We start from the raw sequence: 70,001 nt of genomic DNA on the forward strand, positions 1-70,001 counted from the left end.
AGCGTGGGGACACGTCATGTGTAGGACCCACGTTCTAGACCTCCGCAAGGGATCTTCTAGAAGGCGTCAAATTGGAAAACGCGGAACATATTAATTATTTTTCCTTTATTTTATTTTTTATAATTATTTGGAAAATAATTTTCTCTTTATTTTTTACTTCTACTTTTCAACATAACTTTTCTTTATTTTCTTTTTATAATAATTTTTTGTTTCTTTATTTTTATTTTTACTTCTCTACATAAATTTATTCTTTCTTTTCTTTATTTTTTATCATTGATATGAGCAAAAGTTTTATTCTTTCCTTTCTTTGTTTTGTATTGTAATTTTTTAACCTTTATATTATTACTAAATAAAGGAACATAATTTTCTATTTTATTTATTTTTATTTTTATTCTGGGGCCATAAATTTTTTCATTTTTATTTTGGAACAGTAGTTTCTTTATTTTAAAATTTTTATTTTTATTTTTGTAACGTTAGTTAAATACAGGTTGTCTCTTCTTATTTTGCTTGTTTCTGGACAACGTTCATAGCGAGAAGGAAGAGGAGGGGGAGGCGTGGAAGGCAATTCTTTGATTTCGAGGATTTTTTTTCTCCCGCAGGTACGTTAGATTTCGATTTGTGTTACATCTTCTGTTGCAATTTCTGTCGATTTTTGGAATTTTATTCTAGTATAATGGCTCTGAAAGTGGGATTCTCCCGCAAATGCCAGATTGGAGCAGAAATTAAATAGCGATAGGGGTCGTCTCTTTGATTTGTTTCGCTGGTTGAAGTTTCTCGCGAAGGGGAGGGAAGAAGAGGGCAGGCGCTTGCTGGGCTGTTCCTTGATTTCGAGGATTTAATATCCCCCAGGTTTGTTTTTTTTTTCGACTTCTTTTGGTACCTCTTGTTGCAAATACCGTAGGAATTGAGGAAATTTGTGTGGGTTTAGCTCTCCTTTTGGAATTGGGATGAAAGAATTGGAAATTTGCGATGGCAATGACTCGACATCGTCATCCTGTATCTCAGATTTGTCATCATCATCGTCTTTACCATCTAAAACGTGATTTTTTTTCATCTATACTAGCCACCCATGGATCACATCACAAAATATAAGGACGATGACTATGACGAATTTGTCATTATTCATCACGCCTTGTGAATACCTAAATGGTGGATTTGAAGATGACCATAGCAATCCAGTTTGGGAGAATTTTCTGTTTAAAGACCGAGACAAAAATCAGAACGATGAGCTGTAATTTTAAAATACTTTAGTGGCTGACTGTAATCTTGAAGAATTTTCTGTGATACGGGTCTTGTCCGATTTTCTCTTCAGAACAACTAATTGTTGCTGATCCGGCCTTATTTCCTTTTCGATTAAACATTGATGGCTTCACTGGGGGGCATATTACATCGCCCTCTATCAGCAGCCACAGCTGTTGCCATAGCCGCAGTATCCTCTGATTTACCTGAAATATTCACCCAAACCAGATCAATTGACTCGGCCTTCGATTCCCCTGCACCCGAGGAGACAACTTCTGGTTATGCAGAGAATTTGCCCAGCTCTTGGGTTCCCCATATCTCTCTCTCAAACCTCTCCTTCAATTATCCTTCCAAGTTATCATCCAGATCTCAGGATCTATCTCAGCAATTTCATGATCAGCCTTCTAATTTGAGCAAACTAGTCAGACCCAAGTCTCTGTTTACCTCCTTTCCCCCATCCTTTGCCGCAACCCGACCTGTACTAAACCTCAATCACAACACCAATTTATCCTCAGAAGAAGTCTCGTACCGGTGGCACCTTCCAAACCCATTGAGTCATATAGAAAAAGACAAAATGGGAAGCCGAAAAATCCGATCTCAGACAGTGGTTGTGATTCTGGGTTGGTTGGGGGCCAAGCAGAAGCATCTCAAGAAATACGCAGAATGGTACACTTCGAGAGGATTTCATGTGGTCACTTTCACTCTCCCCATGGATCAAATCATCAGCTACAACGTCGTTGACAAGACTCAGCAGGAAATCGGCGATCTGTCCAGGCATCTCGCCGAGTCCGTGGCAGAGGAAGAAGGTCATGGAAAGAATCTGATCTTCCACACGTTTAGCAACACGGGTTGGATAATGTAAGCAGGAGGAATCAGCTTTATCCCCGTTAAATATCTTACTTTGACCCAGTCTTTGATCATTTTTTTTTGTATTTTTCAGGTATGGCGTCATACTGGAGAATTTTCTGAAGCAGGATCCCTCCATGGCGGATAAGATCAAGTGCTGCATTGTGGATTCAGCCCCTGTGGCTGCACCTGATCCTCAGGTAAGCAAGCTTTTGCTGGTAATCTGCATGAACATCAATAGTGAGGTAGGAGGACGATTATGAATTTGTCATCATTCTTTGTCATCTATGTGGATTTTCATCGCAATCATGGGCAAATGATCTGGACGACTATGACTCGTCATCATCATCATCACCATCTTCAACCTGGATGCCAAGAGAAAGTCGAGAGAGAGAGAGAGAGAGAGAAGAGAGAGAGTTGGGTTTATATATTTGTCATCCATTTTCATCATCATTCGGCCGTGGATGAATGATGAAGATGATGAGCACTCGTCATCATCATCCAGGATGCCAAATCATAATCCATTGCAGGCCCTAAAAGACACCCATTGATTTCTCCAGGTTTGGGCCTCTGGATTCTCTGCGGCGATGCTGAAGAAGCAGAGCTCAGTGACGGGATCATCATCAGAGCCTTCTGTGCGTGAAGCCATTCTCCTTCAATTCTTAGAGAGAGTCTTCAAAGTTGTTCTCAATCTCCCCACGGTAAACAAGTAAGAGAAAAAATCTCCCCCTTTCTTATTCCCAACATCCTTTCTTTCCATTTTTGGGTCGAACTTTGGAAAATTTTACCTTTGTCTGGCCAGTTTTCTTGGAGAGAGTTTTTCGAGTTGCTACTAGTCTCCCCTTGGCGAATTGATTGGGAAACAAAAGAAAATTGCCGTTTTTCTTCTCTCCAATCCACTAAATATCCTCCTCCTGCTGCCCTTTTCTATGATTGAATTTCACAAGTTTCTTTCTTTTGTTCCTGTGGGCTTTTCATGGAGAGTTTTCAAGTCGCAAATAATCTCCCCCTGGTGAACACATAGGGAAACAAAAACAAAAAAAAAAAGAAAGAATAATTAATAGATAGGAATATCTTCAATCTTGCTGCCTTTTTTTAATTTTCTATCAAATTTCACAGCTTTCTTTTATTCTTCCTGTGGGTTTTTATGGGGAGAGTCGCGAGTTGTTAGTAATCTCCATTGGTGAACAGATAAGAAAAATGAACAGCCATTCTCCTCTCCAACCCATCAAATATCCGCCTTCCTGCTACCCATTTTTATTCCGTCGTTAAATGTTGAAGATTTCTTTCCTTTTTCATGTGGGGTTTTCATGCTAAAGATAGAAAAACAACACAAAAAAAGAAAAAGAAACTACTTTCTCCCTCTTTCTTGAGGATTTCTGGTCATCTTGTTGACTGGTGTCTGGTGATCAGGAGACTGGAGGATGTGTTCGAGGTGCTATCGTCAAAGCAGCCGAGGTGCCCGCAGCTATACGTGTACAGCAGCTCAGACAGGGTTATCCCTGCCAGCTCAGTGGAGTCATTCATGGCGGCGCAGCGTAAAGCCGGCCACCAGGTGAGAGCCCACAACTTCATCTCCTCCCCCCACGTTGACCATTTCCGGGCCCACCCCTCTCTCTATGACTCCCACCTCACCTCCTTCCTAGATGATTATGTCCTGTCCTGTGCCAAGTCCCAATCCACCTGACACTATCCTTATCCATCCATTGTTTATTCTCTTGCCATTTTTGGTAATTATAAGCCTATATATAGAGAGAGAGAGATGATGATGATGACCATGATGATTGTGGTGGAGATGAGGTTGTGCAGACTTATTACCATCTCAGCCTGTTTCCTGATGATGATGATGATGATGACTTGGGCCACTAACCAACCCCCCAAATCTTATCCGGATGATAATTATAGAAAGATGATGATGATGATGATGATGATGATGACGACGATAATATAGAAATTAGAGTGCTGTGTGATTTTGGCTGTACACCATGCTACCATGCCAACCACACCAGCTCAACCCACTTCTTGATTGTAATTGAGGTGACTTGAGCCAAGGTCCCGTGCTCCTTGCAGGGCCTGGATCTCTATTGTTTATTTCTTATATTCCTGGCAATAAGAATGATAGATCAGGTGATATTGGCGTTACACCATGCTGTCATACCGAACGTTGGTTTTTATATGAAGATTATTTTAATGTTTTCAAAATGGTGAAAAAAAGGAAAAATGAATGGAAAGGCTTTTCTGTGAACAAAAAGTATAGTAGCTAGAAAATCATTTGAGTACTAGTATAAATATATTCTAGTAAAGTGGGACGTCTTCTTTCTTTTTTCATAAAATGTTACATCGGGTCTTATTTCATTCTTTTAAAGAAGACGATTCAATTGCACACTACTATAGGCGTTCCATTTCTAACACTAGGAAATAGAAAAAAAATGTTCATTTTATAACTATTGTGCGCCTGAAGTATAAGTCTCAATAATTCTATTATCCAAGGAAATGTGGGGCCAGGTAATGTTGGGTAATATGATAAGAACATACTCAAATATATACATTCAAATTTGATTTTGTTGGACGACAAACAAATCTATATTATAAATCATCAGTAGAAACTACAAATCAGGAAAACAACAAGCCATTTCTCATATGTGAAATTGGAAAAAAAACTTATCATTTTCTTGTGCATAAGCATGTTAAGTTATGATAAAAAATTTAATTTACCAAAGCATAAAAATTTCTATCTCTTTTAATGGATATTGCTATTTGTTAAAATATTTATGATGCCAAAACTAATTTGTGATATGGTAATATAAGACAATAGTACTGACACATGGATAATTCATCTATCTCTGTCCCATTGGTATGAATTTTAAAGAAATTTAATATATCATAGAAAGAAAACAAGTTTCAATATCTTTGTCAGAAAAAAGTTTGACTAATATCTGAAAAACTTAGCACTAAATGTAATATTTATCAAAGGGAATTGAGGTCCCTCCAATTTTTTCCATTATGAAGGGGGATAGAGGGTTTGATGTTTGAAAATTTAAATTGCCATTTGAAGGCCTTGCTAAAAGGAAATATACAAGTGTTGGTGTAAATAATGTAGTTGGTAAGGATAACCCAAAATGAAAATTTGAAAATGTTTTGTGACATTGATTATAAAATAGAATTGGAATTTGTGTATGGGTATTCCAGGTTGATCCACAAAGATGATGGGTACATCATTAGTACTTAGACATTGATTTTGAAAAATGGGTGAAAGTGGAATGAAAATTCTTGAAAATGGCATAAGAAAGTAAAATTTTCATAAGAAATGAGGCTGGTGCGAATCCCAAACTAGTAGTAAGAAAAGTGTGTCCACTCTAAGCCCCTCAGTCAATTGATGAAGGCTAGGCTGGACCAACTTGGCCTTGATGATCTCTCATTTTTTAGGAACTACTTTAATCGTCTTGTTTTTAGGGTCCAATGAGAGAAGTTATCCCTAAAAACTAATGGAGGAGAGGTATAATCCACACTTGAAGGTTAAGGGAAGTGAATGGGTATTGAGAAAGAAAGGAAATGGGGGAGAAGAGAGAACAATAAATGAATAAAGCCAGGGGACCCTTCCATGTTCTTTAATAAGTATTTTTGGATTATAATTTTATGTGGCCCAAGGTCTTGTTCCCATTGTTGGGTTCTTTGGCTTTGAAATATTGCTTGCAATCAAATTTACCATAGAGGAAGATAGAGATCAATTCATAATTGATCCATAAAAACCTAGATGATCTCATTACCTTGTATGGAATTGATCCATACAAACCTATCTTCCTCCCTTGACTTGAGTTGCTCTGTGAAAGAGTTTCTTTAAGCTGTTCATGTGTCTGACCTCAAGGCGTATCCATATCACTGATGCTGATGGATGTAATCTTGATCTTCTTCAGTCCTTATCAAAGATCGAGCTTGATGGGGGACTATCTAGCCTAGAAGGCTCGGTCTCAACCAGTTTGTCAAGCGAGGGCTGACGTGCGAGATCCGGCCTAGTCAATGGGCCCTAGAGGTTTGACTTTATCTTTCACTTATTTTTCCTTGCTTTGTAGGCTGTGTATGTGGGCCTCGTATGTGTTTGTGTGTGTTTATTTGCACATGTTTGGGCCTTTGTATGGACCTACATGTTTGTGCATGTGTGGGTCCATGTGTGGGCATGTTTGTGGGCCTTTCTCCTATTAGGGGCCCTAGGACCCTAAATTTGGGCCTTCTCCCCTTTATTTCTAAGGGGGAAGGCCCAGATTTACCCCCTATAAGAAGGGGAGGGGTACCCATCAAAAGAGAGAACAAAATTGAGAAAACAATGTAATTGTTGATTTTTTTTCTAAGTCAATGTTTTTAGGGTTTACATTGTAATTATGAAATTACCCTCATGACCGAACGTTGGGACGGAACTCATTGTCCCCCATTGTTGGAGCTTCAAATGTCACCATTGGCTCACCGGAGAGTTTCCCGCGCCGCAAGCCGGCCCCGCCGTCACACCATCTGTCGACCTGCCCCATGGTTGCGGCCTCATCTCGGTGCAATCCTCGAGTCCCGCCATCGCGATGTCAATGCGCGGCCACCTACGTGCTGCTGCGTGTGGTCGTCGCACTGCCATCGCGTGGCCAACTCGCATCTACCGGCGCACAGCCGACGCACCCCACTTGCACGCATCTATCATATTGCGGACGCACACCCCCCTGAATATGCCCGACTGTGCACCTTTGTCATATGCCTGCCGACAGGATGCTGACGCGTCGTTCTCCAGTGCGCGCGGACTGTCGTCGCCGTGGTGCTCCACCACGGAGCACCACAGCGACCCTCTGGAGACCCTGTCGCCCACTAGAGTGCCACCCCAACTGGCTGGGGCGATGCTGCCAAATCTGCTCGCTCGCGCGTCCGCCTGGGCATTCTTACCCTGCACCCGCCGCAACGCCTACCACCACGCCCGCTGCATGCCTACCTTCGCCGCCACGCCTACTTGCTCCACAGTCGCACTTCTTCGCACCGCGCGCCTACCGCTGTCGCTGAGTCACGCGTCGCCTCGTACCCCACCACTACTAGTACACTCATAATTACCCTTTTGGTGTTATATTATTTCTTTTAGTGCTACGATCATTTTTGCAACGTCGTGGTTATGGTAGTGACAAATAGGAGTAATGTATAGTCTGATAGATTTCTATTGGTACGACCTTGGTTGGCGCATCGAAGGTGCACACACTAACGACAGTAGATGTGCTCGCACCGTCGAACTTCAATATGTCGTCCGGGTCATCGAGAGCGTAGTGGCATTCCCAGGACCCACTTATCGTGACTTAGTGGTCGTTGGTGTCCTTCAACGCTAGGTTTTATACTTCTCATCTCATCGTCACATTATCATTTGCATTTCACCCGCATTAACATCTCCACTGCCAAACATGATTGCCCCCACCCTCCCTGTGGTGTAACACCAATTGTGCGATCCCGACGTCTATCATGTTACATCAGAGCTGCTCTTACAATCATCATCTCAACAAGAGAGGGACTTTGAGAAGGGAAGGAGACCAAGAGGTCTACCATATCTCGCTGGCATGGGCGCTGAAAATTTATATCCCTCGCTAAATATATTTATTTTGGAGCTAATAACTTTTCACAAAATCCCAATAGCTTAAGCATAACTGCCAAAGTCCATAGGTATTCTACACATGACTAGGGTTCAATAATTTTTAGTAAACATAAGTATAACTGGACCAAATTGATGTAGTTGATACATGATGCATGGGTTTACCAAACATTTGGTACTAGTTTTGGCATGGAGAGAAAACCAAACTGAAAAATGGAATACAATTGAAGAAGGGAAAAATAATTATATGTAAAGGTTGACCTTCAAAGCAGGGATATCCAAGAAAAGACTAATGCCCTTCTACCAATTACAACATTTATTTCTGCTTGAAACTATTTGTTATAAATATGTTTATCAATACAATAGTGTAAATACCTAAATATGCAAATACTTTAATGTGTAAATATTTAAATATGTAAATACATGTATATGTAATTATATATCAATATGTAAATACATAAATTTATGATTAGAAAATATTTAAGCAATGAAATTTATATATATATGTAAATGTAGATGTAAATATGAATACAGATTTAAATGTAAATAAGATGTAAATATACACAAATATGTCAAATTACAGTTTTGTCATTGATTCTATAGTGATTCGATGACAAGATGGAATATTTACTTATTAAATTGATATTTTCATTATTTAATAAGTATTTTGATTTCAATATTTATACTTAAATATGGGTTTTAATAAAAATGTGTTTGAGCTTATAGGTTTTACCAAACCAAACTCATTTTTGAATGAAAGAAGACTGCACCAAAGTTCAGATATAGGTTTAGCAATAAGACTGAGATCAGAACTATCATTCGATTAGTGTGATCCTTTAGGCCTGTGTATCAATATAGATGATAAATTTAATGCCTTGGTAATATTTATTGGCCAACCTTATTTTTTAACTAAAAATACATTTATAAAATCAATCAAGGATTGATTTTGCCAATTGATAAATTTTGGTTTCCAGCCCATGGAATACCAATCTACAGCTCACTCTCTAAAAGATATAGAGTTTTGATTGGGCTCTCTTATGGAACCTTTATCATCATCGCTTACCATGTATGGATTATCCTTCGTCCATGTGAGATTGATGGAAACATACATGGTCGGCAAGCCAATCCCACATTCCACATCTTGTTCATTGTTCATTAATACAAACTATTCATTGTAATACATGTGTGACTTTTATGATGAAGTAAGTGAATACATGATCCAACCTAGTGAATTGTGTATGATATCATAATACATAACACATAGAGTGTTCCAAATAATCCAATTCAAACTTGAGGATATTAAAATACTCAAATATAGCAACATGATCTAGTCCCACTCGTATAATGACTATGTCCAGTCCCATAGCCAATAGTAGCGACACTAATGATAAATAGTAGGTCGTCTTTTTTGGGTTCTATGCCTCGGTTCGGCCATGGAAAACATGTTCCATGGATGCGGAAGCATGTGGATTGATTCACAATCGATGTTTAAAACAAAACATTGAATGTACCTTTTGGGGAACTTGTTCCACCCTTGACTTTGCCGCTCTGAGATCGTTCTGAAGTCGTTCATGCATCCAACCTCGAGAAGTATCCACGCGATCACTCAACGCTTAGATCTCCACATCTTCTTCTTCAACTCTTGTTGAAAATCTAGAAGATTTCCTCACCATGAAGACACTCTTCCTTGGATGAGTGGATAAGAGAGTGGATAAGTGGATGGGGCTCTCAAATCAGACTTGCATGGGTGCTTAAAATGAAAGCCCTTTCCCTCTTATATTTCACTTAAGGTTTTTCCCTCTTTATATCCACCAATGCCCTTATGACCTTATGACCCTATAAGCCCATGTATCATTCTAGTCAATAACTTTAGTGGCCCAATAACAATTATTGACCAACTTATTAATTAACTATATCAACATATAGATTAATTAAATAAGGATTGATTTAACCCAATCGATAGGTTAAGTTTCTAGCCCGTCTGGTGCCAAGCTACACCTTGCGCTCTAGAAGATACCGAGTAGTGTTGAACTCTCTCATGGAACATTTACCATCATCGGTTACCGCATATGTATAATTCATCATTCGTGCGAGACTCTTGACCAACTTAGGGTATGGTTTCTTGTCAAACCCTAATTCGTCATTCGATTAGTACTAACGCATAACGTGGATCATTGGAGAACGCCCTCTCCAATATCCTCACTACCCTGGTCAAGAATTTTCTGCATCGTCTTCCTTGAGTCAATCTCCTCTTGTACTGAGGGCGGATGATCCTGTCTTGACCACTCAATCATCTTTGTAAGTTTCTTACTACATCAGATCTATGACTTATGTGAATCCCATGATTAGAGGCTCGTAAGTCGTAGTCAAAATGTAGTCGTCCATTCACGATATGTCCTTGGTGTCTTAGGTCAATAGATCAGTTATAGAACCGTGACATGAATCAACTTGATGGATGTTTAGGTATAATACCATTCAGGGATTCGTATGGATCAATTCAGTGAACCCCAAATATCACCCACTATCTGTCCTTAATGTTGCCACGCTAATAGCCACAGGATCAGTTATACTTATCGTATAAGTAGGATCAACTACGTTATTCTATCCGGATAATCCGATGTCCATCTCGATTATCCATCAAATAGGAATTTTTGGAATACATGTTTAAAGACTAGTGATCACTGTATTATGATATCATCATAATTCACCAAGTCATTGCACATATTCTTGGACTTCAATATAAACATCACACATAATAATAATGAATGCAAATATTTTATTCAATGAACTTAAACAAACATGGTAGTGTGATTGGCTTGACAACCACATAATATCCATCAGTCTTTAGTCAAAAGAGTTCATTGAATTGATCTCAATAGATCCTTGAATGGTATTTTACCAAACTATAAATCAGGTTGATTTACGTCATGGTTATGAAAGTGTTCCTTAGAAGACCTGCCAGACCAAATAGGTTTTGCGGACATACAATTTTATTTGACTCCAACATATGAATTCCTAATCATGGAATGCTAAATAATCTTAGTTTGTGCGCAAAAAGAATTTCAAAAAGATGATTTATTAAATATGGAATTATCCACCTTCAACATTATACGAGAAAAAAACTGGGCAAAAGATGTGATGAACTCCTTCACCATGGCAGTGGAGTATCATAGAAGATTTATTTGATGATTTACAAACACACCAGTACCAACTTGGATGACTAATTAGGGTTGAAAAGTTGACCATACCCTACATCATTCTAGAAGTATCAAGGGGACGACGAATTTCACAATAAACTATGACAAATTGGTTCCACGAGGTAGCGATACACAGTCATTTGTATCTTTTGGAATATGAGGTTTAGTTTGGTACCCCTCGGGCTGGAGACTTGACCTATCGATAGTTTTTTTTTAAAAAAAAAAACTATCAATAGGATATGATTATCAAATCATTACTTAACATATATGATGAATTGATTGAGAATACAATTAAAGGGTATGGGGCCATTGGAGTCGTTTAGTAGACTAATACATATGCCTAGTGGGTTACACACAAATGTTCTTTTGGACGCCAGAAGGTATACTTAAAGTTTATGGGTTACAACAATTACCACTTAGTATAAATAAGGAAATTCTGTGAAAAAAATTCAGCCAGGCCAGAACTTTTTCCTTCCCCTTATTCTCCCTCTTCCCTATAGCTCCTCTTCATTCTTGATGTTATCGAGAAGACATACGATGATGTTGGGGCATGAACAGGGATCATCAGAGCAAAGGAGGAGATTCAACATGCTAGGGATTTGGTGGTTACACCTACTTGTAGCAAAGGACATTTTCCAGTTGCATTTTGGTTTTAGAAAAAAACCTAGACTTAAAGGTTTTTAATCTAGTATGATGTCAGATGAATCTAGTTTGGTTTTGCAGTTGCAGTTGCAGTTACAGTTCGGTCCAATCTTGATCTTAATCTAGTCTTGGTATGGTCTGTTCTGGTCTCGGTTTGATCAGCTTTACTAATCAACGTGAAAGTCAATGCTTGTATCAAAAAATAATTAAAGAAAATTTTAGGAAGCATTTTTAATCAAATTATAAATATGTTCACATTTTTTGGGTATTATACTGAAAGTGGTCTCCCTTTCTCCTACTTAGCTTTCTTTGTTCTACTTGGTGGTCAGATGGAGATAATTAAAGAGTGAGAATTACAGTGAGAGTGAGAGGAGAGAGTGAAAGAATGACAGTTCATATGGTGAAAAAGTGTGTGCAAGAAGGAATGAAAGAGAGGTACTAGGAGAGTGAGTAGTGAGCGAAATAGGGTGCAAAAGGGAGAGAGTGAGAAGATAGAGGAAGAGAGGGAGAGAGTGAGACGTTGAGACATGAAGAAGAGAGAATGAGAGTGAGAGGGTGAAAGATGCATGGGGTACAAGAGGGGAGAGGGAGAGTGTGAGATTATGAGAGGGTTTAGGGAGAGTTGGAGACATTGAGAGAGGGAGAGCATGAAAGGGGAAGAGAGCGAAAGAATTGGAGGGAGAGCAGAGAGGGTGGGAATGAGAGTGTGAGAGGGTGTTAGGGAGAGACTGAGAGCGGGAGAGGGGGAGAGGGGGAGAGTGTGAGAGAGTAAGAATGTGAGAGAGGAAGAGCATGAGAGAGGGAGAGTGTGAGAGGGGGGAGAGCGTGAGAAGGGGGAGAGAGGGAATGAGAGTGTGTCAGGGTGTTAGGGAAATATTGCGAGGGGGAGAAGGGGAGAGAGGAAGAGTGCGAAATGGGGAGAGATGAGAGGGTGAGCGTGAGAGGGAGGTAATGAAATTGTGAGAGAAGGAGAGCGTGAGAAGGGGAGTGAGCAAGAGGGTGAGAGGGCGAGAGGGAGGGAATGAGAGTGGGAGAGAGGGAGGTAATGAGAGAGGAAGTGGGAATGGCAGAAAGTGGGAGAGGATGGATGAGACTGTGAGATGGAGAGAGGGGGACGGTGTGAGGGAGAGAGAGGGGGAGATAGGGAGAAAGAAAGGGTAAGCCTAGGTGAGGCCTACCTAGTTGGCTAGTGACGGCGATGACAGGGAATGGTGGTGGCAGTGGTGGTGGCGAACGGTGGTGGCCCGGTGTGCGAGGAATGGACCAATGAATGGATTGTTGGAGGGGAGAGGAATGACATGAAAACCTGATGAGCCTTTCCTCTCTCTCCATAATCCATAATAAAAATTATATAATATCAATAAATTTGATAGACGAGCAGTCCTCGGTCCAGTTATATGTGCGAACCAGACCCATACCAAATGGTTTTGTCAGCCCTAAAAAGGCTGACCGATGGTCTGGTTTGGTCTGGTTTAACAGAAGATCGGTCAGACCATGTCTTTCCCTACCTACATGATGCACACTTGAGCAAATCAATATGTCTGACTGGAGGATCCAACAAATCATGGATCCAATCTGTGTGAATGTGGTTTTATCATTAATTTTTTAATATTGTCTTGATTCTGTTCAAAGTCTTTCACTACATTAATTCATGTTGTTTTACCCATATCGAGGAAACAAAGTCCAAAAATTTAGTGTCTCCACACCAACAGCCACAAGATTTCCCATCTCATCATTAGGGAAGGTCAAACTATCTGACCAAAGTTTTGTTAGACTAGACCAAAGCGGGCTGGTTATTGGTCTTTTTAAAATTTACCAAATATTTGGTCCAATTTTGTTGACACGTCAAACCTAATCAAAGACCAACCATAATAAAAATAATTAATGTTTTATTGATATTATTATAATATTGTAGATCGGAGAACTTAGAGAACTCCCTCATCATTCTTGTCCCCTCATGATCTCTTTTTACACCTATCTCCATCCTGCTTTGCTGTCACCACCACTCGTCACCATCCATGCCAATACCAATGCCCAACTCTATAATTCCTCTCTCCCTATATTCATTTCTCTGTTAATCTTGCTCTCTCTTTGTAAATTTATCTATTTTTATCCCTCCATTCTCTCTCTATGTCATTAGATCTCACTTCCCCCTTCTTCTTCCTCTCCATTTCTCTCTATCATTCTATCTCCATTTCCCCCTCCTAGCTCTCTCCCTCTATCGATCTATCTATCTTTGTTTCTGTCTTCCTATAATTGTCTATTCATCTTGATTTCTCTCTATATTTCTCTATCTCTTCCTTTCTCCCTCTCTCCCTCTTTTATTCCTCACACTCACAATCTGTCATTCACTCCCTCTCATACTCTCTCACTTTCACAGTCTCTCCCTCTCACATTATGTCACTCTTTGCACTCTCTCACTCACTCTTTATCTCTCATATTTCTTCCCAATATAATACTCTCTCATTAATCCTCAGTTTCTCCCTCTCAATCTCACACTCTCCCCCCCCCCCCCAATTGTCTATCTCTCTCTCTCTCTCTCTTTCATTACTTCTCACACTCACACTCTCTCTCTTTCTCACCGGCTTAATCCCTCTCACTCTCTCCCTCTCTCGCTCATTGCCCCTCTTTCATTCCTTCTCAAGCTCACACTCTCTCCCCTTTTAACTCTCTTCATCTCTCGCTCTCACCTTCTCTCACCCTTTTCACTTTCATTCTCACTCTCACGCTCTCTCCCTCTCTCATTCTCTCATTTTCTCACTCTCTTATGCATTCTCTCTTATCACTTTGTTACTCATTTTATTCTCCACTCTCTCTTGATACTATTTTCATTCAGGCAGATAAATAGAACCTGCTTAGAATCAATGGAAATGGATATGTACGAGGTATATCTGGTTTTATTTAATTTTTTGATGAGTTTGGTTGTTTCTCTCAAGTATACAAGACCAAAAACTACTTAGCACTAGAGTTTAATGCAGTATGATGACCAAGTTGACTTATAATATTTTCTAATATTGACATTAATCTTTTCGCATTGACTTGGCACTAACAAGATAGCCTGAACAGACCAAGACCAGACTGGAATGAGAATTGATCGAGACTGAGACCGGGCCAAACTTAAGGTATATGTTTGGGTTTTTGATAAAACCAGATAGAGATCAAACTATTACCTTCCCCACTCATCATATAAGCAGGAATGACATTGCTATTCTTTATAAGTGTTCTAATGTATTCTTAGATTATCCTTTTAATATGAATATCTAGAATACATGTTTAAATACTATCTATCACGGTTTAAATACTATCATAATTCACTTAGTCGTTGCCTGCAATATATGCATCACACATGCATTGTAGTGAATATGTTGTATAAATGAACATTCAATGACACGTGTATTGTGTGATTGGCTTGTAGTTTACATATAATTCCAACACAGGGGCCATTAAATTCATTGAGCAGATTGATACATCGGCATAGAGGGTCACACACACACATTTTATGGGCGTTGGTGTATAAACTTGAGTTATGAAAACTTTATAAAAATATCCAAATGAATATAAATAGAGGAGTAGTCATTTTAGGTGCTAATGACAACCAGATCTTGGAGCCCTCTGTTATATCCCCTTCTCATATTCCTCCCTCTTATAGGGAAAATGGATGGTAGGAAGATTAATTAGATCTTCAAGGAGGGTTGAAGAAGTTTATGAGGACATCTGTCATGGCAATGATTGTGTGGATATGTATCGAGTCCAGGCAAGTAAATTTCTTCAAGGTAATTTTCAGGGATAAAATGATAGTAGAATTAGTTCCACATTAATTTATGTGATCATCTGCAATTTTTATAGTCCGATCTGATTTGATTTTGGCAGTTTCTGTTGCACCATTTTGCATAGTCGGTGAACCCCACAAAAACCAATAGTCCTTGAGGGAATCTTAAATACGAAAAGTTTTTTATAGAAATTCCTAATGCGCTATCATTAATGAGGATGACCCATTGGGTTTGATAACATGATAAACCAGAATTTGGCTTAATTTGGTTCAGATTTATGCAACAATAATAATTAAAACTTTCTTACTCAGTATAGGGTAAGTAAGGATTAGGTATGAGATATTATATTTTGGTCAAAACACATTTTAAATTATTTGTAGATTATGTTATGTATGTTTGTAACTTTAGCTATATTCCTGGGAGAGAAATCACTAAAAGGAAGAAAAATAGTTACAAAATAATTTTTTAAAATACTTATTTTTAAACTGATTCTACTAATTCGTTACAAATTTCTGAAAATATTTTGTATTTTTAAGAGAATTAAATAAAGTGTTAGCCATTGAAATACTTTTGGTTGGCCCACTTGAGATGAAAGTTGAGAGCAGCAAAATGGCAGGGATGGGTAGTGGACGAAATTTGTATTTTTTCTATAAGAGGAAAATTTAAAGTTTGGTTTCATGCATTGGAAATATTTCATAAAAATTATTATAATTTTATGAATAATTATTTATTTTATAATGATTTATTAACATATTTTTTGGTTTGAATGTGCTCACCATATGTTGACATTTGATTCATCAAAGGGCGACCAATCACGACTAGCAGAAAAGATAGCTGCGTTAATCGTTGCAAAAAGGCAAAATTATGACATCACGAATCACGATGTTATAATGCATGAATCATTATCTTACAATCTCTTTAGTTTTATTCGCAGGGGTGACATTGACCAATAGGAAAAAATGCATGATTTAAAATCACAGTAAATGCTATGTGATAATCGAGAAAGGATAGAATAAAAAAGGAAAAAGCAAAGTCAACAACTTCTGTGGTACACGTGGTGGACACATGTACCCCTGAAATTAGTTAAAAATAATAGAAGAAGCAACACGCAAAAACACATCCCCTGTCAGGTTATGATGATGAAATATCCCCTTTTTGACGTGAATGACACGCGTCGTGTCGCTTTCACTGTAAAAGTGGAAAAAGAAGGAATCTCATGATGTGATGCCGTATTCATACCCTTCCAAACCAGCAAGAAATTAACCCTCCACTTCACATTGCAACATTAGCGCACAAAACTACTTCCAATGAATGAATAAAACAACAATTAAATAAGATTAAATGGTCAAGCAAAGTATAAGTGATAATTACAAGTGTTCTAACATTTTTAAGGCGAAATGAAGATCACCACGTATCACTAATCAACCCAATACTATAAAAAACAAGCGAGAATTACGAGGACAAAACTGGTCCTTTCCCCCCTAATCATTCACGGCCTTCTAAACCAGCACGAAACAAAACCTTCCACTTCATGTCCCAACATTAGTGCAGACAACTAGTCCCGATAAACGAATAAAACAACAATGAAAGAAGATTAAATGGTTAAGCAAAATATAAGTGAGAATTACAAGTGTTCCAACATTTTTATTGCGAAATGAAGATCACCCGAGATCCGTAATCAACCCAATACTATAAAAATATTACAAGAATTACTAGAAGGGCTGAACTGGTCCACCCCTAACCATTCATGCCCTTCTAAACCAACACCAAACAAAACCCTCCAATTCATATCCAAACATTAGTGCACAAAACTACTCCCAATAAACAAATAAAAAAACAATGAAAGAAGATTAACTGGTTAAGCAAATAGATTCCTCAATATAGGCCAGTTAATCTGTTTAAACTGTTTAAACCTGACATATTTAAGCTAACAACATAATAAGGGAATAAGAGAAAGGAGTTGACTAACGCCGTGCACCGTGTTTTATGCTGAAAAAATAAAAAATTAAGAACTACTCCCAATGAAGGAATAAAACAACAATGAAATCATATTTATTGGTCCGTTTCTAATTTCTTCTTTATATTTTTAATTCATAATAATTTTTATTTATTCTTTAGATTGCTCGACATAGGCCAGTTAATCTGTTTATACTGTTCAAACTGTCTAAACCTGACATATTTATGCTAATCAAGTAATTAGGGAATAAGAGAAAAGAGTTGACTAGCGCTTGGGGAGTTGATATAAATAGAGGAGAACTCCGATAAACTGGTGGTCAAGCAAGTTCAACCCTAACAAGATTCGATCTGTAATGCGAGGTTTTACTGAAGCGAACGATCGTTGATCTTCGTCGCAGATGCTTGCGATCCGTCATTCGCTTGATCGATTCAGATTGCGAAGTTTTGTTGCCGGAAGAACCCTCCATGTTGATCTCAGTCTTGCATTCTCGATCGAGGCGAAGCACCGCCAAAACTGGTTAGATTTTTGTGTTTCCCGCTCGATAACTGCGTTTTCATCTTTGGATCTAGTTAGGTTAGACTGAGCGGCATCAGTTTGCGCTGCGAGTTTGATTGAATGGAGCTCTGAATTCAAGAAGTTGGATTGAAAGGGAGGGGGAGGGTTTTTGGGGGTTTAAGTCTGCCCTGATTTCTCTCGAGTGTGGGTTCGAGATGCAGCCGGGGGACGCTGGGTTCGGTGGCAATGGCTGTTTGCACGAGCCAGGTGAATTTGTGCGGCAGGAGAAGCCCCGGTACCGCCGAGCGAGGGGGATGAATCGGCAACCCTTCAGAGCGGGTTCTTCTTCTCCTTCGTTCTCGCAGCAAAATTGCGAGGAGAAAGCTGTTCCCCTTTGCACGGAGTTCGACATGGCCTACTTTCAGTCGTATTCGCACGTTGGTATCCACGAAGAGATGATCAAGGTTCGTCCCCATTCATCTGTGTTTAATTGGTGAATTTTTCTTCATTTTCGCCTGGAAGATGAAAATGTAGAATATAAAGCTTGATAGAATGCCAGACGGTCTTGATTTGTTTGATTCAATCGACACCTTTTAATGTGCGACGAAAACGGCATGGTTTTTGTAGAACGAAATTTCTTCTTTAGATGTGAAAGTTGTAGATGAATCTTTGCTTCTTCGTACAGGATCACGTGAGGACTGAAACTTACAGGGCTGCCATCATGAGACATCAAAGTTTCATCGCAGGCAAGGTAGTACTTGATTTTTGTTTTTTCTTCAACAAAAAAAACTTGATTTTGTTTTAATTTTTGATATTTTTCGAACATTCCAGACTTTGGTCTCACGCTTTGTTTATCATCCGTTTTTAGGTTGTTGTCGACGTTGGATGTGGAACCGGTATTCTTTCTATTTTCTGTGCGCAAGCAGGTGCTAAAAAGGTATGATGAATTGAAGTAACAACATGATACTGGATGCAATATTTTACCGCGTTATGTTTTTTTTTTTTTTTGAGGAAAATAGAGAGAGTCCCCCAGAATAGGGACCCCCCCCGATGCCATTGAAATAATGACGTAGAAAAACAAGTCATGCCTTACAAGGGGAACGAAATCAGGGGGCCACGGCCACCTTTCTGCCAAAAATTTGCCAATCCCCTAGCGTCGTGCAAAATAGCATCGACGGAGGGAGGCCTCCCCTTGAAGATGACTTCATTTCGGTGTAGCCAGATCGCCCAAAGGTGGGCGAAAATCCGTTGCCACTCCGGCTCCCGGCGGAACAGCCCACCACTGATGGAATTCCAAAAATCCTCTTCAGTAGCGGGGTCAACGCTACCCACTCCGGCCGCCTGCCACACAGCCTGGGCCGTCGGGCACTGGAAGAACAGGTGGCCACAGTCTTCCACTGCCCCGGAGCATAGGACACATTCGGCAGTATTCCCCGGGTAACAGCGTTGTCGGAGCTGTTGCGTCACCAGTCTTCGCCGCAAGAGAAGCCAGCCGAAGATTTTCACCTTCAGCGGGATTCGCCGCCTCCACAATAGTCGACTTCGGGGTATGATGGAGCAATCTGCTGGACTTCCCTGTCCCCGCAGAATGCGGTATGCAGCTTTGGCCGAAAAACTGGCTCCCCGCCACTCCCAGGTGTCCCGCGCCCCTTCTTGCGGCTGCAAAGGGGCAATCCGTTGCTGTAATTGGAGGAAGTCTTCCATTCGTTGCTCGGAAAGCTGGGCAGGTAATGTTGGACACCACGCGTTGTCCCACATCCCCCGAACCGGGGCACTGGGGGCGGGCGAGAGACCATATAGTCTAGGGAATAGGTCTCGCAGGGGCCCAAGACCGGTCCAATCGTCCAACCAGAATCTAAGGCTGGTTCCATCCCCTAGCTTCGGTCGAAAGAGAGGCTGAACCTTGGCGAAGACCCCCCTCAGCCCCCTGATGAAAGCAGAATCCCACCGGAGGGGTGTAGCACACTGCTCCCAGTCCATTCCCCTTCCGTAGCTGTCGTGCAGGACCGCCGTGACCTGATCTGATGGAGGCTGCATCAGTCGACGTACCCATTTGATCAGCAGAGCCATGTTGGTGTGCTGAATGTGCCTGACTCCGAGGCCTCCCTGTGACGCGGGGAGACATACAGTGTCCCAACTGACGAGGGCCACGCCCCTCGATTCCTCTTGACTGGGCCCGCTCCAAAAGAAACGCCGCATGCAGCTTTCAAGCTGTCTACGAACGCTCACCGGCATCCTGAAAACTGACATGAAATGTAGAGGAATCGCGGCTAGCACAGCCTTCACCAAGACCAGTCTCCCTCCTCGAGACAGAAGACGACCTCGCCAGCCTCCCAGCTGCTGTTCAACCCTATCCACCACCGATTGCCATTCCCGCGCTCCAACTCGGCCATCCGTGAGAGGCAGGCCCAAGTACCGAATGGGCAGGGAGCCAATCGGCGTAGATAGAAGTTGGGAGCACTGACTCAAATCTTCTGGAGATAGCCCGATACCGATGAGTGTAGATTTGGCCCTACTCAGTTTGAGTCCGGAGAAATCGGAGAAGATGTCCAGCAAGATCGAGAGATTCTCAGCCTCCTCCACCGATCCCTCGATGAAAAAAGTAGTGTCGTCAGCATACTGAAGAAGTGGGATCCCGCTTGGCCAGCCAGGGGTGTGGAAGCCTCTGAGCTGCCCCCTTGCACACAGCCGTTCTGAGCACCGCGTCAAAGTATCCGCCGCCAATATAAATAAAAGCGGTGCCAATGGACACCCTTGCCGGATACCCCTTTGGGGGTGGATCCAGCCCCCTTGAGGCCGGCCATTGACTAGGACTGCAAAAGTGCTGGTCGCTACACAAAGCTTCACCCATCGCACCCAAACCTCCGGGAAACCATGCCTGCGCAGTACATTCCAGAGATATCGCCAGTCGAGTGTATCATATGCCTTGGCGAAGTCCACCTTCCACATAAATCCGGTGGTGCCTGTCCGCCTCCAGGCCGCCAGAATTTCCTCTGCCACAACCACACTCTCCTCCATGTGTCTTCCCGGGACAAAAGCAGGCTGTAGGGGGCTCACTAAGTAGCCGATTACCTCGCGGAGTCTGTTAGCGAGTACCTTGGCGATGATCAGATATAACGAATTGGAGAGAGAGATGGGCCTGAACTCCCCCACCTGTTCAGCTCCCGGACACTTCGGGATAAGCACAATATAAGCTTTGTTCAGCCGATCCATCTCGCAGGTACCATTACGGAATTCCTCCAAAGTCGCCATGACCTCCGGACCCACCATATCCACTCCTTGTAAAAGAAAACTGGCATACTGTCCGGTCCCGGAGCCCCTTCAGCATTCAGCCTGCGGATGGCCAACTGAACCTCTTCTGTCGAGAAAGGCTCGATTAGCTGAGTTCGTTGCGCTTCCGAGAGCCTGGGGGCGCCGGCCCCAGACCACTTCCATTTGTTACGCGGCACCCGACGGTAGAAAGCCCGAAAGTGGTTAGCTAGTGCACGTCCAACCTCCGTCTGGCCGCTGACCACTGTCCCCTCCACCCGTAAACGGTTGATCTTGTTCATTCGTCATCTCCCACTTGCTACTTGATGGAAGAAACGGGTATTTGCATCCCCTGCCGCCAGCCAAAGCTGCCGTGGTCGCTGTCGCCAGTCCATTTCAGTCTTTAAATCCACCTCAGCCACCGCGTCCCGATGGGCTCGACGCGTCGCCAGTTCCTCCGCTGACAAAAGGCGGCTATCCTCCTCAGTGTCCCATCGTTGTATCTCAGCTAGAGCAGCGTTCCTGGTTTGGTTCCGATCCTCGCGAATCTTCCGGCGGAAGTCGATGAGATGTCGTCGGAGCCCTGTCAGCTTAGTAGCCAGCCGTGCTGATGCCGATCTGAAAGCCGGAACGGTGCCCCACCACTCGGCAACCCGCCCCTTGAAACCCTCCTCTCGCAACCAGGAGCGATCTAGCTTGAAATAGGGAGGCTTGGCAGTTCCCGTTTGTGCCTGCCAGAAAATAGGAGTATGATCAGAAATAGGGCGGGGTCGGGACGTGACCTCTGCGAGCGGAAACATCTCCAGCAACGCGATGGAGCATAGGAACCGATCGAGCCGAGAGCGCGCCAGAGGACCTGTTGCGCTTCGCCAGGTGAATCGTTGGTCCGAGGGCCCCATTTCTTGAAGTCCACAATTGGCCAGTAGGTTCCTGAACTCCGCCGAACCTGGGTCCGTCCCCCCCAGGCCATTCGGCCTGTTGTCTGCCTCCACAGTCACATTGAAGTCACCACCGATGAGAATCGGGAGCTCCTGGAATTTGTGAGTAAGGGCGTAAATATCTGCCCACAATTCCCCTCTTCGCGAGGCCGTTGGTCCGTAGGCAGATGCCACCACCCATGTCCGCCCGTCCTCACGGTTGGACAGCCGGGCCGCGACCACATGCCGCCCTTTCCACTCCTCCAGCTTATCAAAATCCTCCGCCCTCCAAGCCACTGCAATACCCCCTGATCGGCCAATTGCGTCACCGGTTACGTGTGCTCCATCACCCCCCCGGCCGAGGGCGCCCCACACTTGGGGGAGATCCTGCTCCAACATAGTCTCTTGGATGCAAACAACCTTTGCCCCCCATTCATTGGTATATCTTCCCACTACCCCTCGCCTTCGCTCGTCACGGAGGCCGCGCACGTTCCATGAAAGACAATTCATGGGGAGGCTACCGTGTCACCCTCGACTGTCGAAGCCATCAGAGCTCCTGCTGCCTCCGCAATCATTTTCGTCTTGGGATGCTCATTTCGGTCTGGTGCTGTCGCCTGGATGCTGGGCTCAGCCGCGATAGAGGCAGCTGGGGAAATGGCCCCTTCGTCTGTTATGACTCCTTCCCTTGTTGCCCGAGTCCATGCTTCTATCCCCTACGATGAGTCGCTCTTGGCCTCTTGTTCGGGAGCTGCATCGCGCGTTGCCGGAGGATTCCTCTCCAAATTTTGATTGAGCGAAAAGGCGCTCTCGGGGCTGACCGTGGACACCGCCGCAGACTTTTGCCTCCACTCTGTTCGGCCTGCCCGAGTCCCTGAGCTTCCCCTGGTGGACCGTCCGTCCCCTTCGATGCGTGTGGGGGGGTTCCCAACCATCACAAAGTCGGCCGACCGAGGAAGAGGAGGAGGCGGTGGGACCACCAATAGCTGATCGAGGAAGCATGCCGCCGTTGTGGGGTTCCACTTCAAGCACTGTGATCCGAGGGTCTCCGCTCTCCAGCCCTGTGGATACAATCCGGCGAAGGCGGGCAAATTTTCGCACCATATGGGCTGCGTGATCCACCGAGCGATATCCGAAAGGGATGCCATGAGCCTCCACCAAGATCATACAGTTCTTTATCTTGCATCCCCCGTCCGTCTTTTTGACTCCCTGCCATTTGACTGTTCCTTGCGCCGGGATCTGTTGGTGCCATCCGCCCGCGAATGTTCTCTCTTGCTGCCCGAGGCAGTCATCTAATTAGGAAGTGTCTCTCGTCCACCACTTGGAGTTCCGCCTGAAAAAGCGGGGCATAATGCTCCGCCAAACCTTCTTGAACTGCTTCCAAAGTCGGAGCGCCTCCTTGAACCTCTCCGATGAGGGAGGTGACTCTGAATTCTGCGAAACTTCTCGAGTCAGCGAGACCCCCCAGCTTTAGATTCATTGGGCACGCGAATTGACGGTGACCTGTGCGTCGGCATCGGCGGCAGATTACTGGATCTCTGCAGTCTTTTGCCAAGTGTCCGCGACCCAGGCTACGGAAACAGCAGTTCTCGTTGCTGCGTCCAAGATGCCGCTTCTGTTGTGTGGAATGCTCTTCTCGCTGGGCGAATCGGGCTGTCAAAAGGTGCGCGCCAGAGCCAGCCCCACGCGGCGCACCTCGGAGTATGTCTGCAAGTGTAGCCTGTTTGTCAGCGTCGGCCTCCAACCCCGCACCGCCTGGATTCCGGCCATAGCTTGGGCTTCTTCGACGCCGGGGGCTAGGACTCCGGCGTCTTCCACTTCCCATCCCTCTGGAGCCAAAGCGAAGCCGGCACTCTCTGGCAAAATGCCCTGGCTCTCCACACTCATAACACTTCATATCAGACCCCCCATGTCGCTCACGAGTATGGCTACGTCCCCCATGAGACATCTCAACCCTCCATCCATTTTTACCATCAAGCTCACGGATAGCAGCAAGAGCATCTCTTCTGTCATCAAAGTCAACAAAAGCATAGCCTGGAGGTTTACGAGCCACCCATACACTTCTCAAAACGCCGTAGGCATGAAACTCATCTGCAAGCTCCCTTTCAGTAACCCTAGAGTCCAGATTACCGACATATACACGAGCCATATCTTTTGCAAGATCGCGGTCAATGGAAACCCTAAGCATCCCTTCTTCTCAAAACGCCGTAGGCACGAAACTCTGGAACAGAACACAATCTCAACCTGGACGTGGAAGCTGGATCGGGAGCCGACGGAGAAGCTGCAGGAGGCGAAATTCTTGAGGCAGACGACGGGGGAGCCGTCGGCGTCGGCGAACGAATCGAGCGCCGACCCAAATTTCCTGAAGTTATCTTGCCATCTTTACCGCGTTATGTTTCTCTTGCGATTGTTTCTATTCATGAGTAGGTTTCTATTCATCAACGTGTATTTATCCTCACAATGCAGTGTTGGAATTGGGGATGAATCAACCTCGCTTTCGTTTTTTTCATTTGCAAAAGCATGAATTCCTTCATCTGAATCTTCATTGACTTAGTAACACAAAGGTTTATAGTCATTGACTGGGCAGATGTGATGGCCATACAGACCTCTTTTAGCGGAAAACAGCTTGATGATATGAGGCGCTTGAATGCTTGATTCCAATAATCGATTATCCAGACATACACATCGATGTTCAAAAGTCCTCTCTATCCTAGCAGCATTGTGATGAATTACCAGGGTTTTTATGAGTACACCCTGGAACATGTGATTGGTATTAGCGGTTATCTCATTTCTTTGATGGTCCACTGCTTATTCATTTGAACTTCTACAGTCAATTTATTCCTCATACGAGTGGCAAAAGGGAAAGTAAAAAACTATGCTGGCATATTTTGCGAAATAAAAACTATGCTACTATTCCATACCCAGAAGGGTATCTTTGCTGAAGCCCTTTGGAGGCATTGTGGTCATTTGGTTGTTAGATTAGTTTTACCCTTTTCCCTTTTAAACGGTTCTTAGATTAGCTTTAAATAGTTGTTAGGAGAGCAGTCAATAATGAAGAGGTAAGCTTGGCACAGTCCCTTATCTGGTCTCTCCTTCTTGGGGATCCCCTGCCTCCCATGATAGCCTCACCAGCCCTTCAGCTACATCGCCCCTAAGGCTGATCCCTAACTCATCTCTGATTGATGCCTCTCTCCGCAGCCTTCGACAATCCTAGTCCCCAGTGATCTTCTCCCCTTCGCTGTATCTCCGGGCAGCCTGTCCCATGTTGATCCCTGTCTTCTCTGTTCGACCACTCCTCTTCCCCAATTCCCAAGGCAGTCTTAAACCAGGGTTGTGTCATACAACAGCCCTTAAAGTAGAGGTCCACCTAGACAACTGTCTATGCGAATTATTTTTTCCTCAATTAACCCTGTAGTCTGCGTTATGCCCTTTTATGGTAACACATTTGATATCTAAATAGTTAGAATTGTTGGTCCTGGGTTTTTTTTTTAATAGAATGAACTGTTTTTTTTTCTTTCTCCTGTTGAAGATTTAAATATGAAAGATTTTGGAGCGGAAACAGGAGGAGTGCTTGTGTTAGGTTAGATGGGGGAAGTGGGACTCCTGTCGCCTTAGAAGCTTCTAAAATCGTTCAAAATGAGGCGCTTCTATTGACTGGTGGTTTGCATGATTAGCCTCAACACAATTGCATGACGACCTTTGACATACATTTCAACTGCAATGCTTCAAAAAATCTGCTGGTCTGACCGTGAAAATTATGTATACCTATCTTTTGATTTTAGTCATTGGATTAAATATAGATGAGGAAACTCCTCGATAGAAGTTTAAGCTCTTTGTCTTTATTGTCATATTTTGAAGACATTGATACTCTGCACATAATTCTGAGATGGCTACTCTTAGAATCTTTTTGGGCATATGTATGAAGTGGAGAGTTTTGATCACTTCATTTCTTGTTTCATCCGTCAAATGTATTGAGGCTGATCAGGATATACGTACCAACGACTGATCAGAAAATTTTCTTCTCTGCACTTTTTTTCGACTTCAGGTCGGCAACTTGCGATGAACGATCTTTTTCAACTATATTCTTTTGCTGATCTGCCTAAATTTCTCTGCAGGTTTATGCTATAGATGCGAGTCAGATTGCTGTGCAGGTAATTTGATGTCGAAAAGACTATTATTCATTTAAACTCTTCAAGTGGTTCCTTACTTCTCTGCTTTTCTGTCTTCCCGTATCTTTAGTCTCGTTTATATGACCCTTGCATTTATTTGTTCTGTGTATCCATGTGCGTTACTTGTGTGTCTATCTTCGAAGTGTATTCATCCCTTGTTTCAACTTTCCCGAAGTTGAAACGCTCACGATAATCTCGTCATCTCAGTGTATTCCACTGAGAGTTGTCGATTGCTTGTCTCCATTGACTATACAATCCTTTCAGGATTTAAAGTTAATATTTTAATAGATGGAAGCCAACCGTTGAATTTGTAAACTCTATTATGTTTTTTCATAATTTTAATGAACAGCGAGTATGCCTTTTGGGAAATAAAGCTTGCGCGAAACTTATGTACTAATTTTTTTGCCATCAGATTTTCTCTTTTGAAGCTATGAGATATTAACTGACACCTTTTCTCCATGATGTTTTCTAGGCAAGTGAAGTGGTCAAGGCAAACAACCTCTGTGATAAGGTCATCGTTTTGCACGGCCGTGTGGAGGTTGGTCTAATTGCTTCATTTTTTTTCATGGAATCTATGACTAGCATGTCTCTTTCGTTCTGGAAATCATCAATCTACTCTTATAGTTTCTAAATTTTTTATTTTTCATTGAACCTTGTCCTTTCTCTTTTTTAATTGTATGACGTGGATGTTGACATTTAGGATGTTAGCATCGATGAAGAAGTGGATGTCATCATATCTGAATGGATGGGTTACATGCTTTTATACGAGGTAAATATCCAGTGTATTTTTTTCTAAAAAAATAACCAGGGGTGTAATCCTTTCAGTGAAGAAAGGTTTTCTGCTTGAGTTTTTTTCTATAATTATGTCTCTGGAGTGCAGAGTATGCTTGGTAGCGTAATCACTGCTCGAGACCGCTGGCTCAAACCAGGAGGCCTTATTCTTCCCTCTCATGCTTCTGTAAATGTTCTTACCTTTAACCAATTTACCCCTTTACATTTTGGCCTGTGCAAGCTAATGTTGTAAAAGCGTCTTTTTTTCCCTGTATTTGGATAACTAATATTGAACTCGTCTGTGCCTTATCTTCTAATATTGTGATTAAATGATGGTGCTTTCATTGCAGTTGTACATGGCGCCCGTAACTCACCCAGACAGATACCGTGAAAGCATCGATTTCTGGCGCAACGTTTACGGCATTGACAGTAAGCAGTCAACCACTATTTCACCCGTTGTCTTTTAATGACAACATTTGTCACACGTTAAAATTTTTTGCCTTGTTATGGATTTACAAAGTTTAATATATTAAACTTGTGTTCTTCTGATGTCTGGTTAACTTTGACTGATGGTCGACTTTCTAGTGTCCGCTATGATACCGCTTGCAAAACAGTGTGCATTTGAAGAGCCGTGCATTGAAATGGTAACCGGTGAAAATGTTCTTACTTGGCCCTTTGTGGTAAGTATGACTTACCACGCCAACTAAATTAGAATAATCTTTTATTGTATACATATTTTTACCTTTGTTTAAACTAAATTAGAATCATGCAATCAAATAGATTGAATAATTGATAGAACTGGGTGGATGTCTAATGAATATTTTAGGGTAAATTTGATGAGTGGGTTGCAGTAAAATGTTTATCCATGTCCATGCATGAATTTTCTTCTTTTATTAGGACCAAAATTGAACGTTCTCCTGAGAGAGTTTCAACAATTTTGCAGGTGAAATACGTTGATTGTTACACTGTCACAATAAAGGAACTAGAATCGGTTACTGCCAAGTACAGGTTTGAATCCATGATGCGGGGTACTTTCCCTCTCCTCTTCTTTAATTTCTCTCCTCCTATCTGTTTGTTCCTCGCGTTATCTACTCTCTGATATGCTTTTTCTCATCTCTTATTTCTCCCTCTCTCCCTCTCTCCCTCCGCTACCCCACTCTCTCTTTCTTTCTCTCTCTTCCTTTGTCTCTCTCTCTCTGTTACGACTTCTCAGTAACAATGAAAATTCACGTAGATAACCAGTCCAACAAGTAGAGAACTCAAATCAAAAGGAAAGAAGAAGATAGTTGATGACGGGAGAGATCGATCTCGATCTCTTGCTGGCCGACGGGAACTGCTCCGACTGCTCCAGCTTCCGCGCCCCCCTCTAGCGCTTCTAGTCAAAATCTTTAATGCCCGCTCCTTCTCAACCCACTTAATTTATAAGTTAGTTGAAGTTGAAACGACGCCCGTTGTGCCGTTTCCCGCCCTCCTAAAACGGCGTCTCTGATAAGCCTGCTTGAAGCGCTTATCACTGTCTTTCTCCCAATCAGCACCTTGCCTTTTTAACTATTGACTAGAATTTAACTCAAACTTTAAGATTCTCTTAAATGAAATATTGGTGTTTTCTTTCGTCTCTTCTCAACCTTCTTTCCCTCTCTTAATTTATTTCTTTCTGTCTCTCTCCTGATCACAACCTTGCGCTTTTCAATTGTTGACGACAATATCGCTGGAGCGTTCGGACTCTCTCAGATTACTTCATTTTGCTTCTTCCAGCTCCTCATCATGGATTTGCTTTCTGGTTTGACGTGCAATTTAATGGCCCGGCTGGTGTTATGGGCAACCACCAGCTGAATCCCTCGCAAATCTCATCCATGGATCCCAGTTTGAACGGCTCTGATCAGAAGAAAAAGAGAATGAAGTGCGATGAGACGTTGACCTTGTCCACTGCGCCAGAAGATGCCCCCACTCACTGGCAACAGGTATGATATTTGGGATTCCCTTTTACTACAAGAAATCATCCAATTATTAATTTCTTGTTGGGCTCTCCAGACGGTTATCTATTTCTACGACCCAATTGAGGTGAATCAGGACCAAGTTATAGAGGGCTCAATTACGATCTCCCAGAGCAAGGAAAACGCAAGATTTCTAAACATTCATCTCGAATACACGTGAGTGCCAATCTCAGCTGCATTTTAAAAATAATTCACAAATGATTCAATTTTTTTTTCAATTTTCGATAAACAGGTCAGGAGGGCGTTCCTTCGTCAAGGAGTCTGTGATGAGATAGCTGGTTTTGCCGGTGTTTGTTTCTTTGTGTTGTTAGAAGGCTCTCCTAACGTGGGAATCCCTGAAAAAGCATGTTTTTACTATTCTTTCACAGGTATGAAAAATTCCTTGATACTAGGAAACATGTCTGCCCTTATCCACACATTTATTAATTTTTTTGACAAAATCCACACATTTATTTAGTCAAGCTTTTGTCGCTAATTGTGTAGTGGGTGGATCTGCATTTCCTTAATCTAATATTGATTTAGTACCTTGCCTAATATGAAAGAACCATCAAATTCGTGCATTAATGCACAATTAGTCCTTTACTGGCCTCTGAGGTACATTTTGGTGAAGTTCCAATCTGTGAGGCAGACATTCGATTGTAGTAGAGGCCGTAGCAGAGCAAGAAATGATACACTTTGCTCATATATACAAGAGGTATTACAACGATCATGGATATCGGCTAGTGTATCGCCTTTCACGATGTGCAAGTACATGCGCCTCATTTTCTGTGTAGTGATATCCTAACACATCCCCTCAAGCAGAGGAATGAATATCATTCATTCCCTACTTGAACACCAGGGCTTTATGTTGGTATCGACAAAGAGCTTTGGTGAAAAGGTCTGCCAACTGCTGTTTAATGGGAATTAAGACAATGTTGATGAGTTTGGACTCAAGTTTGTCTTTAATAAAGTGGCAGCTAAACTTCATGTGTTTAGTCCGATTGTGCTGGTGAGGATCTTGGGCCAAGCTGATCGCAGATCTGTTATCCCACCGGAGGGTGGTATTTTGCTGCAGAGAGAAAGCCGGTTTGTGGAGGATGCCTTGAGTCCAAAGTGCTTCACGAATGCCCTTAAGTAGTGGACAAGGACACGGCAGACTGCTTCTTGCTGGGCCAGGTGACTAAGATTCCACACAAGAAAGAGCAGTACTGAGTCAATAGTCTCGCGATCCACCTGTGAGCCAGCATAATCACGAGTCAAGGACGTACCTCAGGAAAATGCGAGGCTGTGACCAATGGTTCCTTTCAAGTGGCATAGAATCCAGGAGGCCGTCTGGAAATGAGACATCTTGATATGATGCATAAACTGGCTAAGAACATTAACAGCATAAGAAATGTCTTGTCGTGTATGAGCCAGGTTAATGAGTTTGTAGATAAGATGCTGAAAGGTCAGAGAATCGGTGTCAGGTTCATTATTGCTGTCTTCAGTTTGAGGTTTGTTTCCATCGGAGTTGAGACGGGTTGCCATTGCATGCAGCCAGTTTTTTTTATATCATATATAGATATGCACATATATGTGTGTGTATAAATATATGTATGTATATTTTTCTGCCTAGGAAATATTTGAGGGGACCTAAACTTTTCATGTAAAATGGATTACATAATGACTGGCTTAAAGTAGCGATCCCCTGGGAGTCGTTTCCAATGATAATAATATTAACAACATATACAATAAGAATGATGAAAGAGTCAGGAGTCAACTGTTGACAGAAAAGGGTATAATCCCCCGTCAACCGTTGATGCTTTAGTTGTTTCATGGTCTGAGTAACCACTCAAACCACAGATCATACCCTTTTCTGTCAACAGTATCGCATATCCAGGGCCTTCATATGAATTTCTTCTTGGAGATGACCATGTAGAAATGCATTTTTTACATTGAATCGTAGAATGTCCCATTTATAATTGGCTGCTAAGGGAATGATGAGCCTGATGGTGCTCTGATACCATGTGAGGCATGCTCTTGATTTGTGCTAGTGTAACCTTGAACGATGTGCAGTACGTGTGCATCACGTGCTGTATAGTAATGCCGTAAAGTACTAGTTTAAGATAACAGCAACTGGTAAATTCTTCCTTGGTGTTAATCGTTTTTACCAAATATTATCAGCCTGGCTATGTTTAGGTTGGGGGGGCCGCCATGCAAGTTCTAATAATTGTCTTTAGTATGATTTCTTTTTTTTTTGCAATAAGTGCAATTCACACCTGTCATTTCTGGCTGATATTCCAATTTCTGACTTTTCTTCTCTGCGGGCACCCCATGATTCTTCAGGGTTATCTGTTGTATAGTCTTAGTTCTAAGATAATCCATTATATCCATTGCAGATGGCTTTCTTCTTCTTGCACAATAGGTGGGGATTTATTTCTATTGTTCCCGGCATCCGGTTACATGATCTCATAAGGGCGCTACTTCGATATTAGAAGTAACATGAATTCATCACAAACATAACTGAAAACAAAGAAGGATATTCAATTTGATGCATGACATAATTTCTTCAAACCATTTCAATACATGATGCATATCATCTATTCCCTCCGATGGTATGTTATATTAAGTTTTCTAATTTACCCCTTCTTATTGGGAGAATTTGACTATTTTTGATGAGTTTGATGATAAAAAGACACCCATTCCTCTGTCTCTGCCATGGTGGACTTATTTGGTCAGAACTTGTTCATGACTTCCAGAGCACAATTCTTTTCTTAGATTTTGTTTTGGCAATTTTTAAGCAGGTCATTAACATTTTAAGCTTTGATTTTCACTGAAAATATCGTTTTGTGGTATAATCAGGTCTCAAAATTACTCCGCCAAAACTCTGTTTCTCTTGAAAAGCTTTGGCAATATTCAAGGATGTTATTTGGTGACTGGTTTAAAAGATTGAGCTTTTCTAGTTACCTCAAACGTAACATGTTTCAAGCTCTTTTTAATGCCAATTCCATCCGTATGGATTAACCTGGTTGGATTTATTAAAAAAATAGTTCCAATTTTTTTTTATTAGAGTTTAAACATTTCGGTTTAGCATGACACAGTTATAATAATTACCAAAAGAGATGACCATAAAAGCTGCATTTAGGATATGCAACAATCAAATACTTAGATCCTCCTTCCGTGCATGTATATTATGTGTGGCAACATTCTTATATTCTTAACTTTATATGTTTTTCACCTTCATTTCCTGATTATATGTTCTACTTGTGCACGTTTTGTGGGACTTTTCTATTTTTTTATCTTTAATGGAAATCTTGATTTCATATATTTGGCAACTATTTGTTCAACATGAAAAAGAAAATCACATAATGGGAAAGTTTTTTTCTCAAAGATGATACTTTTCTTGGGAAATCTCAATTTTATGGTAAAAATACCACAATTCAATCCCTCTTGATATTACCACTATGTGAACAGTGCTGGATGTCGATACCGGATATCGAATATCTGAAACTGGTCATCGATATCCCTTATTGGGATATCACAAAATACGTTTCGGATTCGATTATGTTTTGAGCATAATGCCTAGCAAAAAGACCATTCTGTGAGGGCATTAATCATGGCAGTAATGATGATTCAGGAACGTAATTGAAAAAACCAGATTTAAATCTTTGATAGAAATGAATGGAGAATTGTCATTATGAGCTAATCCCAAATTGATTTTACCAAAATCTGAACAGTGGTGGATATTGGGGTATCTCGAAATACTTGTTAGATTAAATTATGTTTTGAGCTTAATGCATAGCAAAACATTGCTTTTGTAAGGGCATTAATCATGACAGTAATGATGATTCAGGAATCTAATTGAAAGAACCAGATTTAAATCTTTGATAGAAATGAATGGATAATTGTCACTATGAGCTAATCCTCAATTGCTATTGCCAAAATCTGAACAGTGGTGGATATTGGGGTACCTCGAAATACTTGTTAAATTAAATTGTGTTTTGAGCTTAATGCATGGCAACAGTAATGACAATTCAGGAATGTAATTGAAAGAACCAGATTTGATTTTTTGATAAAAAATGAATGGAGAATTGTCATTATGAGCTAATCCCATATTACCACAATATGAAGAGTGGTGGATGTTGATACCTGACATTGGATATTGGGGCATAACGAAATGCCTGTTGGATTAAAATATGTTTTTAGCTTAATACATAGCAAATATACCCTTCTGTAAGGGCATTAATCATGAGAGTAGTGATGATTCAGGAATGTATTTGAAAGAAACAGATTTAATTCTTCTGACAGAAACGAGAGCAGAATTGTCATTACGAGTTAATCCCAAATTGATATTACCATAATCTGAACAGTGGTGGATGTTGGTACTGGATACTTGTCTGATTCGTTTATGTTTTGAGCTTAAGGCATATAAAAAATACACTTTTGTAAGGGCATAAGTTATGATAGTAATGATGATTCAGGAATATGATTAAAAGAATCATATTTAATTCTTCCTGGAATTGTCATTATAAGCTAATGCAAAAAGATCAGGTTCCTGGAAAAACAAACAATCGTCAAACCTGTAGGGTCTTCACAACATAAAGTAAATTGCTAGGATTAATACAAGCCTGAGTAGGGAGTTTACCTGGTTTGGCGCCCGTTGTGAAGACCGATCTCTGCCTTGAGCTTCTCCATCTCCCGCCGATGCCTCTCCTCCATTTCTTCAAAAAGCTTGATCATCCTCTTCTTGTCTTCTTGCAGCTCCTCGATTACCTTGGTGAGAGTCGCATTAGTGGGATCTGAAAAATTTCGGTAAGGTTGATAATGTTGTTGGTGATGGGGATTGTTCGCCTTGGGTTGCAACTGTTGTTGGGGTGGTCGATGGTTAAGATGGGGGTTTCCGCTGGTGTGGAATACTCTCTAATCCTCCTTCGTCCATCGTTAACTACCTCAGGGTTTCCTGTTCCATTACCTATTGGGTCCATTGGTAAGGGTCTAATCAATGTCTCCTCTACGAATGTGGGTTCGGTGAAAGACGACTCGGGTGTGGTGGAGTCTACTACAGGGGGATTTCTGTCACTGCTCCCTGATTCAAATCCAGACCTAAGCTTCATACAAAACCACTAATCCAAACACAACACCCGTTAGTCGTTAACAACCAAATAACTTTTTAAATCAAAATTGATGATAAGGAGACTTAACAAACTTTTGATCAACAATTGACCAATGTGTTTATGAATAAAAATATGTTGAATTCCTAAGTGTTGCATCCCCGGCAACGGCGCCAATTGATAAGCCAAAAATAGGGGTAAAAACTATGCAATTTTTAGCCCTTGTCGTTGTGGATTTTGGCTTATGCAATAAAATTTATAAGAACTCCACTTAAGACGTATAGTGATAAGTACGAGGGTCGTCCAAGGGAGGCAAGTAGGAAGTTCAATTTAATTTTATTTTTGGTGTTTTAAATCCTAATTAGAGTGAATTTGATCTTCAATGAGGATCAAGTCACCCTAATTAGATGAGAATTTAGAGAGGGGGATAGAAGAGGTGAGAAGAGTAGAAGAATTACGGGCTCTAAATTTGCTTCCGTGATCCTAATTAAAGGATCCGAGAAGTCAATTAGAGAGGTTTAAAGAGGGTTCTTAAAGTGAGTTTGGTTGATTTTTGAAACTTTGATAATTCAGAACTAAAATGGGAAATTGAGTATCCTAAGAATTAAAACTAAATTTTTTTTAGAGTTTTCTTTTGGAATGCAATTGAATGCCCAGGTAAATTCCTTAATTTCTCCTCTCAATCCTAATCAGGGCTTGTACATGCCGCTCAAGCCAAGTGATTTAGAAATTCAGATCAGAATGGAGATGAAGAAACAAACAACTTAACCTATTTCATTCAAAATTCATAAAAGTTTGAATACAATGAAAGAAAAAAATACCAAAACTGTTGATCCAGGCTGGGACTCCTCTCTGTCTTGCAGCTGTGATGACGCACCCTCCAGAATGAGCTCCCCCTCTCGAAATTCAGCTTTTATACCTAGGTCACATGGTAAAAATCACCATTTTACCCCTGTTTAGTATTTAATATTTATCTATCAATGTAGGCTAGATCTGAATGATCCAACCATACAGATAGAAAGAGGGGATCAATACAAGCAAATCCATAAAAAATCATCTCAATCGGACTTCAGGATCAAAAGTTATTAATAAATCCATTTTAACCAATTTTAGCCATTGGATTAAAGTTTGATTTATTTAATAATACACGCCATGACGTGTCGACAGCCCATTGGCTGCGACGTTTTAAATTCTTTTGGCGGGTGCTCTCTCGTGGCGCCACGCACTTCAGCGAAAAAAGAAAACATAAGAAAATCGAAAGTGCGGAAAATGCGTACGACGCTGCGCGCCTTTGCATGCGCTCTGGTCGCAGGAAGACCGCTGAGAAGTCGCCACGCCACCCCGGCGAAGCGCCGCATGCGCCGCACGGGCGGTGAACTTACCGTCCGCACCCTCTCTTTCGTCAAAATTCATTCGATCCGCATCCGACGGCCACCGATGCGCCACGTCGCCCCCGCCAAGCTTCTTTCTGACTTTTTGTGCGAAACCCCTTACAAATCATTCTTTTCAAATAAACGCCGCTCAAATGTATTTATACATATATCCTTTTTCGCCTTCTCTCTCCTCCGATTTTCTCTAAAATATTAAAACAATTAATAATGGAATTGCAATAAAACCCTGAATGATTTTAAATAGGATCTTTACTTTGCAATGGCATCGAGAGTTGTTAGGTCTTTTGCAACGAAACGTTGCAAAAAGGCCCCGAAAAGTCTAGAAATTGTATAAATACATTTTTTTCTCTTATAAATATGCCCTTTTTTAATAGAATAAATGCATTTCTTCTTGAAATAAATCCCAAAAAAAATCCTAAAAATTCGTAAAAAATTTTAGAAAATTCCATAAAAATCACTGATTCATTCCCATGCTGATAAATGTCGAAATAAAATATTAAACATGCCATTTTCATCCCAAAATAATTATTTCGAGCTTCAACAAATCCTTAAAAATTCATATAATTAACAGAAAATTAGGGAAAAATCAGAAATTACTTGAAAACATTATTTTCGTGTAAATGTATGATAACAACCCAATTTTAAGCTCTTTAAATGCATAAAATCATGCTAATAACATGAAATAAAGACCGAAATTAGGGTGTTATCAGTGTGGAACCTTATTGTTTGTTTGCCAAAACATAGGTCCCTGATCATTTTGATATATCTATTGTTATATAATGACAAAATCCAGGTTGGGTCCATATACATGTCTACAAATAGCTGAGAGTCACAACTATTACAACACTTGGTATATCCTTCATCAAAAGCCTTATCCTTATTAGATTAGGTATCTTGTACCTTTTTCAGCTCGTCCCCCTATACAAGTGTTTTCAGTTTTTTATGTAGGACAAAAAATTATGTTATTTACCATTGTAGTATTTTTCAGTTTTTTTAGTAGAACCTTTATAAGTCAAACAGAGTGCTAGGGATCTATCCTAACGGATCTAAATGCCAATCACAAAGTGGTTTTCCTTTCATTCATATCAAATTGATAATAACAGAATTTTTTGTCTATTTTCAAAAACTACAATTTGAGGTAGTATGTTGAAGACCAGCCACTCTTGTTTATGTACATATAAACTAGCCAAAAATATATTATTTAAACCCAAAAGTGGTAATGACTTCATGAAATGTAAAGTTCTATTGTATATTTTTTCCACCCAAATTTTAAATTATACTTTAATTCTCGTCAGCCTCAAAACCTTACGGTTGCTTTATGTGCACCTCATCTTTCAACTTACCATTCAAGAAAGTTATTCCTGATCTCTTTGATATAGCTCTAGATTAAAAAAAGAGTCACTACGGCCATGACCATTGTAAATGAGTTGGATGATACAGGATAGGTCTTGCCATAGCCAAGGTCTCACCTTTTGTGTACAGATTCTTTTGACTTAAGTAAAGATTTATATCATTTTATTCTTCCATCAATATTGAACTTGGTCCTCTAAACTCACTTACAATCAATTGGTTTCTTTCTTTTGGATATGTTCATGATTTTATAGATCCACTAATGCAAGTTTCACCCTTATAGCTCCTAGAAATGTTTAGAGTTTATAAAATTTACTACATCATTTATACATTGACTATTACTTGGCTCATATCTTATTTATTTGCTTGAGGATCAAGGGATGAATGCGGTTAAAACTAATTATTCATTAAGGATACACCTACTTGAGTCTAACAATTTAAATTTTATTTTCATTATCCTCTAGAACATTGTGAGGTATAATGACATCCTCCATTTATTCTTCAAAGACAAGATCTTTAAGGGTACTCCCACTAATCCATTCTTCCTAAAAGAACTAGCCGCAATCATATTCAACAATCATATTTGAATGTGGGAGACAGTAGAACTTTCTGGTTGGAATCATGGGAACTCAACTCAATTGATACGTTGAGTTATCAGCCTGTGAGGTCTCAAGCTACTCCTCATACCCTAGAATATACAAAGGCCTATGTCAACTCTCTCATGTAAACTTTACCACCATCAGCCATTGTGTACACAGAATCTTTGATCTGTCCAAGACTCCTGAATGACTTAGGGTTTGGTTAACCATCCTCTAATCGGTCATCCTTAGTAGTATTGCTGCATGGAGAAATCATTAGAGAACACCTCTAATATTTTTATTTCATGTACTGGGATTTATCTACATATTATTCCTCAAGTAAATCTCCTCTCATATTTCGGGCAAATGATCCCATCTTAACCACAAAATCAGCTTGATGGACCTGTTGTATTTGAGAAATGACGGTTTGAAATAGCATGGTTTGAATTGATGTATATTATTTGGTCGTCAAACCAAGCACACTTGTATGTCATGTTTAAGTACATTGGAATAACTATTTTTTTCATTATCATTTTCATAGGATCCTTCAAAAAAGATTATCATGTGATATCTATAATGAAGTCCATAAAATAATGCAATGACCTGGGGAATTATGATGAGATAATAATCTAGTGATCAGTGGTATTTCTGTACGGCCTCTGAACATTCCTATTCAAAGGTACTCTAGTTAGACATTGAACTATAATAAAATAATACCGATATCTGATCTTACTCATATAATAACTATAAGTGATATTGTGGTCATTAATGTGGAGATGGTGGGTGATATTTAGAAAAAGAGTTCAATAAATTGATATGTATTAATCCCTAAATGATATTATACATGAACACCACTTGGGTTGATTCATCTCATGATTGTATAAGTGGCATGTTGACATGAAATACAGATGATGTATTTTGGATGAACATCTATGTTTTGACTAAGACGTATGAATCTTGATCACAAGATTCAAACAAATATTAGCTAGGATATAGAAAAAATACACAAAGATGACTGAGTGGTCTGGATGGAATCGACCCTCGGTTAAAGAGGAGATTGACTCAAGGAAGAAGATGTATTCACTGATAATTCCAGTTTTGCATCAGGACTGATTAAATAGATGAATTTTAAGACTTTTCGATAGCTATTTCCTCAGTCACTGGAGGATATCATGTGGACAAAGGATTATATGTATACTGTATCCAATAACTGCAAATGTTCTATGAAAGAGTTTAATCACTACTTTGTATCTTCTAAAGCATGAAGTAACTAGTCGACTGATGTGTTGAATTGTGTTAAATTGAGCGTTGATTAATTAATACACAGCTAGATTAGTTCATAAATATTTTTTATCAATAAATATTTTAAGGCCATTAAAGTTATTATCTAGACATATATGGGCTTAGAGGGCCATACATCTGATATATTAGGACTTTGTAGATATACTAAAGTTATAAGAACTTATGCAAAAAAATATTTAAACTATTAGAAATAAAGGTCCCCCATTCTAGGTGCTTATTCCACTGCAATTACATGTTTATATGATCGATTAAGCATTATGATAATTCAAAAGTAGTATCAAAGCAATATGTTATTGTGCGACTAGACATAAACTTATTAATTTTCTCACCCAATGTAAATCTATATATCATGTAGGAATGTAGTTACAACTAGGATGTACTGCAAGGGTTGAGTATTGGTAGACCATTTATTGGGTTTTAAATAGAGAAGTGCTTTTGGTGCGACTGAATTGAATTCAGTGCGATTGAATTGAATTGAATTGAATTCAAGGCATGCGGCAACGACATTCGGGGGACGCGTTTAGCATTCTAATGGTGCTTCTTGCATCTCGGTGGCAGACAGGTGGAAATTTTGGCCCACCAAACACAGGTTCATCGGTGGTTTTGAACTTAGATTTGGCGGTCGCAATGTGATATCTCCATTTTTTGTGATTACCGTTGTCCTGATCTTGATTTTTGCACGCTCATTTGTTTTCATTGCTTCAGTCTTGATTTCCACATATTTATTTCTCCTTTCTCCCAATCATAATCTCTTTTACATCATCTTTTTCTTCTTCTCCATATTAGGCTTCCTTGCTCCCTCTTCTTCTTATTCCAAATCGTGCTGTCTTTTTCTCAATATCACTCTTACTTTGTGGCTCTCTTACTCTCTTTATCAATCTTACTCTTACTATGTCCCTCTTTCTCAATTTACCTCTATTCTTCTCATAAATTTCCCTCTTAATCCTGCTCTCTTTTTTCCATTCTTTCTCTTAGTCTATCACTCTCTTTCTCAATTTCACTCCATCTTTCACTTAATTTTTCCTCTCGCTCCAGCTCTATTTTTTTCAGCCTTTCTCTGACTCTATTGCTCTCTTTCTCACTCTCATTCTTACTCTATCACTCTCTTTCTCAATTTCTCTCTATATTTTGCTTAATTTTCCCCCTTACTCCCGCTATCTTTTTTTCATTTTTTCTCTTAGTGTACTACTCTCCCTTTTCCCAATCTTTCCCTTACTCTATCACTCTCTTTCTCAATCTTTTTCTTGCTATATCACACTCTTTGTTTGACTCAATTTATTTCCTAATCTCTTTTACTATTCTTCTTTTCAAATCTTTTTATAAATCTATCACTCTCTTTTTTCTAAATCTTTCTCTTACTCTATCACTGTATTTCTCAATGTCACTCTTACTCTATGACTCTCTTTCTCTTAATTTCTCAATCCTACTTTCCATTTCTTTCCTATTCTTTTTTACTCCTCTCCTTTTTCCAATCTTTCTCTATTATTTTCAAATTTATGCTCCACGAGTTTTTTTCTTCTTCTTGTATATACTTCTTTTTCCAATACTGTTCTATCTTACTCTCTAACTCTCTTTCCAAATATCTCGCTCTCGCTCACCTTATTCCTTTATTAGTCTACATCTTACTCACTGTTACTTCTCCATTTCTTTCTTCCTTCCCATGTTAGGCTTCCTCGTTCCCTCTTCGTCTTATTATGAATCTTATTAATATTTCTTTGTATTCTGGGGTAGCAATATACTCTGTTAGTTCCATAAAGAAATGCAGATATGTTAAGCTGTCTTTCCTATTTTTTTGGTCTTCAAGTATATCACCTATCCTACTTCTCTATACATTTCAACAAAATGAATATTTGTAGATGAATGTCTTCCGAAGATGAATGCCTCTCTTTCTCTCTCTAGATTGCCTCTCTCTCCTTCTCTCTCTCTATAGAATGCCTCTCTCTCTCTCTCTTCTCGGAAAACACCTGGCAGGTGGAATCCCCGTTATGACGTGGAATCCATCGTGGCTGCCAGGTGGATCCCGCCAGGTCAAAATCTGGCCAGAAATCCACCTGGCAGCCATGAGGGATTCTACATCATCACTGAGATATGTCGTCGTCGACTTAGCGAGTTTGGGATATACCGTGCCAAAAAAAAGTTTAGGTTATATCTCAGATTTTTGAATCAGTTTGGGATATTTCGTTCTATTAACCCATTATTTTTAAAAGATGACGATAAAAATCGTTATCGTCATCGCAGACTCAGTTTTAGAAGGTGATGACGAAAGTAATCATCGTCGTTGGCATCGTCACCGTCATCCTCATCTTCGTCTTCGTAATCATCATTGTTGTTGTGTTAGTGATTGTTGCCGTCATTGTCGTCGTCATCGCTGTCATTTTAGTGAGTCTTCACATCAGTGTCATCGTCATCATTGTCGTGTTAGTGATTCTTCTCGTCACTGTCTTCGTCATCGTTGTCGTGTTAGTAGACATGGTTGTTCTGTTCTGTTCATTTGAAGTGAACAAACAAATTGCGCAAAAGATCCGCGCAGGGCCTTGTTCTTTGTTCTGTTCTTTTTTTGTGAAAAAAACGAAGAAAATTCGCATATTCATATAAAATTTTGCATATTTGAACAAAATTAGAACAAAATTTGCACAAAGCGAACAATAGAACCGCATACTGGTCTGTGTGATGATCTGTTCGAATATGATTTTGTTCTGTTCGGAAAACTGAACAGAACGAACTATTCGCATAAATTCGCACAAAAGTAACCGAACAACCATGTCTATGTGTTAGTGATTGTTGCCGTCATTGTCATCATCATCGTTGTTGTTTCAGTGATTGTTCTCATCGCTGTCATCGTCAGTGTTGTCGTGTTAGTGATTGTTGCCGTCATTGTCATCATCGTCATTGTCGTTTTAGTGATTATTCTCATCAATGTCATCATCATCATTGTTGTTTTAGTGATTGTCGCTGTCATTGTCATCATCGTCATTGCTGTTTCAGTGATTGTTCTCATCACTGTCATCGTCATCATTGTTGTTTTAGTGATTGTCGGTGTCATTGACATCATCGTCATTGCTGTTTCAGTGATTGTTCTCATCAATGTCATCGTCAGTGTTGTCGTGTTAGTGATTTTCGCCATCATTGTCATCGTCATCATTGTCGTTTTAGTGATTATTCTCATCAATGTCATCGTCATCATTGTTGTTTTAGTGATTGTCGCCGTCATTGTCATCGTCATCATTGTCGTTTTAGTGATTCTTCTCATCATTGTCATCGTCTTCGTTGTTGTTTTAGTGATTGTCGCCATCATTGTCATCATCATCATTGTTGTTTTAGTGAGTCTTCTCGTCATTGTCATCGTCGTTGTTGTTGTTTGAGTGATTGTTGCCATCATTGTCATCGTCATCATTGTCATTTTATTGAATCTTCTCATCATTGTAATCGTCATCGTTGTTGAGTTAGTGTTTGTTGCCATCTTTGTCATCATCATCGCTGTCATTTTAGTGATTCTTCTCATCGCTGTCATTGCCATCATTGTCCTGTTAGTGATTGTTGCCGTCATTATCATTGTTGTTTAGTGATTCTTCTCATCACTGTTATCGTCATTGTTGTCATTTTGGTGATCCTTCTCGTTACAGCCATTGTCATCATTGTAATTTTAGTGATTGTTCTCATCACTGTCATCATCATCGTCGACATTTTTGTGATTATTGTTAATTGTCGTCTTTGTCATTTTACTGATTGTTGACATCATTGTGATCGTTGTCGTCATCCTCTGCATCCCTAGGCAAGTTCTGGAGAAGTTCTGGGATCATCGTCATCATCTACATCTTCTTGCAGCGTTTTGAGATTATGATGAAAGTCCTCATCTTTATTCGCGACCTCACTGTCACTGTCATTGTCGTCATCATCATCATCATCATCATCCTTATCAGATTATCGCAGGCATCATCGTCATCGTCCTTACCCCTTCGCACGGAGAGGCGGGAGATCCTGGTTAGCATTTCTAAAATTGTCTGAGAGACGAGAGACGAGAGACGAGAGACGAGAGACGAGAGACGAGAGACGAGAGACGAGGTTGAGGAATAGAATCACCCCAGAAGATTCTTTACTATAAAGACTTGCCGCACAAGATCAAGGCCAGAGCGCTGCTAAACTACGAATCCGGCCCCAGCACCGCACATGATCTGACCGGGAAGACGAAAGAGCCCAGTCAAATACTTCCATTTTTTTTTTTTAAATTCAGGAATCTATTTTTGTGGAGGTTTTTTGGAATGTAGTATGCAGAAATTAATTAGACGGCCGATGTAATAAAAGCTGCTGAAACGTCAACCATAAGCCCATGTAAAACGTCCCGGGCCCGGGCCCATATTCCAGATCGGCCCAGCTCGGCCCTGACCACCCGACGGCCCACAAACTGCCACGTCGAATAAATCCGAAGAATCTAGAAACCCCCAAAAGAGACCAGCCTAATAACATCAAGTCGACGACCCAAAAAAAACACGTGGATCATTAATTCGTAATCGATAATTCCACGTAGGCCGGCCCCACAATGATATTTTTTCACCTTCCTAGTTCCTAGTTGGCAGGAATCACTGGCTATTATCGTCCGGATGACCGGCTATATCCGGTTGCCTGCGCCTATAAATTCCCCTCCCCTCTTCAAATCTGAGGTGTTCTTCATCTTCTTCTGCAATTGTCAGTTGGTCGGAGTTCTGAGCTTGTTCTTCGTGTTCGTCGGGAGCTCGTTCGATCTTTGCTGGGGATTGTGAGTGTATGGCCATTAGCTTTCTGACCTACGAGGTATCGGACCTCTGCATCGGGAAGCCGCCATTGGGGTCGTTGCCGGTGTCTTCGACCGTCGGCGAGGCGCTCGATTCGTTGAAGAGATACGGCGGAAGGTACCTTAGCGTGTGGGCAAAGGGTGCGAAATCGAGAGCTTGCGTGGGGAAGGTTTGCATGGTGGACATCATCTGCTATCTCTGCGCCAAGGAGAATCTGAAGAATCCGTCCGCGGCTCTGAGTTCTCCCATTTCCGCTGTCTTTCCCAAGGATTCAGGATGCCTGGTGAAGCATGTCGCACGGGATTCCAGGTGCGTGCTGGCGAGGTTTTGGTTTTGAATTGGTGTTTTTCGCCGAGTTTTTTAGGTTTATTTGATTTTTTGTTGTTTATTGGTGGTGGTAACGTGTTGGCTGTCGAGGTTTTTGATTGACTTCGGTTTGATCTTTTGTCATGTGTTATTTGGTATTTCATTGGAAGTGGCGATTCGTTGATTTGCTCCGTTTTTGCGCGTTTAGAAGCGGTTTTGTTTAATTTCTCGCATTCCTTTGATTAATGCTTGTTTTAATTAAAATTCACTGAAAAAATCGCCGAATCGGTTAGGTCGCTTGACTGTGCCGTCAGTACGAAGAGCCAATTCGTTGACTGCCGAGGTTTTTGACTGACGTCGGCCTTGATCTTTTGTCGTGTGTTATTTGTTATTTTATTGGAAGTGGGGACTCGTTGACTTGCACCGTTCTCGCGTGTTTAGATGTGGTTTTGTTTAATTTCGCACAATCATTGGATTTATGCTCGTTTTATTGAAATAATCGCCGAATTCGTTAGGTCGTTCGACTTTGTATTTAATTTGAGGAGGCAACTCGTGGACTGCCGAGGTTTATGACTGCCTTCGGTCTTGATCTTTCCTCGGGCGTTTATTTTTTTATTTTTTTGGGAGTGGAAATGCGTTGACTTTCTACGTCCTTGTATGCTAAGGTAGCATCCTGCTCAATTTATTATCACGATCATTCCAAATCCTTTTATTAATGATCCTTAATTTGGTGATTTTTTCACAGAATTGATCAATTCTTGGGTTCAATATGAGATCTAGAGGGCAGAGTAAGAGGGAATGTGGGAGATCGAAAAATGGAGAAGAATAGGGGCAGTGAGAGCGTGAGGAAGAGTCAGGGAACGAGAGAAGAATAAGGAGAGGGAGAGGGAGAGGGAGAGGGGGAGTGATTGAGAGAGGGGGAGACAGAGAATCGGAGAAGAAGAGAACGCACAATTCGCACGGATTCGCACCAAGCGAACCGCACGACCATGTCTAGAGGAGACAGAGAGAGAGAACCTGAGAGAGAGATAGTCAGTTAGAGAGAGAGAGAGAGGGAGAGAATTCGGACGAAGCTTTCACTCCAATCCAAAGTTTGCGCACGACAATGTTGAGGAGATTGTAATAAACTCTGTTTTGAATTCTTCCGGATTCTCATTCTCTTGCGAAGAAGAAGCGTGTTTGCAAAGGATTGCTCGGAGGAGTTATGGATCCACTAATCTGGCGAGTTCTGCCCGTGCTAACTGCTCTATTCGCGATTATATTTCTCTACATCGGAAGGCCAAACAAGGTAATTAATTTTTTAATCTCTGAATGATATGAACGCGCGAGAACTAACTTGATTGAGTTTGAATTGGGGTTGTCTTGTTGGCAGTCGATTTCAGGTGAACTTAGCCAGTGTAGTCTACTCCCGCACGACCATTTTATCATACGCAGCAAGCGTATTATCTCATCGGATGGTGTTCTCGACGGGTCAGGTCAGAAATTTGCGTGATTTTTTTGTCGAATTCGGAGCAGAATTATGACTTTTCTTTGATGTGGAGTTGATTTTCAGTTGAGGTAAAAAACGGGATAATTGTTTCCATTGTGGAAGGGCACGGTCAGGCTTTGGATAATTCACCGGTTCACATACTTGACTACGGCGATGCAGTTGTTATGCCTGGACTGGTCGATGTGTAAGTTTTAAACCATTGAAGTGTTTTTGATGAAGATTGATGCAAGAAGATCTAATGAGAAGCGGTTTCGAGAATTTTATTTACACAATTTATGTTCTTTGAATAGTTTTCATTGACAGAATTTTCATTGTCGCATGGTGGGTCGAAGCACACATTACTGAACACGAAGCGTTTCTCGAAATCAGTCTGAAATTGACATTTTATAGTTTGAATTGACATTATGGTTCACCTCGCGTTTGTTTTCTTCTGGAATAAAGTTAAAATTTATTCGCCATATTCATGGTCGAAATATGATACGAACCTTGATCTAAGTTTGTATGTGGAGGGGAGTAGAGGGCGAGGTAAGGTAGAATTTCCCGGGGTCGGACAGTACAAACAGGAATGATCGAAGAGATCTAATGGATGGGGCAGGGATCAGCCAGGGACGAGCCGCCTGAAGACGCGATGAAGGGTCAACGATCACGAGGGGCGGGGATCGTCGGAGACTAGAAGAGAGTCAAACGGCAGGGGTGGGGATCAGATTGGAGGGGAGCCGACTCAAGATCCGGTGGGACGATCACTGGGATAGGGGATCACTGGACCGTACGGCAATGTGACTGAGACAAGGAGGATCGAGATAGTAAACCAAGAGGCCATTTGTAACCTTAAGTCTTGACTGACCTCCTAAAGTTAGGGCTACCCGAGAAGAAGCAATCTATCCAATGGGCTAAAATGCCAAAGATACCCTTTGGGTTATAGGATCATATCAAAAAATTCAACTGATGAGAATAATTACAATGATTTCCTCTTTTTTCAATGCGTGTTTTCCTTAGAGAATTGTTTGCATTTGAATGAGCCAGCGGCGTTGGAGAAAATTTAAAGGGAATTTCAAGTAAACATCAATGAATCACATTTAAAGATTTCTGCTGTAGTCAATGACTCGTAAGCAGAAATGTTTGCCCATAGTTCATGAATGTTAACCATAAACGGCTTTGTCTTGTAGGCACGTGCATTTGAATGAACCTGGAAGAGTTGAATGGGAAGGTTTCTCAACGGGAACAAAAGCTGCTGCTGCTGGTATGAGCCTTAAGATAGAATTTGATACTGTAAAAACACACCCTACTTAAAGTTAGGGAAACATATTTGATTTTGACCTACTCATTTAAGTGATTACCCCTTGAAATTAAGCGAATCCTGGAATTTTGGTTCCTTACAAATTTACTTTGGGCAATATATGTTAATTGATCTCGTAATGTTTAGGTCCAGAATGTTATGATACAGATCTTGGGTATAAATCCCCATCAAGGTTTTTTGGAAGGGAAGAGATAACAATATAAAGATAGATAGGAAGATGACAATGGCTGCCCTCCAGTTTACGCACAAGTTCTTGACTGCCTTTCTGTGGGGTAGGGCTACAGGTACTAAAAGGGGAAAAGTAGTCGGTATTGGAGATCCTGTCATGTTTCATTCCATGTTAAAACCTCTCAGGATTTATTCCGCACTGAAAAACATTCCTTTGCTAGTAAATATGAAGTTTTTACCTGCAAAAATCTAATATGCATCGACCATCTTTGATTTGATAGGTTAGATTCAACAGGCGAATAATTTGGTTAAAAATCCAATAAATACAAATTATCTTCATGGCGGCTTGGTACGGTAATATGATACACAACGTTTCTTCTCTAAGCAATATGAAAGGAAGAAACGTAGGCACGTGTGAGTTGACTCAGCGTTGACTAAGCACATGGGAGTTCAGGTGTAAATAAATGAAACGGGCAACCAGGGGGGAATCATCTTTCAAGAATTTAGTTGCCAGGAGTGGCCAAGGCTGGGGAGCAGGATCGGGCCTGCCGTCCAGAGTGGAAGACACGAGGAGTCCTCCACGAATTCTACTTCATTCTTTTAGCTGATCTCTCTGTCCACCTTAATTCTTCTTCTGATATTGGGCGAGGAATCTCTCGTCACTTCTATCAATCGGCATTGCCATTTACTTTGCATTGCGGATCTATATATCAACCACATCACGTGATAAGATTGTGGATTGATATCATAATATTATAGGTATAGGCAAGAAAATATGAATTATTTTTTTCAGTGCTAGGGCAGCTCAGTACCATTATACAAATCTGTCTATTTTGTGCCATTACTTTACAAGGTGCTTATGCGGGGAACCCCCAAACTGGTACCGATTTATTCAAATCGTTAAAGAAGTAGAAAAAAACAACAGATATAGTTTCGTTTCGGATGATACCTTCTGCTGAAATATCTTATTTCCCGTTTTGTTACAATAATTTGGCATACAAATTATAATTTTCTGCAGGGGGCGTAACGACCTTGATTGACATGCCTCTCAACAGTTTTCCAACTGTCATATCTGAAGAAAACCTAAGATTAAAGGTTCACATCTCTTGATAGAGTATATCTTTTATTACTCAATTTGAATGACTGATAACAGTTTTTTTTGTCACATTAGCTTGAAGCTGCAAAGAATAAACTTCACGTTGATGTTGGTATGATAAACACACTGCATTTCTAATTTAGCCTCCGAAGGATGTCTTTATGACTGTCATTGTTGATTTCCCGAAATTGTGCGCTACAGGTTTCTGGGGGGGCCTTGTGCCTTCAAATGCATTTAACCGCAGTTCCTTGGAGAGTCTTCTTGATGCTGGTGTTCTTGGACTGAAGGTGATTCTTTTTGTTGAATAAATTTTATACAACCCATAAAGAAGTAAAATAAACTTTTATTCTAACATTAAATTTAAGTAAAGCTCTATTTCAGAAACTTTAACTCCTCCGGAAAAACTATCTACCTGCTGGTTCCTCATTTTTATCATCTCATGCGCAAAAAATGTAGTAATAATGTCTGAGCCCGTCTTCTGTCTTTGTTGCAGTCTTTTATGTGTCCCTCGGGAATTAATGATTTCCCAATGACAAATGTTACTCACATCAAGGTGTGTTCCTCTCTTTGATTCTTTGGCGTTTAAGTCTTATATATGTAGGCCGTTCGTTAGTGTAGAACCCAGAGGCGAAGGAAGAAGTCACCAGAGAAGAGAGTTAAAGAAGAGAGAAATGGAAAATAAACAGACGTCCGTCTAATTCCATGGGGACTGATGGGTCATGTATTTATACATGTCAATAAAATAATTGAACTGTAATGGAATTTACAATGTGAAAAATGAACTAATTTGTCATTTAACAGTTCGGATACAAGTTGCTATGCAAGTTTCAGTTCCATTTCTCTTCTCTAATGAAGTCAAAGATAGGAATAGCTATGTTCATTTTCCATTTTTTTGGTGAACGCAGAGATGTCATCTAGGAAAACGTTGGACAGTGAGGCAGAATATGAAATAATATATATATATACATCTTCTTACTCCTTTTTCCATTCAATTGTATGAGTTTACTTGTAGGAAGGTTTGCATGTCTTGGCGAAATACAGGAGACCATTGCTTGTTCATGCTGAGATTCAACTGGATGCTGAAGGCAATGAAGATGAAGCAATGTCACCAGACCCTACCTCCTACTCTACTTATCTGATGACAAGGCCATCTTCATGGTGAGTCCAGGACTGACATACCCTCAACTGGTATTGATGTAAGGAAAATATGTCCTCTCTTTACCGTCCTAGTTAACATAATCCTTCATATTTCTTACGTGATGGGATAATCTCAATTTATCAGGAAGAAATACTTTTATTGGCAAGAGCTAATCACTGTAGGTGTCTAAACTTGCTTGCTTGGATCATCGTCATCAGGACACACACAGGTGATGTGACCATGATAAGTTTGTGGATAAATCATCGTCGTCCATGGAACACTTGTTCAACTTGTACCTTCCTTGACAGGATCGATTCCCTGGGGGATAAGTAAAATATAATTGCTATGTGAGGGGTATTGCGTAGATTTTTTTTAGTTACACTAGATCATAAAAATGTAAGTCATCGATTGTGAATAAATAAGTAGTTTGTCATTGATTCTGCTTTGAGCCTTTGAAATGGTTTGCCTTTGTTTAGCTTCAGGTCATTGCCCAGTTACCGCTAACACTTCTACTTACTTTCCTAAAAAAAAAGTCTACTTCTGAAAGACCTGTGCTTTGTTTCTGTTCTATTGCCTGGAATTTACTCTGTGCCAAATTTATACGATAAGGGAAGAGGCAGCCATCAGAGAGCTGCACAGAGTGGCTAAAGATACAAAGGTTGGCCAGCGTGCGGAAGGAGCTAGTCTACATATTGTTCATCTTGCAGATTCAGGGAAATCTCTGGATATTATCAAAGTACTTGAACCGGCTTCTAACTTTATTCTTTTGAGCACAGTATTTTCATGACAAGAACGGATCTTCGTGGAGTATTGTAATTAAAGTTTTGTAGGTCCTTAGGGAGCAAGCTGTTAAATGACAGGGGGATTTAGTTTTTATTTTTATTTTTATTAGGGCTCATGAATGGAACTCTATAAATAGGTTACTTCACAGTAGTGCTTGCTCGCAATGACGAATATCATCGTAGTCATAAAAAATCCTCCATCATCATTGACTCTCTTCCTAATCTGCATCCTGAGTGACAATGACGATTTTGTCATCATCATCATCCTGGTTGCGGGCGAATGATGAAGATGATTACAGTTTGGCCTCGGTCTCTTGTCATCTGAGATCAACAGAGGGAGAGTGATGAGAGGCGATGATGAGACAAAACTCTCATCATCATCCTGCCTGCAGATGAGGGATGATAATAATGACCTTTTCATCCTTGTCATCGTCATCCTGTTGAGGAAGATTGATGGGGATGACGAACATTAACACTCTGTCATATTTTTCTTTTATTTGATCCCCCTATTTTGATGTAGCATTGTCTCCTCTTTCTTAACTACCAACACATGGTCCCAGTGAGAAATTTGATGTAAAAACAAAATTTCAGGAAGCAAAGGAAAGTGGAGCAAGCTTGAGTGTTGAAACTTGCCCTCACTACTTGGCATTTTCTGCCGAAAAAATAAACAAAGGAGATACACGCTTCAAGTGTGCTCCTCCCATTCGAGATGATGAGAATAGGAAAAAGCTCTGGCAGGCTTTGAAGGTATCAATTTTTGACATTATTTATTTTTCTTTTTCCCTTTTTTCCACCCAAATATCTAATTTCCTTTTGCTTTCTGCCGTTTAGGAAGGGCATATTGATATGCTTAGTTCTGATCATTCGCCTAGTTCTCCAGAGCTCAAGCTGTTTGATCAAGGCGATTTTCTCCGGGCATGGGGAGGAATTTCATCGCTACAGGTTTAAAAAACCAAGAAAATAAACATAGATTTCCCGCTCATGAATCATATACAAATCATTGAGAAATCTTCAAGTTTACGTTCTTTTAATTGTTGAAATCTATGACTTTTATTTTATAGAGAAGACCCATATATTACAGTTTATTTTTATTTTACGATTATTATTAGCTAATAGGCCTCAAACATTACTTTATGTAGTTTGTACTTCCAGTGACCTGGTCGCATGGAAAAAGCTTTGGAATTACTCTAAATCAGTTATCCACATGGTGGAGTGAGAGACCGGCGAGACTTGCGGGGCTAGAATTCAAGGTGCTATCCATGATGATATCCTAAAACTAAGTTCTCATGCTGCTATCCTTCTTTCTTTTCATAAATTTCTTCGTAATTCTTACTATTGACCTGTTTGTCTTTCTATCTTCCAGGATCTTTATTTCTCTATTTATTTTGCGCTCTCAACATCTAAACTTTTTTTTAATTAATGCTAAATTTCGATCGACCCATCTTGAGGAAAGAAAATTCATGAATTCTGGATATATCAATAAAATTGAATTCAGGGGGCTATCTCTGGCGGAAATCATGCCGATATTGTTGTCTGGGATCCAGACGAGGAGTTTGCGCTCAATGAAGATTATCCCTCATACCACAAACACCCTGTAAGTATGCCATCTGCTGCATTTTTTCTCACTCAGAATTTATTTTTCTTATTTTAAAATTTCTTGATAAAAGAAGAGTTTTTCAAAGAGTAAAACCTTTTACAGCTTAGAATTATTTCGTTGTCTGCTCTAATCTCTCATTATTCTGAGAAAATGATGCTTACTGGAGTTTTTCTCCTAGATTCCTTTTTTCGGGTTTAATATGATAAAGGGTTGAAATTGGCTTTCTAAACTATCTCATTCTCTGTTCTTATTTATACAGAATATCTCACCTTACATGGGCATGAAATTATGGGGTAAGGTCAAGGCGACCTTTGTCAGAGGTAATCTGGTGTTTGTCGAGGGTAAGCACACTCCGGCGGCCTGTGGAGTTACTATATTGGCGAAAAAATAATTGTAAAAGGTAAGTTGGTAGGTCTTACTCAATAGGATTATTGAGCATGAAAAATTGATTATTCAATTCTGTGTGGTCCAAGTGTCAAGCAGCAGATAGAATTGTGGCTGTATGTGATTTTTGTTTGGGTTATTTCTTAAGGTTTGGGTTAGTTCTTCAGTTGCGTCGATGTTGCAGTAAATGTCAATGTTGTGATGATTGATAACTATATGGTGGTAATTTTGTTGGTTGATGGTGAGGGGGAGAGATTGAAAGAGAGATGTGTAAATATATAGAAACAGAGACACATAGAAAAAAATAGAAAACAAAATAAAAAAAGAAAAAAGGAAAAAGAGAAAAAGAAAAAATGAAAAATAAGAATAAATAATGAAAAATAAACAATAAAAAATAAAGATTAAAAAAATAAAGATAAAAATCAAAAAATAAATATAAAAAATACAAATCTAAACAAATAAAAAATAGAAATATAAATTAAAATACAAATAGAAAATATAAAAATACAGAAAAAATATAAATTAAAATATCAATAGTAATAAAAATAAAAATAAAAATGAAAATAAAAATAAGAACAAAAAATTAAAATTGAAATTAAATTAAATATTAAAAATTAAAATCAAATATTGAAAATTAAAATTAAATATTGAAAATTAAAATTAAATATTGAAAATTAAAAATTAAAAAGGGTAAAATAAAAAGAAAAAGGAAAACAGGAAAAAGAAAAAACAAAAAAGAAAAAACGGCAAAAAGAAAAAAAGAAAAAAATAAAAAAGAAAAAAGAAAAACAAAAAAGAAAACTAAGAGAAAACATAAAAAGAAAAAAGAAAACAAGAACAAAAAGGAAAAAAGAAAAAGTAAAAAAAGAAAAAAAGAAAAAAACAAAGAAAAAAAATGAAAAAAGAAAAAAAAGAAAAAAATAAAAAGAACAAAAAGGAAAAAAAAAAGAAAAAAAGAAAGAAGAAAAAATAAGAAAAAATAAAAAAAAGAAAAAAAGAGAAAAAAGAGAAAAAAGAAAAAAAGTAGGCTATTTGTAACAAAGAAAAAAAGAACATTAAAAAAATAAGTCAGCGCGCCTTAGTCTATTTGTAACAAAGAAGTAGGCTAGGCTGAATGGAAAAAAAATAAAAAGAAAAAGAAAAAAGGAAAAAAGAAAAAAGAAAAGGGAAAAAGAAAAAGGAAAAAAATAAAGAATGAAAAAAATTGAAAAAAGAAAAATAAAAAAAGAAGGAAAGAAAAAAGATAGGAGGAAAAAAGGAAAAAGAAAAAAAGAGAAAAAGTAAAAATAAAAAATAAAAAATAAAAAAGTAGAAAGAAAAAAAAGAAAAAAATAAAAAAAGAAAGAAGAAAAAAAGAAAAATAAAAAATAAAAAATAAAAAAGAAAAAATAAAGAAGAAAAGTAAGAAAGAAAAAGTAAAAAAGAAACAAGATAAAAAGAGAAATAAAAAGAAAAAAGAACAAAAAAAAGAAGAAGAAAAGGACAAAAGAACAAAAATAGTAGAAAAAAGAAAAAAAGAACAAAAACAGAAGAAAAAAGAAAATAAAAAAGAGTGACATTAAAAGAAGAGAGGGTGGAAAAGTAAGGTTGGCAGAGGATGACTATTTTGTCATCATCGTCCTCATCGTCATCTTGGCATTTTGGGCTTGTCATCCATATTGTGTCATCATGGATGAGTGAAAGCGCCAATGACGAATGTGTTATCGTCATTGTTATCCACTTGGCATTGTCATCATTGACATCAACCTAAGATTGGCAGATGATGACGATTTCGTCATGGTCGTCTATCATTGTCATTGTCATCCCAAATATTATCATTGTCATCACAATCCGTTTGTGCTTGGAGCAATGCCAATAATTATGATGATGATGATGATGATGATGACGACGATGATGATGACAATGAGAATTCACGATTGCCCGCTCAGGATCATTAATGCCAAAGCCTAACCAAGAAGAGAGGAGAGAGAAAGAGAGTTAGATCCTAGAGGATGAGAGAGTGAGATGCTTGACTGAAAGAACGTGAGATCTTAGAGGGAGAGAGAGAGGAGGAGATTAAGAGAGGGGAGCGATTGAGAGAGGGGGAGTGTGACAACTCGAGAAGAAGAGGGAGAGGGGGAGCGATTAAGAGAGGGGGAGACTGAGAACTCGAGAAGAGGAAGAGAGGGGGAGTGATTGAGAGAGGGGGAGACAGAGAATCGGAGAAGAGGAAGAGGGAGAGGGAGAGGAAGAGGAGTAGTAATTGAGGGGGAGTCAGAGAATCGGAGAAGAGGGCGGCAAGGAGGAGGACTTAAAACGCTTTTTCTTTTTCTTTTTTTTTTTAAATCGCACAATTCGCACAAACGAACCGCACAGAGTTCTGTGCGAAGTGCGGTTTGTTTCAGAGTTTGTTCTGTTCGGAAATCCGAACAGAACGCACAATTCGCACGGATTCGCACAAAGCGAACCGCACGACCATGTCTAGAGGAGACAGAGAGAGAGAGGGAACCTGAGAGAGAGATAGTCAGTTAGAGAGAGAGAGAGAGGGATCGATCGAATTTGGACGAAGCTTTCACTCCAATCCGAAGTTTGCGCACAACAATGTTGAGAAGATTGTAATAAACTCTGTTTTGAATTCTTCCGGATTCTCATTCTCTTGCGAAGAAGAAGCGTGTTTGCAAAGGATTGCTCGGAGGAGTTATGGATCCACTAATCTGGCGAGTTCTGCCCGTGCTAACTGCTCTATTCGCGATTATATTTCTCTACATCGGAAGGCCAAACAAGGTAATTAATTTTTTAATCTCTGAATGATATGAACGCGCGAGAACTAACTTGATTGAGTTTGAATTGGGGTTGTCTTGTTGGCAGTCGATTTCAGGTGAACTTAGCCAGTGTAGTCTACTCCCGCACGACCATTTTATCATACGCAGCAAGCGTATTATCTCATCGGATGGTGTTCTCGACGGGTCAGGTCAGAAATTTGCGCGATTTTTTTGTCGAATTCGGAGCAGAATTGTGACTTTTCTTTGATGTGGAGTTGATTTTCAGTTGAGGTAAAAAACGGGATAATTGTTTCCATTGTGGAAGGGCACGGTCAGGCTTTGGATAATTCACCGGTTCACATACTTGACTACGGCGATGCAGTTGTTATGCCTGGACTGGTCGATGTGTAAGTTTTAAACCATTGAAGTGTTTTTGATGAAGATTGATGCAAGAAGATCTAATGAGAAGCGGTTTTGAGAATTTTATTTACACAATTTATGTTCTTTGAATAGTTTTCATTGACAGAATTTTCATTGTCGCATGGTGGGTCGAAGCACACATTACTGAACACGAAGCGTTTCTCGAAATCAGTCTGAAATTGACATTTTATAGTTTGAATTGACATTATGGTTCACCTCGCGTTTGTTTCCTTCCTTTTTATATGATTTTTCTTCTGGAAGAAAGTTAAAATTTATTCGCCATATTCATGGTCGAAATATGATACGAACCTTGATCTAGGTTTGTATGTGGAGGGGAGTAGAGGGCGAGGTAAGGTAGAATTTCCCGGGGTCGGACAGTACAAACAGGAATGATCGAAGAGATCTAATGGATGGGGCAGGGATCAGCCAGGGACGAGCCGCCTGAAGACGCGATGAAGGGTCGACGATCACGAGGGGCGGGGATCGTCGGAGACTAGAAGAGAGTCAAACGGCAGGGGTGGGGATCAGATTGGAGGGGAGCCGACTCAAGATCCGGTGGGACGATCACTGGGATAGGGGATCACTGGACCGTACGGCAATGTGACTGAGACAAGGAGGATCGAGATAGTAAACCAAGAGGCCATTTGTAACCTTAAGTCTTGACTGACCTCCTAAAGTTAGGGCTACCCGAGAAGAAGCAATCTATCCAATGGGCTAAAATGCCAAAGATACCCTTTGGGTTGTAGGATCATATCAAAAAATTCAACTGATGAGAATAATTACAATGATTTCCTCTTTTTTCAATGCGTGTTTTCCTTAGAGAATTGTTTGCATTTGAATGAGCCAGCGGCGTTGGAGAAAATTTAAAGGGAATTTCAAGTAAACATCAATGAATCACATTTAAAGATTTCTGCTGTAGTCAATGACTCGTAAGCAGAAATGTTTGCCCATAGTTCATGAATGTTAACCATAAACGGCTTTGCCTTGTAGGCACGTGCATTTGAATGAACCTGGAAGAGTTGAATGGGAAGGTTTCTCAACGGGAACAAAAGCTGCTGCTGCTGGTATGAGCCTTAAGATAGAATTTGATACTGTAAAAACACACCCTACTTAAAGTTAGGGAAACATATTTGATTTTGACCTACTCATTTAAGTGATTACCCCTTGAAATTAAGCGAATCCTGGAATTTTGGTTCCTTACAAATTTACTTTGGGCAATATATGTTAATTGATCTCGTAATGTTTAGGTCCAGAATGTTATGATACAGATCTTGGGTATAAATCCCCATCAAGGTTTTTTGGAAGGGAAGAGATAACAATATAAAGATAGATAGGAAGATGACAATGGCTACCCTCCAGTTTACGCACAAGTTCTTGACTGCTTTTCTGTGGGGTAGGGCTACAGGTATTAAAAAGGGGAAAAGTAGTCGGTACTGGAGATTCTGTCATGTTTCATTCCATGTTAAAACCTCTCAGGATTTATTTCGCACTGAAAAAATTCCTTTGCCAGTAAGTATGAGGTTTTTATCCGCAATAATCTAATATGCATCGACCATCTTTGATTTGATAGGTTAGATTCAACAGGCGAATAATTTGGTTAAAAATCCAATAAATACAAATTATCTTCATGGCGGCTTGGTATGGTAATATGATACGAATTATTTTTGTCCGGGTTATTTCTTAAGGTTTGGGTTAGTTCTTCAGTTGCGTCGATGTTGCAGTAAATGTCAATCTTGTGATGATTGATAACTATATGATGGTAATTTTGTTGGTTGATGGTGAGGGGGAGAGATTCATGAAAAGGATAATAAAATAAAGGCCCAAAAATGGATATTCATGAATTGAACGCAACACATGGCCTCATGAAAATAAAAAAGGTTTAAAATATTATAAAATTGATATTGAATTAAATAAAGGCCCAAAAGATTATAAAGATATATATATATTGACTTAGAAAAACATTATATTTACAAATTTAATGTCAATTAATTCCATAAAATTAGATAATGAGTCAAAAAATTATATTGCTTCAGGATTTCCTGTCATAAAAATCCCAAAAAAAATTAAAAATACATAAAATTCAGAATATAACTCTAAAAGATAAAGTCAATCATTTTGAGTTGATAACATGCATATAACTAATTTGATGAAAATAGACAATTAATTATGGTCATACTTAGCTACTTAAGATGTGTTATCAGGTATAAAGCAAAAGTGCATTCACTCTATTATGTTATGAAGAAGAGCATCCAAAGAAAATTGACAGATGTTGCCCAAGTGTCATTACCACTTGACGTAATGGACTTTGGAGAACAACATTTTACTCTTAGGGATGATTATGCATTAGGTAGACTCATAGGTGAGCGTGAATTGGGCATACACCACTTGAAAGGTCCCTACACTGGGAAAACATGAGCGCACATATCCTTTAAATTTTGGAGGAGTTTGAGCTGAAGTCAAAGGTAAGCGTGACTTTTTTTATGAATTATATTTTTTTTCTCAGTTCCTTCTTATCAACATGACATAATTTTACACAGGTGTATGCATTGTCCACATACAATGCATAAAATAATAAAACAAATGAAGCCAATGAACCCCCATTTAGGTGCAAGAAGACATGTGTTGTACGTTGCGCACGTCATCAACCTTGTGGTCTAGGGAGGGTTGAGCTTCCTACGTGTAACATAGGCACCATCTAAGCCACTTATTATAGACTATGACGATATGCTTAGGGTGAATGATAGTGAACAATACAACGTGTTTGATGACATCGATACATCTATGATGGTTCAGCTCAAGGAGGCAATCGCTGCAATACATGGCTTAATACATTGTGGAGAGCGACATGTAGCATCATGCAAACAGTTTGGCCAATCCGACTAGAGAAAGGTTCCCTTGGTCTACCCAACAAGGTGGAATTTTATGTATGCGATGCTGATAGCAAATGTCAAGAAAGGGCATGTTCTAGATTTAATTGTGTTGAAAATGTTAAAGAAACTAGTGTTAGTGGATGATGAATGGGAAATGATTAAGGATTTCACAGGTATTTTGCAACCTCTCGAGATGGCTATCGCCCTGGCATGCCAATCAAAGGTGCCAACAATGAATGAATCCATTGTTAACATCAAAGCAATAACAAGACATTTGGATAGTGTCACACATTGTATCAGAGATAGAAGGTTGTTTCAAGTCAAAATGTTATATCAGCATGACAGTGGACATCTATCTACAATGCTTGTGAGGGGATGAAGACCAAGATGACCAAATATGCATCACTCCTCACTCGCACCCATGCCTTCACTGTTGCAGCAGTCATTGATCCCTTCATGAAACTACGGTTCAGTTGACCACGACCACGAGGATGAATTTCAATTGTATATCCAAACTTTATTACATGCTCTCGAAGTCACCAATGATGGGACCATAGTTCATACAATTTCTCATGGATATTTTCGACATCGTGAACATCTACAACTTTATTTAATGAAGCATTGGGTGAGTTATTACCAGACGACAAGTAGACACCCACCATTGATCCAAGGCAAGAGCTAGATGTGTAAATAAGCTCACCTCCTCTTAAGGGAATTGAACCATTGCACTAGTGGAAGGTAACACGTGAACACTCATACCCAGGGTTAGCAATGGTTGCAAAGGAATTCCTATCAGTTTTGACGAGGGTGCGCCCTAAAAAAGATTCTTCTATATAGGCCATGCCATCATCACCTATAAGCAATCTAGGTTGACAGATAAGAGCATCAATTTACTAATGATGTACTCAAGTGTTGGCGGCAAGCGGAGGATGATGTCAGCAATGATGCCAAGAAAATAGATGGAGATAGCAACGAAGGCCCAAGTGTTGATAAGGTTCTTTTTTTGCTTCAAACTACTGAACTATTTAGACATTGTTTTATCTATTGATACTGGTTACACATTGAATACTTTTTTTATAATTCTAATATTTCTTAAAATATTTATTTATGTGAATTGATCAAATTATTAGGCTATCAGCTACCACTCCTATTACCTGTCTGATTAACACGTTGTTTAAGGACTCCCTAATTTACATAAGTATTTGTAAAAAGTTTTCACACCCAGGAAAATATTAATCTGTATACATATATCAGAAAATATTAATCTGCATATTGTGAATAGTGCATAAATATCAATTATTATCCACATTGTGATGGACATCAAGACTATAATGTTAATTTCATGCTTATAATTAATTTATTCAAAATGAATGTTAACTAGATATCTAATAATGATAAAATATTATTTACTATGTTTATCATTCAAATATTTTTCTATTGTCACAATGTAAAATATTATACTATAGAAGTATGTAATCATATTTGTGAATTTGTGCCAGTTGCGGCGCGAATTTCCGCTCAAATTTGCACCGAACATCATGTATGGGGGTTTGTGCCATCATAAATTTGCACAAGTGGTGCGAAGTTTTGCGCCTCACCACACAACCTACTCTAGTTTTAATTAGTAAACTCACTTATTTAGGGCTAACAACCCCTATTCATCTTTCATCATAAACCAAATATCATCATTATCTTGAAACTAGTAATCATTTAATAATATATTTATCTATCTCTGAACCTAACTCATATTTTGGAGCTGAACAAATATAAAATTTTCCCTACTGAGGTTCCATAAAGTAATTTATACTCAATAGATAGTGGACTGAAACCTATAATCAGTATCTAAATTATTCCTATATAATTCGTCAAATACTAATCATGTTCACTCTTATATCTAAGCAAAAAGATAAGGTCTAAATTTATCTTATTCCTCCTCTATTCATTGCCACCAGCCCTGTGTACGTAGACAAAACCTTAAGACCTTTCAAGTCCCTGACACTTAAAATTGCTTTGGCTTTAATTACAAAATATAGGGGTCTTGGATTGCCTAATTCACTTGTAAAGCATATGTTAACACTTGTGAAGTCTACAATTAAACATTATTAAAATACAAAATCAAACAAAGCAAATACATCATTTAAAATATAGAAAACAGAATTAATAAGTCTGAGGAATTATGGGTTAATTTTAAATCCAAATCCGACTCCAGATAGGTTTTATTTTAAATATTTTGGATTTAATGTTGAAATCTGCAAGTCTATATGGAACATGTATTTCTCTCGCCAACTCAACTACATCAAGGTGTAAGGATAAAATTAGGTCAATGACTCAATACGATGATATTATAACTAGTTAAAGTTAATGACCGGCTTGGATTCAAAAAATAAATTTGTCCAATCTCCCATGACGAGGTCCAAGAACAATCTTCTCTTGGTTCAATTTAAAATTATAAAACAAGGAAGCAAAATAATAGAAAGTAACGAGACTAGATGCCAATAAATGAGATTTTAATAGCAGTAATTCTTCAAAACAAGGTTTCAGCACACTGCTCTTTGTCAAACTTGTATTGGTATCTCACAAACTTTGACCATCACAGAAACTCAACACAGAGTTTGTTTGATGAGAGAACTTGATTTTGAGCGGAGACCCCTTTGCTTGGTTTTCAATCTTTGTTGCCAAGACGGTATTAAAAAAAGGACAATTTATACAGACGTTATTAAATTATTTTCCATACCCTATATTGAAGAACATTCCTAATAATTTTTAAAGGGTTTCCAAGATAACGATTAATTTCATCCGTCATGGATAAGGTTTATAAAACAAGTGTGATGGTATACATGAACATGGACACAGAGAGAGTAATTTTTTTTTCTCAGGCGTACCTTAAGGCATCCAATATGAGATAATTAATGAACCCGCCATGTAGGTCGTGAGTCATGATCTTATCTCCCATCTAGAAAAAGAAAAACCAGATTTACATGAACAGAAATTAAGATAAATGCCCACGATAAGGATCAACCGGGATAGAGAAAGTGACGTTCTATTCAATCCGGTTTCCACAAGTCCCATCACGAAAATGATAGAGAGAAAAAGTTTCAACGATAAAATTCAACAATAAACAAGAAATGCAGAGAAAAAAATGATAAAATTTGCAGATGGGTATAAATTATGGAGAGAGACAGATGGAGATTACCATTGAAAATTTCAAAATCCAGGAGCATTCTGTAGGCTTGGCGGTTTGGGGAATAGTAGCCCTCGATCAGTTCATCAACCTTAAATCCGAGCTTCTGGTAGAGTGAGAGAGCAGGAGTCCTTTTCGGATCAACATGAAGAGAGACGCAATGGATTTTCCGAGTTCTGCACTTTTCAATGGCGGTTCTTAACAATTTTTCCCCAAGCCCTCGCCTTCTCCAGCTCTCCTTCACTGCGTCAATCGAAGAGAATTTAACATTAGAACCCCCAATTGTAGTTATTGCATGAAGATTTACCGCTGTTCTTCTTAGAATTAACAGACTTTAACAAATTTACGGGAGCGTTGAGATTAATAATTCGATTTACTTCTCGATTTCATTGGATGTGGGGGGTAAACAGTGAAGAAAGAGTGCATTGGGAACGAAATTACACGCGTTAATTTGAGAATTATCGTCCTTCGTCCGATTTACATTCCAATTTGAGATACATGAACGACACTTTGAGATTAGTCGCTAAATTTACTTTGCGATTTCTTGGAAGATGAAGGCAGAAAGTAAAGAAAGAGTGAACTGTGGGGCGAAATTACCGGCGAGTTTAGAAATTGAGGCGCAGAGGGCCGAGGCAAACGAGTACATAACGTATCCGACGATTTCTCCACGTTTAACGCCGGGAACGGCCGTCGCGGCGTAGATCAACCCCGCGTTCTTCTTCCTCAGCTCATCCGCAAAGGACGCGGCCATCGATTCATGCTTTGGGAAGATCTTCCTCTCCAATCTCTGCAAATCTTCCAACACTTCCACATCGCCGATCCCTCTTCTCGACGCGTCGAACTCCCCGATCAAGATCTCAAAATCTGACATTTCTACCCGCCCCCAAGTCAGATTTCTAACCCTGTTCTTGAAGGTCAAAGTAATTTATTTTTGGGTTAATAGCACGAAATATCCCAAACTGATTCAAAAATCTGAGATATAACCTAAACTTTTTTTTCGGCACGGTATATCCCAAATTCGCAAAGTCTACGACGACATACCCCCGGTAATGACGTGGAAATCCCTCGTGGCTGCCAGGTGGATTTCCGGCCAGATTTTGACCTGGCCGGATCCACCTGGCAGCCACGAGGGATTCCGCATCATAACGGGAATTTCACCTGCCAGGTGTTTTCCGATAAGAGAGAGAGAGAGAGAGGCATTCAATAGAGAGAGGAGAGAGAGAAAGGGAGAGCGAGGCATTCTAGAGAGAGAAAGAGAGGCATTCTAGAGAGAGACAGAGAGGCATTCTAGAGAGAGACAGAGAGGCATTCTAGAGAGAGAAATAGAGGCGTTCTAGAGAGAAATAGAGGCGTTCTAGAGAGAGAGAGAGAGAGTGAGGCATTCTAGTGAGACACGACCGAATCGAATCGCCTCTCTTTTCTGTGAGTTTTGTCCGATTCTGTCCGATTCTGAGAGAGAGGTGTTCATGTCCGATTCTGAGAGTTTTCTCTCATTTCCCTGCTCGTTCCCTTCTTCTCTTCTCTCTCTCTCTAGAATGCCTCGCTCTCCCTTTCTCTCTCTAGACCGCCTCTCTCTCTAGAACGCCTCTCTTTCTCTCTAGATTGCCTTTCTCTCTCCTTCTCTCTCTCTATAGAATGCCTCTCTCTCTCTCTCTTCTCGGAAAACACCTGGCAGGTGGAATCCCCGTTATGATGTGGAATCCATCGTGGCTGCCAGGTGGATCACACCAGGTCAAAATCTGGCCAGAAATCCACCTGGCAGCCATGAGGGATTCTACATCATCACTGAGATATGTCGTCGTCGACTTAGCGAGTTTGGGATATACCGTGCCAAAAAAAAAGTTTAGGTTATATCTCAGATTTTTTAATCAGTTTGGGATATTTCGTGCTATTAACCCTTTATTTTTAAAAGATGACGATAAAAATCGTTATCGTCATCGCAGACTCAGTTTTAGAAGGTGATGACGAAAGTAATCATCGTCGTTGGCGTCGTCACCGTCATCCTCATCTTCGTCTTCGTAATCATCATTGTTGTTGTGTTAGTGATTGTTGCCGTCATTGTCGTCGTCATCGCTGTCATTTTAGTGAGTCTTCACATCAGTGTCATCGTCATCATTGTCGTGTTAGTGATTCTTCTCGTCACTGTCTTCGTCATCGTTGTCGTGTTAGTAGACATGGTTGTTCTGTTCTGTTCATTTGAAGTGAACAAACAAATTGCGCAAAAGATCCGCGCAGGGCCTTGTTCTTTGTTCTGTTCTTTTTTTGTGAAAAAAACGAAGAAAATTCGCATATTCATATAAAATTTTGCATATTTGAACAAAATTAGAACAAAATTTGCACAAAGCGAACAATAGAACCGCATACTGGTCTGTGTGATGATCTGTTCGAATATGATTTTGTTCTGTTCGGAAAACTGAACAGAACGAACTATTCGCATAAATTCGCACAAAAGTAACCGAACAACCATGTCTATGTGTTAGTGATTGTTGCCGTCATTGTCATCATCATCGTTGTTGTTTCAGTGATTGTTCTCATCGCTGTCATCGTCAGTGTTGTCGTGTTAGTGATTGTTGCCGTCATTGGCATCATCGTCATTGTTGTTTCAGTGATTGTTCTCATCACTGTCATCGTCATCATTGTTGTTTTAGTGATTGTCGCCGTCATTGACATCATCGTCATTGCTGTTTCAGTGATTGTTCTCATCACTGTCATCGTCAGTGTTGTCGTGTTAGTGATTGTCGCCATCATTGTCATCGTCATCATTGTCGTTTTAGTGATTCTTCTCATCATTGTCATCGTCATCATTGTTGTTTTAGTGATTGTTGCCATCATTGTCATCGTCATCATTGTTGTTTTAGTGAGTCTTCTCATCATTGTCATCATCGTTGTTGTTGTTTGAGTGATTGTTGCCGTCATTGTCATCGTCATCATTGTCATTTTAGCGAATCTTCTCATCATTGTAATCGTCATCGTTGTTGAGTTAGTGTTTGTTGCCATCTTTGTCATCATCATCGCTGTCATTTTAGTGATTCTTCTCATCGCTGTCATTGCCATCATTGTCCTGTTAGTGATTGTTGCGGTCATTATCATTATCGTTTTAGTGATTCTTCTCATTACTGCCATTGTCATCGTTGTCATTTTAGTGATTGTTCTCATCACTGTCATCATCATCATCATCATTTTAGTGATTATTGTTAATTGTCGTCTTTGTCATTTTACCGATTGTTGACATCATTGTCATCGTCATCATCGTTGTCGTCATCCTCTGCGTCCCTAGGCAAGTTCTGGGAAAGTTCTGGGATCATCGTCATCATCTACATCTTCTCGCAGTGTTTAGAGATTATGATGAAAGTCCCCATATTAATTCCCGACGTCACAGTGACAGTCATCATCATCATCATCATCATCCTTATCAGATTATCACAGGCATCATCGTCATCGTCCTTACCCCTTCGCACGGAGAGTCGGGAGATCCTGGTTAGCATTTCTAAAATTGTCTGAGAGACGAGAGACGAGGTTGAGGAATAGAACCAGCCCAGAAGATTCGTTGCAGTACGCCGACCCCACTATTTCTTCTAATTCTACTACACTCGAGAGACTTGCCGCACAAGATCAAGGCCGGAGCGCTGCTAAACAACGAATTCGGCCCCAGCACCGCACATGATCGGACCGGGATGACAATTGAGCCCAGTCAAATATTTCCATTTAAAAAAAAAAAAATCAGGAATCTATTTTTGTGGAGGGTTTTTGGAAGGTAGGATACGGAAATTAATTAGACGGCGATGTGATAAAAGCTGGTGAAACGTCAACCATAAAGCCCATGTAAAACGTCTCGGGCCCGGGCCCACATTCCAGATCGGCCCAGCTCGGCGCTGACCACCCGACGGCCCACAAACTGCCACGTCGAATAAATCCGAAGAATCTAGAAACCCCCAAAAGAGACCAGCCTAATAACATCAAATCGACGGCCCAAAAAACACGTGGATTATTAATTCGTAATCGATAATTCCACGTGTCAATCATGCAGGCCTCCACGTAGGCGGGCCCCACAATGATATTTTTCCCCCTTCCTAGTTGGCAGGAATCAACCGGCTATTACTGGGATATCGACCGGGTCTATCCGGATGACGGGCTATACCCAGTTGCCTGCGCCTATAAATACCCCTCCCCTCTTCAGATCTGAGGTGTTCTTCATCTTCTTCTGCAATTGTCAGTTCGTCGGAGTTCTGAGCTTGTTCTTCGTGTTCTTCGGGAGCTCGTTCGATCTTTGCTGGGGATTGTGAGTGTATGGCCATTAGCTTTCTGGCCTACGAGGTATCGGACCTCTGCATCGGGAAGCCGCCACTGGAGTCGCTGCCGGTGTCTTCGACCGTCGGCGAGGCGCTCGATTCGTTGAAGAGATGCGGCGGAAGGTACCTTAGCGTGTGGGCAAAGGGTGCGAAATCGAGAGCTTGCGTGGGGAAGGTTTGCATGGTTGACATCGTCTGCTATCTCTGCGACGAGGAGAATCTGAAGAATCCGTCCGCGGCTCTGAGTTCCCCCATTTCTGTTGTCTTTCCCAAGGATTCAGGCTGCCTGGTGAAGCATGTCGCACGGGATTCCAGGTGCGTGCTGGCGAGGTTTGGGTTTTGAATTGGTGTTTTTCGCCAAGTTTTTTAGGTTTATTTGATTTTTTGTTGTTTATTGGAAGTGGTTATTTGTTGACTGCCGAGGTTTTTGATTGACTTCGGTTTGATCTTTTGTCGTGTGTTATTTGGTATTTTATTGGAAGTGGCGAGTCGTTGACTTGCTCCTTTTTTGCTGTATAGATGCGGTTTTGTTTAATTTCTCACAATCCTTGGATTAATGCTCGTTTTAATTAAAGTTTACAGAAAAAAAATCGCCGAATCCGTTAGGTTGCTTGACTTTGCCTTCAATTTGAAGAGCCAATTGGTTGACTGCCGAGGTTTTTGACTGACTTCGGTCTTGATCTTTCCTCGGGCGTTTATTTTTTTATTTTATTGGAAGTGGAAATGCGTTGACTTTCGACGTCCTTGTATGGTTAGGTAGCATTCTGCTCAATTTATTATCACGATCGCTCCAAATCCTTTGTTGAATGATCGTTAATTTGGGGATTTTTTCATAGAAATGATCAATCCTTGGGTCTGATGTGAGATCTAAAAATAATTGTACCAAACTAGCTTGTTCTTGTCAATCCGTGTTTCTATGGAAGCAGAAATTCGTTGACTTACTCCAGAGTAATTGTACCAAATTATGTCTTGAATGATCATTGATTGCTAGTTCTGATGAGGCTTTGATTGATCTGCAGCATGTTGGAAGCTCTAGATTTGATTCTGGATGGGGCCCAGACGCTTATCGTCCCGATCCGATCCAACGGTGGAGACTTCTGCTGCCTTACTCCAGAGGACTTTGCGCGCTTCTTCCTCAATTCCATTGGGTTCTTCTACTCAGTCTCCACCCTCTCCGTCGACGCGCTCGGCATCATCCGTCGCGACGTCCCCGCCATTGGCTACCACGAGCCCGCCCTCTCGGCGCTGCCACTGATTAAACTAGCCCAATTGAGCCAGATTGCCGTGGCGATCGTCACCGACGACGGCAAGCTCGTCGGCGAGATCTCCCCCTCTGCCATCGTCGGCGGCGGCGAGACCGTGGCGGCTGCCATCGCCACGCTCTCCACTGGTGAACTGATGGCCTTCGTCGACTGTGGTGGTCCTTCGGAGAAGGCGGTGGCGGCCGTCAGGGCCCGGCTGCAAGCCAATGCCATGACTGGAATGCTGGATCTCATCGATGATGGTCTTTCTTCGGGTGACGAAATTTTTGTACAGGTACCACCTCTTAATTACCTTCTAAAGTCAATCTTTATGTTTATATTCATAATTAGTCCCCTTTTATTTTGTATCATAACTAATAACGCAATTTCATTCGATTTTAATGGCTTGTTCGAGTAGGTGTAGACTATTCTCTGTAATCGTCTTCATTTCTCTCAAAAATTTAAGTTGCTTCCTATTGATGTCATGAAATATCTGAGATCAAGTGCAAGTTTGAGCTATTTATGTTCTTTAATCTCAGCAAGATCTTTGCGTTATCTAAAATATCTAATATTTAAACTATTTATATGCTTTTAAAATTAGTTTATAATCTCATTAAGCATAATTTTATTTCTTTCAGGACTCTTCGTCATCGCAGTCATCATCCTCATCGTCCGATGAGGAATCGACGGCGAGGGCGCGGCGGAGAGAGAAGAAGAACAGTGGGTCAGGAAGGTGCGCGGCGAGGACGGGTGGTAGGTCAGAGGAGGCCGTGGTGGCTCAACCGGGTAGCTCGCTGATGGCGGTGTTGATCCAGGCTCTGGCCCATCGGGTCAACTACGTGTGGGTCGTCGGCGACGACTTTGACCTGGTGGGTGTCGTCACCCTCGCCGACGTCCTCAAAATCTTTCGGAACCTGTTGTAGTATCACTGTAAATTAAGGATTTTCTTTCAATTCCTCTCCACTATCTGAGACTTTTCACCAATTTTCCATTATTGTTTCTATTACCCTGTTGTAACCAATATATATCTCTGACACGGACGAAGAAATCGTTCCGTTCTATGATATTTTATTTACTACAAGTCCATTTTTCGGCGATTTTTCCTTGAACATCTGACTTTTATGACTCAGAACGTCTATCGTTTTCTGTTCCAGGGTCAGACCAGTTTCCGGGTTAGGGAACGCCACGTTTGGTACGTGACCCCTAGACATGGTCGTTATGTTCCGTTGGTTAAAAAAAAATTGCGCATTCTGTTCAGATTTCCGAACAGAACAATGTTGAAAACGAACAGAACTTAGCACAGCCGGCTGTGCGGTTCGCATTGTGCGAATTGTGCAAATTTTTTTTTAAGGATTTAAAAAAAAAAAATTACTCTCGTTCTCTTTCTCAGAGTCTCTGACTCCCAGTCTCGTTCTCGTCCTCAGAGTCCCAGTCTCCCTCATACTCTCGCTCTCTCCATCTCTCTTAAGTCTCGACGACAGCCCGTACACACCGTAATACCCTCTATCTCTCCCGTCTCTTCTATCCTCTCTATTCTCTGCTCTCACTCCATCACGGGGAGAATCCCCAAGCTTGAAATCATCGGACTTTCTCCTGGACGATTTGGCAGCTCTACTCCGAACTCGCATCTCTAGCGCCAGATTCGGACGAGGGTTAAAGTGGAGGCGGAAATAGGAGTCGGGATTCGGTACATTTTTTTTAAAGTATTTTTAGGTCTGTGTCTTTCTTTGATTCTCTTTTCTTTCTTTCTAATTCTCTGATGCTATCTTGTTAGCTTCTAACTATCTGATTCTCTCTTACTTTCTCTCTAATTTTCTCTCTATAACTCTCTTATTCTCTCATTCGCTCTCTGTAATTCTGTCTGTCTCTCTCTAATTCCCTGTTTATCTCTTTCTCTCCCTCATCATCTTAATTTCCCTCTCTATCTCTGATTCTCTTCCTATTTTTCTCTTTGCCTCGCTAATTATCTACTTCTCTGTTCGTTGCTCTCTAATTTTCTCCTTCCTTCTCTTTCTCTCATTCTCCGAATTTCTCTTTTTCTATCTCTGATTCTCTTTTTTCGATCTCTCCCTAATTCTCTGATTTTCTCTTGCTCTATGTCTAATTATCTCTTTCTCTCGCCCTCTCATTAATTCACTATCTCTAAACCTCTTTACTTATATTTTTCTCACTGGTTCTCTATCTTTCTAATTCTCTGATTTTCTCTATCTCTATCTCTGAATCTCTCTTTCTCTCTCTAAATCTCTGATTTGCTCTTCCTCTATCTCTAATTTGCTCTCTCTCTCTCTATTTCTTCAATCGTCTATCTCTAAGTCTCTATTTTCTCTCTCTCTCTAGTTCCCCAATTCTCTCCCTAATTCTCTTTATGTAATTCTCTATTTTGCTCACATTCTAATCTTTTCTTTCTATCCCTCGGTCATTCTCGCTTCCTCTCTCTCTTTATTTCTCTCTCCCTCACTCGTAATCTATCTCTCATTCTCTCATTCTCTCTCTCTAATTCTTTCTTTCTCTCCCTACCATTCTCTGGTATTCTCTCTATCTCTGATTCTCTCTTTCGCTCTCTCTCTAATTATCTGATTCTCTCTTTTCCCCCTTTCTCCTCTCTACTTTTCTCTCTTTCCCTAACTCTTTCTCTAGTTTTCTCTCGGTCCCTAATTCCATCTTTCTCTCTCCCTAATTATCTTTTTCTCCCTTCCTATCATTCTCTGATATTGTCTTTTTCTATCTCCTTCTAATTCTTTGATTCTCTCTCTCTCTCTCTCTCTCTCTCTCTCTCTCTCGTATTCTCCCTTACTCTCTATCTATCAACTTCTCACACTCTCACCGTCGCTCTCATTCACTCTGTCTTCCTCTCTCTCACTCACCCTCACCTCTCCCTCTTCTTCTCTCTTTCACTCACTCTCTCCCTCTCCCTCTCCCTCTCCTTCTCTCTTGCTCTCTGTCTCTGACAAAATTAGGAGCCCTAGCATTTGATTTCAAAAACGGCATCTTGAATTCATTACGCTTTGGATATACCCATCATACTTTCTTTCTTAGGTGTGAGAGCTAAAAAAATTTATATTATTATTGAACAAAAACCTAAATATATTATTATTGAAATCTAATCATTCCACCCTCTAACCAGATTCTAGAAAAAAATGGAAGTACACTCCGTTTCACGTAAGTCATTTTAATGAAATTAATTCTCAAAAATATATTAAATCAATTAATTCCTTTCCTTTAAAAGCGATTGAATTCAGTTATATCAGCCAACGAAATCAAATGAATTACCAAAATGAATTCAGTATAATCCCCTCTTCTGAATAAATTACCAAATGAATTTTAATCTAAGTGACAACAATAACATAAACCCCTCACATATCAGGTACCATTAAAATATAAATGCCATTATCACTAGATTCAATGATTGTTAGATTTGTACTGATAGATTTATACTGAATATGATGTTTTGTGACTTGTGAGTTGTGAATTAGTATAACGTCATAATAAATTAGAATATTTTTAGTATAATTTACTTTGGTAGATGCATAACAATTTTTTGCAATTTTGTGCAGTTTTATGCAATTTCTGAAAATTATGTTCGTTTTGTGCGAATTTGTTCGTTTTGTGCGAATTTGTTCGTTTGTGCAAATTTTGTTCGGTTATGCAAATTTGTTTGTTTTGTGCGAATTTGTTCGGTTGTGCAAATTTGTTCGGCT

The 70,001-nt window shown here is 40.0% G+C and overlaps 6 protein-coding genes across 13 annotated transcripts; 5 read left to right on the plus strand and 1 right to left on the minus strand.

Moving 5' to 3' along the window:
* Positions 1-495: 495 nt before the first annotated feature.
* LOC144714900 (alpha/beta-Hydrolases superfamily protein) lies at positions 496-4,227 on the plus strand. Its single transcript, XM_078589703.1, has 6 exons — positions 496-599; positions 710-849; positions 1,313-2,097; positions 2,180-2,285; positions 2,646-2,794; positions 3,499-4,227. Exons 3-6 carry the CDS (start codon positions 1,364-1,366, stop codon positions 3,770-3,772), a joined length of 1,263 nt encoding a protein of 420 aa, XP_078445829.1. The 5' UTR covers positions 496-599; positions 710-849; positions 1,313-1,363; the 3' UTR covers positions 3,773-4,227.
* Positions 4,228-17,560: 13,333 nt separating this feature from the next.
* PRMT6 (protein arginine methyltransferase 6) lies at positions 17,561-31,813 on the plus strand. Of its 7 annotated transcripts, none has more exons than XR_013584489.1 (15): positions 17,562-17,769; positions 17,903-18,212; positions 18,434-18,499; positions 18,617-18,685; positions 26,027-26,062; positions 26,553-26,618; positions 26,781-26,849; positions 26,961-27,038; positions 27,202-27,280; positions 27,437-27,531; positions 27,795-27,879; positions 28,607-28,812; positions 28,883-29,001; positions 29,078-29,213; positions 31,666-31,813. XR_013584489.1 is itself a non-coding variant. In XM_078589726.1 (14 exons), exons 1-14 carry the CDS (start codon positions 17,651-17,653, stop codon positions 29,118-29,120), a joined length of 1,440 nt encoding a protein of 479 aa, XP_078445852.1. In that variant the 5' UTR covers positions 17,562-17,650; the 3' UTR covers positions 29,121-29,289. The 7 variants fall into 7 exon arrangements, 2 of the variants coding, with proteins under 2 accessions (XP_078445854.1, XP_078445852.1); XR_013584487.1 differs by lacking the exon at positions 31,666-31,813 and adding an exon at positions 31,203-31,404; XR_013584490.1 differs by lacking the exon at positions 31,666-31,813 and adding an exon at positions 29,882-30,298.
* Positions 31,814-43,190: 11,377 nt separating this feature from the next.
* Positions 43,191-51,731, plus strand: LOC144714986 (allantoinase-like). Its single transcript, XM_078589819.1, has 16 exons — positions 43,191-43,613; positions 44,356-44,898; positions 44,983-45,085; positions 45,163-45,283; positions 46,266-46,339; positions 47,583-47,659; positions 47,736-47,772; positions 47,862-47,947; positions 48,154-48,213; positions 48,673-48,818; positions 49,408-49,534; positions 50,172-50,327; positions 50,412-50,522; positions 50,720-50,830; positions 51,076-51,174; positions 51,437-51,731. The coding sequence occupies exons 2-16, from the start codon at positions 44,815-44,817 to the stop codon at positions 51,566-51,568; spliced, it is 1,524 nt and encodes a 507-aa protein (XP_078445945.1). The 5' UTR covers positions 43,191-43,613; positions 44,356-44,814; the 3' UTR covers positions 51,569-51,731.
* Positions 51,732-54,047: 2,316 nt separating this feature from the next.
* Positions 54,048-55,901, plus strand: LOC144714991 (allantoinase-like). Of its 2 annotated transcripts, none has more exons than XM_078589824.1 (4): positions 54,048-54,324; positions 54,409-54,511; positions 54,589-54,709; positions 55,142-55,526. In XM_078589824.1, the coding sequence occupies exons 1-4, from the start codon at positions 54,241-54,243 to the stop codon at positions 55,176-55,178; spliced, it is 345 nt and encodes a 114-aa protein (XP_078445950.1). In that variant the 5' UTR covers positions 54,048-54,240; the 3' UTR covers positions 55,179-55,526. The 2 variants fall into 2 exon arrangements, with proteins under 2 accessions (XP_078445950.1, XP_078445949.1); XM_078589823.1 differs by lacking the exon at positions 55,142-55,526 and adding an exon at positions 55,713-55,901 and having other exon boundaries at positions 54,053-54,324.
* Positions 55,902-60,372: 4,471 nt separating this feature from the next.
* On the minus strand, positions 60,373-61,708 carry LOC144714989 (Acyl-CoA N-acyltransferases (NAT) superfamily protein). Its single transcript, XM_078589822.1, has 3 exons — positions 61,371-61,708; positions 60,786-61,016; positions 60,373-60,545 (listed from the first exon to the last, which is right to left on the minus strand). The coding sequence occupies exons 1-3, from the start codon at positions 61,642-61,644 to the stop codon at positions 60,535-60,537; spliced, it is 516 nt and encodes a 171-aa protein (XP_078445948.1). The 5' UTR covers positions 61,645-61,708; the 3' UTR covers positions 60,373-60,534.
* Positions 61,709-64,956: 3,248 nt separating this feature from the next.
* On the plus strand, positions 64,957-67,400 carry LOC144714987 (CBS domain-containing protein CBSX5-like). Its single transcript, XM_078589820.1, has 3 exons — positions 64,957-65,377; positions 66,082-66,598; positions 66,942-67,400. The coding sequence occupies exons 1-3, from the start codon at positions 65,061-65,063 to the stop codon at positions 67,224-67,226; spliced, it is 1,119 nt and encodes a 372-aa protein (XP_078445946.1). The 5' UTR covers positions 64,957-65,060; the 3' UTR covers positions 67,227-67,400.
* The last annotated feature ends 2,601 nt before the right edge of the window (positions 67,401-70,001 follow it).

Source organism: Wolffia australiana, chromosome 18 (genome assembly GCF_029677425.1).
Source record: "Wolffia australiana isolate 7733 chromosome 18, ASM2967742v1".
Taxonomy (NCBI): domain Eukaryota; kingdom Viridiplantae; phylum Streptophyta; class Magnoliopsida; order Alismatales; family Araceae; genus Wolffia; species Wolffia australiana.

Coding starts and splice junctions, on each gene's coding strand:
- LOC144714900 (XM_078589703.1), top strand. CDS start 1,364: ATGGCTTCACTGGGGGGCATATTACATCGCCCTCTATCAGCAGCCACA. Junction 2,098..2,179: donor AGCAACACGGGTTGGATAAT/GTAAGCAGGAGG, acceptor TGTATTTTTCAG/GTATGGCGTCATACTGGAGA. Junction 2,795..3,498: donor AATCTCCCCACGGTAAACAA/GTAAGAGAAAAA, acceptor TCTGGTGATCAG/GAGACTGGAGGATGTGTTCG.
- PRMT6 (XM_078589726.1), top strand. CDS start 17,651: ATGCTTGCGATCCGTCATTCGCTTGATCGATTCAGATTGCGAAGTTTT. Junction 18,500..18,616: donor AAAGTTTCATCGCAGGCAAG/GTAGTACTTGAT, acceptor ATCCGTTTTTAG/GTTGTTGTCGACGTTGGATG. Junction 27,532..27,794: donor TTCTTACTTGGCCCTTTGTG/GTAAGTATGACT, acceptor ACAATTTTGCAG/GTGAAATACGTTGATTGTTA.
- LOC144714986 (XM_078589819.1), top strand. CDS start 44,815: ATGGATCCACTAATCTGGCGAGTTCTGCCCGTGCTAACTGCTCTATTC. Junction 45,284..46,265: donor ATGCCTGGACTGGTCGATGT/GTAAGTTTTAAA, acceptor TTTGTCTTGTAG/GCACGTGCATTTGAATGAAC. Junction 50,523..50,719: donor GAGGAATTTCATCGCTACAG/GTTTAAAAAACC, acceptor TACTTTATGTAG/TTTGTACTTCCAGTGACCTG.
- LOC144714991 (XM_078589823.1), top strand. CDS start 54,241: ATGGATCCACTAATCTGGCGAGTTCTGCCCGTGCTAACTGCTCTATTC. Junction 54,512..54,588: donor TGGTGTTCTCGACGGGTCAG/GTCAGAAATTTG, acceptor GTTGATTTTCAG/TTGAGGTAAAAAACGGGATA. Junction 54,710..55,712: donor ATGCCTGGACTGGTCGATGT/GTAAGTTTTAAA, acceptor TTTGCCTTGTAG/GCACGTGCATTTGAATGAAC.
- LOC144714989 (XM_078589822.1), bottom strand. CDS start 61,644: ATGTCAGATTTTGAGATCTTGATCGGGGAGTTCGACGCGTCGAGAAGA. Junction 61,017..61,370: donor CTCAATTTCTAAACTCGCCG/GTAATTTCGCCC, acceptor CGATTGACGCAG/TGAAGGAGAGCTGGAGAAGG.
- LOC144714987 (XM_078589820.1), top strand. CDS start 65,061: ATGGCCATTAGCTTTCTGGCCTACGAGGTATCGGACCTCTGCATCGGG. Junction 65,378..66,081: donor CATGTCGCACGGGATTCCAG/GTGCGTGCTGGC, acceptor ATTGATCTGCAG/CATGTTGGAAGCTCTAGATT. Junction 66,599..66,941: donor GTGACGAAATTTTTGTACAG/GTACCACCTCTT, acceptor TATTTCTTTCAG/GACTCTTCGTCATCGCAGTC.